The sequence below is a fragment of the Cygnus atratus genome, chromosome 4, assembly GCF_013377495.2.
Source record: "Cygnus atratus isolate AKBS03 ecotype Queensland, Australia chromosome 4, CAtr_DNAZoo_HiC_assembly, whole genome shotgun sequence".
NCBI classification, from domain to species: domain Eukaryota; kingdom Metazoa; phylum Chordata; class Aves; order Anseriformes; family Anatidae; genus Cygnus; species Cygnus atratus.
Window position 1 is genome coordinate 66648569 of NC_066365.1, and position 72089 is coordinate 66720657.

General features: G+C 37.0%; 2 protein-coding genes across 7 annotated transcripts; one reads left to right on the forward strand and one right to left on the reverse strand.

Moving 5' to 3' along the window:
* Positions 1-2478: 2478 nt before the first annotated feature.
* On the reverse strand, positions 2479-37354 carry ACOX3 (acyl-CoA oxidase 3, pristanoyl). Of its 6 annotated transcripts, none has more exons than XM_035547314.2 (18): positions 37286-37354; positions 34006-34189; positions 31678-31906; positions 30417-30488; positions 29133-29222; positions 28362-28505; positions 27555-27643; positions 18815-18911; positions 18203-18385; positions 16693-16815; positions 15186-15306; positions 14576-14695; positions 13785-13898; positions 12021-12136; positions 9117-9291; positions 8506-8573; positions 7792-7878; positions 2479-3799 (listed from the first exon to the last, which is right to left on the reverse strand). In XM_035547314.2, the coding sequence occupies exons 2-18, from the start codon at positions 34140-34142 to the stop codon at positions 3680-3682; spliced, it is 2085 nt and encodes a 694-aa protein (XP_035403207.1). In that variant the 5' UTR covers positions 34143-34189; positions 37286-37354; the 3' UTR covers positions 2479-3679. The 6 variants fall into 6 exon arrangements, with proteins under 6 accessions (XP_035403207.1, XP_035403204.1, XP_035403205.1 ...); XM_035547311.2 differs by having other exon boundaries at positions 31678-31911; XM_035547312.1 differs by having other exon boundaries at positions 31678-31911; positions 37152-37350.
* A 1-nt stretch (position 37355) lies between these two features.
* Positions 37356-56329, forward strand: TRMT44 (tRNA methyltransferase 44 homolog). Its single transcript, XM_035547310.2, has 11 exons — positions 37356-37786; positions 39756-39873; positions 40709-40928; positions 42177-42245; positions 44573-44680; positions 45628-45699; positions 48515-48621; positions 49211-49394; positions 50488-50878; positions 51833-51949; positions 53919-56329. The coding sequence occupies exons 1-11, from the start codon at positions 37402-37404 to the stop codon at positions 54149-54151; spliced, it is 2004 nt and encodes a 667-aa protein (XP_035403203.1). The 5' UTR covers positions 37356-37401; the 3' UTR covers positions 54152-56329.
* The last annotated feature ends 15760 nt before the right edge of the window (positions 56330-72089 follow it).

Below are 72089 nucleotides of genomic sequence, written 5' to 3' on the forward strand. Positions count from 1 at the left end.
GAAATACCCTTGGTGGGGAGGCGACATAAACAAGTCACAACAAAGAAAAATGCCACTACCCAGGAGACAAGCCACCCTGGGCATAGTGAAACCTTGTTGATCAGGGCTCTTGCAGACATCTACTTGAATTCAAGTTTCTGGTGACAGACTTAGCTGCCTTCATGTGGCAGCTCGAAAGGACAGATTCCCATGGCCAAATTGTTTTGGGCTGAAGCTATTTGACAGCCTTTGACCCGGCTCCCTGCCCAAGTTAAAATGTCACATCCAACCTTATTTGGCTTTTGAACTGGGAAGGAAATGACTCTTCTGTTCAGCCAGAAGTCTCTTTTATTTAATGTCCTGTGAAGAGGAACAAACTGCATATAACGACATCTTGTGGTAAGTGTTGAATTATTGACCTATGATTTAGTGGAGAACTGGATGCCAAATTACATTACATCTTTCTCCCTCCATGCTACTCTGCACACGACTTCTGCCCCTCTGACATGCTGGTTATAGAAGACCTCTAGAACCTCTGGCTTGTTGCTGACTTCAGAGGAAAATGATATTTTGCTTATTTGGTTGTGTTGTTCTGGCTTAATATACAGACCAGAAGTTCATAGTGGTAACTGATTAAAGAATACTTATCCAGATATTCATGCAGAAAATATTAAGGCTTTGGTAATCATTGAGTGCAGAGTGCCTTGGAGCCACAGAGTGAGCCTGCTGCACTGTGGCTTTGCACTGTGTGTGACAGTAAATGGACATAGCCTTTGCTGGCAGCACAGAAAGCCCAACAGCTGCCGAACACCTGGCACTGAGTTTGCAGAGTCTTGGTGAGCAGCCACCATCACCCCCTGGATGGGGTACAGAGATGTTGGATGTTACAAACTCCCCACGGTCCCCCATACACCTGCTTCGTTTTTACTTATTTCAGCTTTGGCACTTTGTCATCCAAGGTGTGGTAAAATGTGCAGGTGGCCAACTCCTCCCGTGACTGTATGGGTATTCAAAGATCCCACAAAGCTCTAAACTTGGAGCAAGCTGCATGGAAGACTTGCACAGTTCATATTAGCGTCCATAAGCATGACATTTTACTGAGTATCCAATTCTGCCTGCCCATAATCATACTCTTGCTGGCAGACTCTGCAGTGCTTGCTTTAGTCAGAGTTAGGAGGTTTTCAGTACAAACAGCACACTTCCCTGTCAGTTTGTAGTCCTTATCAGCACGGAGGGGCTCAGCTTTTATCAGGAATTTTGGATGTTGACTTAATAGTAGTCATAAATAAGATTAGCTGGAACTGTTGAGGGATATATTTCTACAGAAGTGATACGATTATGTTTTTCCTGTCATGTTTGGTAGATAACTTTGGGGCTCAGTGTGTCTTCAGTTCAGTTCTAATGCAACACAGCTGATTTTTCAGGAGTGTTTTTTTTTTTTTTATGAAAAAAAATGTGCAAAACACTCTTTTTCTTCTGGGCTGCAAAGGTCTCACAAATAAACTTCTAGTCTATAAATACAGCTCTGTTATGTTTCTTCTTCCCAGGTGTGGATAGAGGCAGGAAAAGACTGCATCGCTCACAAAGAGCTGAGAGGTGACGGTGAAATCCCACACGTGTAAGACAGTAAGACATAACGTTGCTGTGATCAGTTGGTAGTAGTGAATGTAGAATGGCAGATCAGTGCTGCTGCTTGCTCCATTTTATGCAGCAGGGCATCTCTTCTCCGTTTTGCCCCTTTTGATACCAGCGATCCTAATGTTCACACCGGATATAAGGCACGATGTGCTCTACCTACTACCATCAGGTCTGCACAAATGCAAGTAGTAGACAGCTGCTGGATTCCCCAGTGACACAGAAAATAGATGAAGATAATCATATGACTCCATAATTCTATACAATCTAATCTAGCTGTAGTGATCTAATATTTTCCATGGGATGATACCACCTATTGGACATCCTTAAAAGAAACAAAACAGTTCAAAGAAAATAAATACTTAATACTGATCTGTTTTTCAGCAAAGATGGCTAAACTTTTGACTGTTTCATACAGTTCAATAGCTAGACAAAGATCTTGTGTTGGGACATCCTGAACTGTAGTATTCATTAGAGAAGAATAAAGAACTGAGACAGAAGAAGAAAGAATAGTTCCAATGGAACTACACAAATATATATTTTTGTTTGTTTTTTACTAAAGTATGTTGAGGGTGATCTTCTTCTGGTTGACCATGAATTGCTCTTAAAACCTTAAAAAAATCTGTTTGTTAAATAAAGGTAAATAAATGTACCTTGAGGTCCTCTGAGAGATCTTGACACTGCCCTTTCAATGCATTCTCCAGCAATGAAATGTTTCCTGAACTCTGTGAGATTTACATGGAACTGTAGAAGCCTCTACAGAACTACTTGATCATATTGTAGCAGTCTGTGAAGACTTACTTTCAAATATTGACATTGCAGCTATTGAGGAAATTGTAAAACTCCACAAAGACAAGGGTCTGATTCTGCTCAAGTGGAATTCAACACTCAAGTATTGAATTCACATTCATTTAATAGCCCAAGCCAAAAATCATCCATAATTAGCCATAAATACTCAACTTTTGAACTGATAAATAATCTCATTGGCTTGAAAGGATTGTTCATAACAAAAAAAAAAGAAACAAGATTTAGGCATAACAGTACTTCAGTTCATAGACACAATAAAGGAAAAATTAGTTTTTCACAACATATCTGAAACAAAATATTCTGAATTTTCAAAGTTCTGTTAGTCTTTTCCATTTCTGAAGAAAAATGACAGTTAAAAACATTTGACAGTTAATATAGCTGAAAGTGAAAAATACTAATACATTTAATAATGCCTACCAGTTGTATGTACTTTTAATTCTTTATTTATACTAATTCGAATATATTCTGACCTAAAACAGTGCAATTTCTGTGCATCAACACATACCAGACTTGATACTAGTTATGCAGCAGCGAAAATGTTATAATCAACAATGAAAATATATACAAGACTTTTGAGTTTGTACTACTACATCAAAAAAAGATGCATAAATCATGTTTGATTTGTTGTATGTACAGATATACACACAATTCAAAGGCAGATTATCTAAAAACCCAATCCTCTTCTTGCATTGGAAGAGCAATTAAGCAGTTTAACACAGAGGTACATGAAGTAAATCAGAAGAGCTTCATGGCTGTCAGGAATGAATCCTGTCTCTTATTGCAGGTTTACCACTGCTGATGTTCTTGTTGTCTTTTTCCTTTTTTTCTTCCGATTCTCTTTTATTTTGCTAATATTATCCTAGAATCTTGAAAAAAATAATTTGTTCAGTTTGTTCATATGCCCTGGAGGAAATGTTTTTTAACTATTTAACTTCTGTAATATGCCAGTGGTCTAGAGAGCAATTGGAACACTTCATTTACAGAAACTTTGCAAAGCAATGATCATTATGAACCTTCATTCTTTGTATTTAACTGAGTAAATATGAATAGTGTGCAGATGTGTTGCTCCCACTCCTGTCATTATTATGTTAAGAGTCCTTGAGACCAAGTTGGACCTGATTTCAAAGTTATTTTAAAACTTGGCACTTCTATATGAAAATCTTTCTTTTCAGTGTTTGACATATGGTCTCATTTCCTCCTGACGTTTGAAATATGGTATCCATCTCAGGCCTATCCGGCCTTTTACAAGTTGTTTGGTTTACAATCTTGACCTCAGCCTGCCTGTAACAGGTTTATTAATACAAAATTCTGCCCACCACGAAGGTCTGTTCAGAGCTTTGTTGCCTTGAAGGATCTCCGACCACATATTCTTATATAACTGAAAAGAAAAAAGAAAAAAAATTATACAGAAAATAAAACCAGGAAAAATTCTACAAGATAAATTACCAAACTTACTGGTTGAAACAAGTCTGTGACTGAATTTTTAGGTAATGAATGTGAACAATTATGTAGAGGTAAGAATAAATACAAAGACGAAGCTCAAAATTTCAAAGTACTCTTAACATCAAATATCCATACAAATCATTTAGACCATCTCTGGCATAAGAACAGGGAAATAGTAATCTTTATGATTTTTTTGTTTTATATTTTACAGTAGTTGTATTATGAAAGGTAGAAATTTGGAAGCAAGCTAATCAAGCTAATCTTTGCTCTGTCCAAACCTGAAGACTGTCGGAAAGCACTCATGCATGTCTGTTTTCACCTTTATTTCAACACATTTCTGAATAGTACTGCAACTTCTCTCCCAGATGTGCACTGTTCAGTTCGAGCATAATAAAGTTCTCTCTTATAAGCAGATTGTTAATTCATCACTCTTCATCAATTTGCAATTTAATGTGGAACAGTTAAAAAAGGTACATGAGAAGTAAATTCTGTAGAAGTGTAATTTCAGAAACATTTGGCAGCTCATAATTAACTTAAGCTTAAAACTTTAAATAACATTATAGAAAGGTGAGGAGGGCTGTATCTTCAGCAATAGGGCTGAATACAGCACAATACCATATTAATTTAGTATAACAGCAGTCTCATACAAAGTGAAAAGCCTTTCATCCACATCAAAAGAAGGCTTGACCCTATATATTTGTGGTGATTTAAATAAATACTGACATAAATCCTCTGAGTATTAAATATATTTTCACCTTGATTATGTGGACTTATGTTAACTATTTCACCCATTCCACGCTTGGCTTAACATTGTCTAACAATTTTTAATTAACCTTGAAATAAACACAGAGATAACTTTACATACTTAAACTGAGATTGTCAAAGTTTCTTTTAAATAAAACCTGAAATCTTATTCATTGCTTAAAGCTGCCCATAATAGATTTGGAAGCTTTTCTTCTGCCTATGAACTGTGGCTTGTGGTGAAAGCCATTCCACTTCAGTGCACCATAGGTAATCCTGAATTAAATTCATTTTCCTGGTATGCTTGGATAATCTATTCTGTATCATACTGTAATTTGTACTAAAATGATTGCATTGGTTTTGTTAAGTTGCAAAGATGGCACTGAACAAAGAATTAAATATGGACAGTCAGGAGACAGGGAGCTTTAAGTATTTTCTCTGAGTGAGGGATTGGCAGACTTTTTCAAACTAGAGTTGAAAATATATGCACAAATTATAAACCACAGACTTTGAGGCAGTTCAGAAAACCTCCCTGAATTCTGTAGAACATGGGTTAGATATCACTGCTTGAAATTACTTTCCCAATATAACTCAATTATCTTAGAAAAAACTTAGCAAGTATTTAGTATACCAGGAAGTCAATAGGGTTTACAGTCCTAATCTGCTTGTCTCACATTGTTCAAGGTCTGTACTGCAATTGATGCTGTGGGTTGCCTGATGGTTTCCAAAGTCCTAAAATGCAGTGCTCTTGAGCTGAAGATACACAGTTGCTGGAGTAAACTGACATCATTCTTTTGTGATAGATTTTCTAAACAAAGGAAATTCTGTAAGAAGGGTGTAAACTGCATTGATTTCAGTGATGTATATGGAAATAAATCAGTTCCAAATTCCCAATATTCATCCTTGATAAGTCTACATGGCTTCTGTATTTGTGTGAGTAATCAATCCAAACTTCTTGTTAGAGTGCACAAAATAACCCCAGGTAGGGATAGCCAAATCCACCACATGACAGTTTTATCAGCTAGTGATAAGCAATCTCCAGCTGACTGGTAGAAAGGGAGTAGTATTCTAGGAACAGATCACTGTGTACTAGCCATGTATTCTTGGCTATAGCATCCACTGTCAGCTTCTGTTAGAGACAGAATATTGGGTACCAATGGGCTTTTGGCCAATATAGATATTTTTACAGTCTTACAGATGATGTTCCTTCCCTTAGAATTATGTTGGGAGGTTCCCTCCCATAACCTCTTTCATTAATTTAAGCCTCAAAAATCCACAGGAAGGAAAACAAAGCTTCCTATCATGATTACAGTCCTCTTGTTGAGGTGGCTTGATATGTAGAGCAAGCCCTTTCTCCTCTATTTGTAGAGACTGTGTTACCAAAGTAATCATTCTGTGAGGTCAGCGTCTCTTTAGAAACATCTGGGCTGCCTTCTGTATTGCTTGATCACCATGGGAACGATGGACAACTTGAGACATAAAGACACAGACAAAGAATATTGAAAAGCATTGAGTACACTTGACTCAGCAATCCTGTCAAACTTCCTGGCACTCTCCCCAGGCTCTAGTGATTCTCTGCAGGGTCTCTCCACACTAAACCAAACTGCTGTACTGTGACACCAGTCTCCACGTAATAGTTATCCCACAGCTTGGCTCTGCTGAGTAGGGCTGGCCAGTAAGCAAGAATTTTTGGTTTACTGAGGCTTTGGAATGAAATACAGCTCCTTAAATTATGCCAAGAAAAAAAAATAAAAGAAAAAAAATCAGAGAGGAACCATGACCTAGTAAAGCCAAATCCATGGTGCACCCACATCCTGCATCCTGCTTGTAGGTCTGGTGACACCTCTGAAAGGATATAGCAGATATAGGTGGATATATAATTTATATTATATATATAATATATATAAATAATAATATATTCATTTAAGCAAGGAGAGGTGCTCACAAAACACTGTCTCTCACATTTGTATTGAGATCACTGAGACCCCTTGGGTAATGCTGTACCTTATACTGGTTAGCAAGGGACCCAGACTGCTACATACTGCTTGGTACAACACTTGGGAAGCACTTCATGACAGGTTGTTCCTACATGCTCAAAGCAGAGTAGAAAGGTAAGAGTAAGGAGGAGATGCTGGCTTCTACGAATCTATCATAAATGAAGTAAACAAAACCAGAGTTTCGTAACAACTTATCTGTCACCTTGTGACAACTGCTGCATATATTCTACAATTCTAACAATCCTTAACCTTTGGGGCTTGTGTTTCCTAGGCTATGAATTATGTAAACACACACACTTACATTGAAAGGTTTCTAGGAGCTATGATTAAGTGGGATTTTTAATTATTCCGAGATTGCTAGATGAAAGACAGTGTAAAGGTACTTGGGGAGAATTATTGACTACACAACTGCCAAGGGTTAGAAACATACTGGGTAGATGAATTAATTTGATTGCGGTGTGTGCCAAACTCCCCTGATTTACTAGGAGAATGATGGCAAACTTGAGCATCAACTTCCTCGACCCTCCCATATATGCAAGAAATTCCAAACAGAGCTAATTTTGGTGTCAAAACGTGCTGGCTCTAATCGTACCTTGGAATATGTGACTTGTTGCTGGATGTATGACACACTGCTGGTGAAATCATACCAATTTATTTTTGTCTTGAAAAATACTTACATATTTGAATTTTAAATTTTCCTTTCTCCTATTATAATTAGTATTTTACAAAAAATTAATAGAAGGAATTGATTTCTACACCATTTATAGGTACATCACACAAAACTGGGAGTGAAGTGAATACCAATAAATGCAGCACAATCTTATAAAAAGTCCTATGCAGAATACATCTTACTATCTCTCTGAGGTATTAAGCTATATACTGAAGATATTTTACTTCCTAATTAATCTTAGAAGATGGTACAACTTTTTTTTTTTCCAGTTCAGCAGCACAGGTCCCCAAAAGAGCAAATTCAAACAATACTGTACAACTTTCCCACTGAAGTGTATCTCCAGCAAATAAATTCAAAACGTCATGCTTTGCTGACGTCAATTTAACTAATATAATTTCTGCTAACAAAGGGTCATCTTTTCTTGCTTAGCTGTGAAGTGTTTTGAATACGTTACAGCTATTTACAGGACACATCATTCTTAGTGATTAAACTTACCAGTACTAAAACAGGTTTTCTTACCTCACCACTAGCTTTACCAATGGGAGAGTTGAGAATGAAGTCAGGAGGAGCAAAGACATCAACAAGGGCAACTGCATCATCTTTCAACTGTTTAAAAACAAAAGACATACATTTGGCAACTTCTGCAGTTGTCTATGGCTATCTGTGAACTACAGAACAGCATAAAGATTATTTTCATAAAGTACCAGTTAGTGGTAACTTAATAGAAAAATTAATCGTGTAATTGCCAAAAGAGACTGTATTCTAAAACATATTTCAACCAAGATCATACTGTTTATACACATAAAAACATAGAATTTAGAACTTTAAAGACATAACTTCTAAATTCTTCTTTTAAATTTTATTTACCTGGGAAAAATATGACCCACTCTGAAAAGCTTTTGTGCTGAGAAAAACAATTAATGAGCTAACACAATAATGAAATAAGTAGCAGTGGATTACAGTATTTTGATGTCTTTCCAATGAAGACTGCAAGACCACAGGTAAAGAGATCATTATTTTCTAAGTTATACCATTCCTCATTTTCTGGTAAATAAACTAGGACTAGATCCCGGGTCAATGAGTTACTAATCTCTTTACATCAAGTTATTCGGAAACTACTGAGGCAATATCCTGCTAATTTATCCCTTCAAGTATGGAATATATGCCACGTCTCTTTTTTAGTATCTATATACTATATTTTTTAAACACAACAAATAACATTGATTTGCTTACCCTGTAGCAAAGCTCCAGAATAGCATTCTGAATAAATCTGCCAGCTTGTTCACCTGAAACATAGCCACCTGCAAATACATTCACAACAAAATGATCAAAGAAACTTAAACCAGTTAAGATTACACTGATAAAATCCTTTTAGTAAGGAGTTAAAAATCCTTTTAAAAATCCTTTTAGTAAGGAGTTTATCAGTTCAGTATTCAAGAGACCAAATGCTCCTATGTAATTGGATTGACTGTTATTTATTAATGAGCTGACTGCAAAACCATTAGGCTAAGACACTGGGAGACTTTTGCATGAACAAGCATCTACTACATCTGGCTTCCTATCCTGCTGTCTCCCCCAAGCACTGGGCCACATCAAAACTTGTGAATCCTCCATCACCTCAGAGCTAAGAGAGAGTCTTTTGGGTTAATTTGTAGCTTCAGATCCATGCTCCTGAAAATTTTGTCCAGAATGAATGTTCTACGTTACAAAGGCAGTAAGAAAATGCTGTAATCATGGGGTCCCTCCCCCTGCTAAAATACAACTTCGGAAAAAAATCCCTGACCTTTAGGTTAGGGCTTTTATAAAGTGACATGCATAATATGTAGTCAGGGAGCTGATCTCACCTTGGTAGAGCACAGCCAGATGTTTACTTAAAGACCAGAGTCCATACAGAGCACCGAGATTCTTAAGCACTGTCTGCAGAGGAGATGGTATGTTGGGATCATGAGTGTAGTCATGGTATCTTTGTAAGACTGTTTGTTCAATAAAAGCAATGGCTAGTGATCGACAGTAGTACACCTTAGGAAAGAGAAGAGAAGGATATTGAGTAATGAAATACAAGGAAACAATCCTCAGCTGCTGCAAAATGGCATTGCTGTGGTGATGTCAGTGCAGAACTGTTTGTTTAGATCTGCTGTTGCAGCTTGAGATTAAAGAAAGTCTAAGAAGAAACTCTAGGAGAAAAAACTCTACAATGTCTTTGCAAAGGTTAGTTATAAAAGACTTCATGAAACGCCCCTTTAGAAATAAGATCCTAATTTTCTACCGTGTTCCAGTTTGAGTAGTCTCTTATACCAATCTAAAGGGAGCACAGATTGTATACCTAAAATATAAACTGACTTGGCAGTGCATGTTGCACCAAGACTGTATGGGAGCAAGTAGTTACATTAGACAGAAGACCAAGCAAAACCACGACTGCTAACTTCAGGGTCATTAATAAACCCATTTAACTCTAAAATGATAAAGGATGGTTTACATTTATTTAATATTATGCAGAATTTTATAACAAGGATAAAAATGTCAAAGTTGTTCAGTAACCTATTGAAAATTTACTACAGTCCATTCAAATAATAAAATCTGATCATGTTAGCATGAGTCTATTCAGTGCAACATGCCTTGAAAGAACTACCCAACTAATCCTTGCCAACTATGAGATCAGAAAGGCAAAAGTCACCACTTAATAGTCACTGTTAGTATGGAATATGAAACTTTAAGTGATTGTACTCATACAGAAAGGCTTGTCAACTTTTTTGTACTTCACCTTTGCTGTATGATGGTGCATATATGTCCTGTCATCAAACAGACTGCTGGCTGAAAACATCTTAGTTGGTGAATAGAACAGGAATATAGAACTGTAATGGCTGATTTGTTGCACTGATGTAAACTGATGTTTGCTCTTAGCCCATTTGTTGAATTTGTTTCATTTAGAATTAGTTGATTAGTTTTCCTTTTTTAAAAAATACTTTTATCATCTTTGCTTTTAAATCGATTGTAGGATTAAAAAAAGGCATATTCCAAAGATCACTGCATCTCTACTGATAACTGTACAGTGGCATACTTACGACCAAGCTCGGATACAAGTATAAATTGCAAAATCGCTACTATCTGCAGGTTTAGGGATGACTTCCCCCTTAATAGATAGACTTTTTAATATCAGAATATTGAAATGTCAATTCTTTAGTCAGAATGAAATAGGTTTCAATATCCCAAATGCAATATTAACAATTAATTCCCTATTCTTCTCTCCTATAAATTCTATTTCCTTCTTTACCTTTCCTTGCAATTCTGTATTGTTTCTATCAAGCTCCTGGCTGAAAAGAAATGGACCTTCTTGCTTCCTGAAGTTGGTAAACTTCCAACCAGTGTGAGACATCATAGACAAGTAATATAAAGTACTTTCTCCTTTCTGCCTTGGGACCTAAGTTAGGAATCTCTTCCAGATTTCCCATAGCAAGAAAAAATACCATATATTTGTCAGCCAGTGGGCTGACAGAGAAGTGTTTCTTCATGCCCAGAAAGTTTTAAATCAAACATGTATTAAAGCACAGCTTGTAAATCATTTTCAGATACTTTTGAGGCATGTCATTTAAAATAAGAAATCCCTCTGTTCTGAAGATGAATTGTAGGGAGAAAAGAAAACCTAATGACCTGAGGTATATCAAAGCCTATCTCAAAAGCAGCTGTGTGCCTAAATTTCTTTAAATTTTAGCACACTGAAGAGAAGTGAGGTGAGTAATCTTAATACCGCTGTGCAAACAATCCTCTCTGGCCCTGGCACAAGCCTACCAGGAGCTGGCCAGCTGACAAGCAATCAGATTCAAATTTCTGAAACTTATCTTGCATTCAACTGGAGGGCAATTCTCATTCTGAATTTCACCCTGAAGGGCATCTCTAATAGACTGCTTCTAGAGTAAAAACAGGAAACTTTTCCTCTCCTCTACCAGTGGTTTTACATAGACCATCCCTTGTTGAAGCCAGACTGGATCTTTCTAGGTGAAGAGTTGAATTTTCCTTCCTGCTGCTTTTTAACGAGCTTTGCAGATAAGGTAAACCACATTGCCCATCTTCAGGGAACAGATCTCTTTCCTCAGTGACAAATGACAAGTCTTATTTTCTTGGATACAAGCCAGTTTCTCATGAAGGTACCAGACGAATTTGGGGAGCATGGGGATATAAACCAAAATTTGGAGTTAAGCCATTACTAGCTGTTAGAACTCTATGGTGAGAGAGTGGATCTGCTATTTGTAGATTGTCAACGTTTCCTTTTCAGGTTCCAATGCTTTCAGTCTGGTATCTTTCATGAGTACTTTGCACTATAGAAACTGGAGATGGAAAAGACCTATTAGGTCATCTAGTCTACCTACCTGCCAGAGCAAGATTCTTTCCTACAGTATGTATTTGGCCACAAGAGCAGATGGAGATGTAATAATCAGATGCCGCAGTAGATTTAATAGTAGCAGATTTAGTTTTCAGAAGTTGTGATAACAAATTTATATACACCATCCAGCACATGCCTGCAACTTTTCTGAAGGGAAATATATCCTGGAAGACTTCTGTTGATCATAATCGTCCTCCTTCTGTCATGTTCAATATGATTCATATGGACAGGAATTACATATAAGTTATATGACTCGCTGCTTTTTGCTTAAGGAAATTGTACTTCCTGACACAAGAAGATAAAACTAAAATGATCAGGCAAACTTGGATGAACATAAGTAAACAAAATAAGAAGGCTAAATAAGCATTACCTGACAGTTGTTTTTTGCCTCAAAATCACTTTGCCCTGACTGCTTCTCCTTTCTCAGCTTTAGGTCACTTTCTCGGAGCAGGTTGCAAACCAGCCACTTATATGCTGCTAAAGGAACTGTGGAAAAGAGAAGTCACATGAAGATTCTACTGCTTTTTTGTTTTTTACCTAAGATGAAAAGTGAAGATGTTAATTGATCCATTAACATGACACTTTGTTCATTATTGTAGCTGCAGTAAATAAATGCTGGGTAAAATAGATTAAAACAATACAGTGAAGACCTACTGCACCTGACCATGCGCTAATTCCAACTGTTCCCAAGCTAAAAGACAAGATATGTCTACAGCTCAATTTAGATGCAAGTATTTTCTGATTTGATCAAATTTTTTACCTTGTTATACTCTCTCCCATATTAAGACCTAGGCCTATAAGATACTCATTCTCTTCTGAAAATACAAGATCAGAAGAAGGTGCACGATCTGTGGGCCCACCCCCTTCGCAGGTGTGATGTTACATGCTTGCAAAACACATGATTTCTAACATTGCAAAGGTGGCCAAATGTAATTGTATGTGAATGAACTACTTTGTACGCTTGTGTTACATTTTTTACAGCAGCCTGGAACTATTAAGGGGAAAAGTACTTCAGCATAAAATCCTTGTAATAAATCCTGACAGCATGTGTGTTAGCTGAAGATTTTATGTAGGATATTATCTAGGCAATTATGAGGGTTCACATGCTGCCTAGGCACCTGTTTTAAAATCCCAGCTTCTAACAGAATGCAACAATAAACAGATTCATATATTTTTTAAACTGTAATCTGGTTCAGTGGGAAACACAAGAGAAAATGTTTTAAGGTATCAGTTTGTGCTCTGCTGGACTTCACAAGCTGGAGACATACAACAAAGAAGAAAGCATGCAGTCATTCTGAATTAATCTTTTTCTTATAAGCCTTTATATTTGGAGTTTCTTCATATTTTCCTCATATCTATTATGGTACCATATTGATACTCTGCATCACTACCTAAAGCACAGTTTTTCTGCAATTATTTGAGCACTGAAGTGGTTACTGAATTTTAGGAACCAATATTATTGTCCCTTATGCATTAAGACTGGAGTTTCTTCATCTAGTATGTTCTCAGTTTCACAAATCCACTTTTGCTCATTTCCTTGTCGCTATCTCATTATCTCTTCATTTCTCTGTTAATTTTTGCCTCTAAGGGCCAATCTAGGCTCACAGTGATACAGAAGAGGGAACAGCATGTCATGTCATACTTGATTATAGTACAGTAAGCCAGGAAAACTGCAGGGAGTTTTACTTCACCATTACTCTTTTTTCTCCATGCAACCCGAAGCAATAGTCAAGAGTGTACACACTTAAAGCCCTTCCCAACACATTTCTAAATCATGTGTATCTTTTCCTAAAATAAGAAATTTTAAAATTCCAGGTAGTAACAATCCGTGTCCCTCACAACCGTTTCACTTGAAAACAATGATGCAGTGGCAAAAAAAAACTAGATTATAAATTATATTTTAGAAGAATAAAAATGGAAGAAAAACAACTGATGCTATCTTTGATTCCAAAATTAAGGCTGGGGATAAAAAAGCATTATTTTGAAATGAAAACTGAAATGCATTTAATACAAAGAAAGTCAGCAAATAGCAATGTGAAAAATATGTAATAAATAGCGGAGAGTGAATCTCCAATCTCTAGATCTGGAAAGAATTTAAGATTCTAGAATGAGTTTAACAACAACAAAAGTCTACCTGAGGAGTCCATGCAGTCTTCAACACTAATGGCTGTGAATTTCCAGCCAAGGATGTGATGGTAGTCTTGCAAGAAGTTTATTGTTCCAAGAGGGGATTCGAAAGGCACTTTATCTGAAATACCAAAGAAAATAAAACTGATTTATGGGAAAATAAATTAGACTCTTTGGAACTAAAAGCCTATTACAAAGCCATGCATACCCTTGAAAGGCCAGATGCAATTAGGACATAATATTTATTTTATTATGGCCTAGTCCAGCCAAATGAGATGGCCGACAAGTGCTGAAAAAAATGACATCACTGCCTATAAGTCCCATAAGATTCAACTCCTATTGCTGAGTTTTCCAGCTGGTGAAAATTACAGTTAGAAAACTGAAACAAAATCATCTGTCTGAAGAACTACAACATGTACCGATGAAGAAGACTGCTACCAAGTTAGGTGGTATGAACTGTTTTAAGTATAATGAACAGAGCATACCCAGACTTAGAATGACTTCAGGAGTAGTTCCATTGAACTAACCTGCACTTCTCAGGGAGTAAAATACTGCTTAACATGATTAAGAATGGCAAAACATCTAGTTAGCTACTGCAAGACACATGAAGAATTATATTTCTTGCAGCAAGTATCTGTGTATTTGTAAATGTATCATATGATGGAGTCTGTAGCACATTATTTATGCTCCACAGAATGATTAAATGACTATCAGTTGCTTTCAGTATGAAATTACCACCTAATTCCATTACCTACTCACTGCTGGGTCCAACACATGATGCCACAATAAAAAACTTACCTCTTATGCAATTCATCCAGCTCATTAAGTAGTTGCTGGTTTGCTGAAGCAGGACATTGTTATCTCCCTCATATGTGCAGTTTGGATCATTGTCATTTCGGATTTCACCCAGACGATTCACTTAAAAAGAACAAGTGAACACGTTAATGCATCAAAATGCAAAGCATCAAAAGGAAGCTAAGAGGGATTAAATAATTATACTGTAACAAAACTTAAGAGTTGTCTGTTCCTGTATATACAGGTATTCTTACAAATGTGTCAGCTTGAAAGTTCACTTGTTAGCTTGTGAAAATGTATACTGTGAAGACTTCAGAGAAGTGTGACATTCAACTCAGAAGAGGAACTTTCCTCTACAAAATCTGCATCTTTACTTCTGGAATTGAGACTGAAAAAGACAGTCTTATTTTGTCCAAATGCTGCTGCAGATACTGCACAGGTTTAGTTCTTTTTATGTGGTATCAGGAATAAAATTTTAAAATATGAATGTGAGGAAAAATCCCTTTCTAAATATATTCCTAAAATTCCGATACCATGATGCAACAACAGGCAAAGTACATGTGAACATAATCATTTTATTTCTTATTAGTGCATGCAATAGTTTGTGACTTACTCGCAAGGTAACCATGTCCTCCACAAGCTTCTCGACACTCCTGGGCTGCCTGCTGAGCAGTCCAAGAAGACAGTGGTTTGCTGGCAGCACATAAGGCATGAATCTCACGTCCCAAATCAGCCTTGTAAAAACAAGCTACAAGTTAGTAATCATTTTCACGCAAAGTAGGTTTGTGACCAATTAAAGCCATAGCTAAGTGTACTGCTTTTGAAGAAGAGTAACCTAAAATACATACATACAAGTTTCTGAGATCTATGTAAGCGCAGAACCTTTTTTTTTTTTTTTTGCTGTTCCTCCCCCAAAACAACAAACAAACAAACAAAACAAAACCACACAAAACAAAACAAAAAACTGCCATAAAAACCTTAGATACTAGCATTCTTATAGGGAAAAGGAAAATTTTGTGCCAGGTAATGGATACATGAGTACATGGCTCTGCATTGACACTAATGCTGTTGGCCTTCCTTTCAAAGTGTGCTTGGAACTTCCATACTATATAGATTTTCTAGAGACGTTGGGTTAATACCACCAAAATTGTTTGAGAGCAATTCCCCATTTTTTTTAATTTTTTTCAGATCTCCCATACAACAAAAGAAGTTCATAAGGATTACATTCTTAATACTGTCAACAGGCAGATTTTTCTGTTACAACCTGAGTTTTGCCTAAGATTAGTGACTGCACTGGAGACCTCTAGAGATAAAATAACAGATCAAATAATCAAACAGACTCTTCTGTGCTTTGTGCAAAGAGGATAAATTACATTACCCAGCCACTAGCACAGAAATCTATCACAGGCTTTATTTTAGCTGGAAAAAACTGAATGTTTAAGTGAGATCTGAGCAAAATGTAGCCACTGTGTAGGCCCTTACAGTAAAAAATGTCAAGATTTAAATATATATTTTATATATATATATATATATATATATATATATATATAATTTATATGCTATAAAAAAACATACTGCAGTTATTTTGGCTGAGAATCAGTCCTTGCAGAGACTGATAGATCAAACTACTTTATAAAGGGGTAACTTCTGACGGTCTGCGAGTACTTGAGAAATTCAGCATTAAAACTCAAAAATATTAACGTTTTTCTCCAAAAGCATATTTCCTAATGCATGAATATGAATTGCAAACTCAAGCCAGACTTGCATAGTTTGTGCAGTAATTAAGAATAGCATCATTTCGGGAAGTGTTTGATATATGCCTCCTGCAATATCATTTTTATAACAGTCATAAACTGAATTTACATTATCATATACTTATGATAAACAATTTGCAAGGGGACATAGTCTTAAATCCCAGTGAAACCAATAAAACTTTAACCACTCCATTAAAACTCATTCGGGAGCTTTTCCGAATGCAACTTTATTCACCCATATTTCTGAGACATTGCTCTATCATTCATGATCGTAAGACAGACTACTTCTAAGTAGGTCTTTCACTTAACAATTTCCAGTCTGTTGAAGTAACAACGCAGCTAAGAGGAAACGTGCAGATATCTCACCTGCCTCTGACTCCTTTGCTTTGTCAATAAGCCTGCAAAAAATTCTACGAAGTTCTCGAACAGTGATTTGGAGAAATAATCTAAGATATAGGCAGCAGCCAAATAAGGAAGAAGACGCCATTGCTGGAATAAAAATTAAATAGATTTGATTGAAAACTGATATACACTTTATAGTTATATATATATAAACTATCTTATAATTTTGAAAAAAAAAAACATTATTTTTCATTTTGTTCAAACTGGAGATGTATGTGAAGTTATGGTGAAGAGAAGTTAGCAATAATCATTTATAAACATATAGTTACACTGTTTCAGTCCATGGATTTTATGAATTTGTGATAAACATCCTATTAGGCCAGTGCAGAAGTTCACTGCAGCTTTGGGGACCAATGACATATTTTTGCTCTGTGTTTACACGATATCTGACATACCACAGTCCACCACCATGGCAGAGGATGTAACTGTTTCACTTGCTTGTTCATTGCTGAACGTTAAATTAGTAGTGCTCTTTGCATTTTGTGAGGAAAAAAAGGAAAGAAAAAAAAAACAGGTCTAGAAAGAAGAGAAAAAGCATCTTTATATGCAAATCAGACGGAAGCCTATGAAGGAGAAGGGAAACTGCTTAAAGAAGCTTTTGTAGTGGGGAAAGAAGGGAATGAAGGTTCAGCAAACAAAGCCTACAGAATAAGCTGAACCTGAACAAAATAGAGGTTCACAAAGTAGTGGGAAGTAGAACCAGGCTTATTCAGATAAGGTGGAAAGAAGGCAGCTTTTGCTAGAGTTTGTTGAAACACATGAAAACTTACAAAGTTGCAAGATTAAACGCAAGCCTGGAAAAAAGGCACCTACTTTGCAAGGACAGAATGGGTGGGTTTGTTTTTCTAGCACTTCTTATGTAACAACCGTTCTCATTCAACTGGTCTGAGTTTTCACTATTTTCTAGTTTACCATAACTACTCATTTTATTTTTTCAGACCAAAAGGTGTTTTTCATCTGCATATTCTGTGGAAATAAAGGTTGGCTATATTCCTCTCAAAATTAGTGCTGGCTTGAGGTTTGCTACAATGATTGTCACTGATTTGTATACTTTTAAAGAATAAGGTCTAAAAAAGAGAAAATGAGGATAATAGCAAAAGATACACTGACATTTTTTATGCTAGTTTCTTCATCAGTACTTCTTTGTGCGCATAGAAGACAGCCCTTCTCTGAAAAGGTTACTATCTTAGAAGACACATGGTTCTAGGTACTTCAGAGAGACACAAATATTTTTATTTATTTATTTATTTATTTCGCTGTCCAAGAACTTATCTCAAAACTCTGATCAAGCCAAGAGAAGTGCTAAGAGGTCTTAAGCTGTGATGAACACCCAAAACTGCACTGGATCTACACTTCAGATGAGAAAGACAACTTTAATTTCACTAACTTCTGTGTCACTATTTTGATTTGCAGTAGCTTTGAATCTGAGTGTCACTACGTAAAAGTTTATAGGTGCAAAGTCCAAAGTTTTTACCTGTGTTTGGTATTCAAGAACAGGTATTTCCTCTTCATCAGTTGGTCCAAACTGATGGCGAGTTGCTGAGAAGCGAATGGCTATTGATAAGGCAAGCTTTAAATTGGTCGCAGAAACTGCTGTGATCAGAATTCTGCCAATGGACAAAGATCCAAGAGATGCACTAAAACGCTCTTTAACATCCTAAATGGATAAAAGGCACAGAGTAAATGGAGGAGGCTAACGTTTCATTTGCCTACCCCATAAAGATACAACTCTGGAGCATGATCAGAAGCCCAGAGGGCTGGACAATTTTATTTACTGATACAGTCAGTTAAGGTGTTCAGAAAAGATCCAAAGCAGTTTCTTTAAAATACTTTGGGACTGATGGGGTACCTCAAAAAGCAAGAAGTCAGTAAAATCAATAAGGTGAATTTAGACACCACTGAAAGACAATTAGAAAATCAGCATTCACGTTGACACTGTGTCAACAATCATTGAGGTCCAGGTATCTAGTGCTTACCAACACGAGGCTCGTGCTCTCTCTTAACCTACTTGTAGCTTTGTATATTTACATTACTATATTAATGGAAAAAAAAAAAACAAAAAAAAAAAACAAACTTTGATTCATACCTTGAAAGAACTTGAGTATTTCCCCTCAGCTGTGACATCTCCAGCTATATTCAGTATGTTTTCTTTAGGTATCCTGACGTTGTGAAACATGGCAAACCTGGTCAAACAAACACACAAGTAATGTAAAATCTACCTTGATATAGTTTAGAGTGTCTACATTACAGAAAAAGGTCACATCATGCATATATCAGTGAACCCATCAAGCCAGGTAGGTAATTTTTGGATAGTATGTATTCATACTCAGGCCAGTAAAGGAAATTCAGTATGAGAGATTATTTGCTGTCACTCTTCAATTTGTTTTTCAAAAATTAAGGTGATGCTTAAAAAACAAACCCTCAGGGTACCCTTTGAGCAACTCCATAAGAAAATAAGTAAAAAACAAACAAACAACAACAAAAAAAAACAAACAGAAGGAAGAGCAATATATTCTCTTGGAGAAGAGGGACAGCTTTCTGTGTAGTTACTTATTAGAGACCTTATACAGAGTCAGTGCAATAGACACTTTCAGCGACAGACCATAAACCTCTCTGTCTGCATGAACTCAGGAAAGTGAGTTAGCTTGGTATCTCAGTTATCAAAAAGCTTGGGAAGATGAACAATTCAATTCTCTTCTCCTGCTAGAATCATGCTGTGCCATTCTGATTCCAAAGAATTCCTTGCCACTGATAATTCTACTGAACCAAATGTCTTACTGGTGTACTGAGGGGTTGCTCATTGCAGTCTGGAGATGGTAAATGCATTGGAATAGGGGGACACTTTATTTGTGTGAGTCTAAAATATAGATCCGTGAGGGTCTTCCATGTTTCTTTAATATAAATGAGCACACAGCTGAATTAGTGCACTACGAAGGAACAGAAACGAGAACCTTCCTTTGCTTGAACTCATACTAGGACTTCTATTCCCTGGAATGTGGCATCTTAAGAAGGGATGACTGACATTGTCTTTTCTAAATTGTGGCACCTTAGCAGCAATAAAGAAGGAAGCTGTTAGAATAGGCAGACTGTCCTAAATATTCATATTCTTCAGGAAGAAAGTGTATGAACTGTTTCACCAAAATGGGCAGTACAACTTGGCTCGATAGGGGTAGTATCTGCTCAACTCACAAATATCTCAGTATCTAATAGCACTTGAAAAGCTGCATTTGTAATCAAAGCAAATTCCTTTTGCCTGCCAATACAGGCTGATCTACTTAATAAGGCCCATGAGAGCCAGGTCTTTCACATTAATAAATTACATAAGGGCTGCATTGCTGCATGTGCTTTAAAATTACGAGTTGTTTCCAAGGAAACATATCTGCATACTGAATTTATTCAGCCTTAGAGATACAGGCTATTTTCAAACTTAGCCACAGAGAAAAGCAGGCTATCCTAACCAAGAACCAGCTGCTTACTGGCCTTATACATGTGCTTTATTAAGTGTGAGTTTCAGTGAGACAACACTACATAATAGAACCAAATTCAGAATTTCCAAAAATCTCATATACATCTTTGTTTATATTTCTTCTTATCACTGAAAACAAAAAATCTAATTCCAAAAAGATCTTTTGGCTAAATTCACTTTCTCTGCTCCCTGTACACCAAATAAAATTAATCACATCTAAGAATGTATAGCAACCCTATTATTTTTAAGCAATAGCATGCACACTAGATAGAATCTGAACTTTTTAAAAATTATTATTCATTACTTTAATTACAAGAGAGTGTGTATGGCAAGGTTTAGGTCCCTGTGAGGCAGACACTAACTGCTGCAGAATACTTGCTTGATATATCTGCCGGTCACAGTAGCTAATCATTGCCATTTCTTACAAGCCATTAGAACAAATGAGAATTTTAAGGAAGAATTTGAATGATGAAAGGCAGCCTTGTAGATTTTTCTAAAGGATCCCTCCCAAGCAGGAAAATATGCATGGAAGAATGCAATGAAGTATCATTTAGAAAAGCTACTGAATGGTGATAAAAACCGGACTTGTGAACCAGGTTACAGGAAAAGTTGACTTAACAAAGATATGATACACTCTTTGGGCACACTTCTCGAAGAAATTTCAAAAGGCTCCAACTCTTGGGACTTCTCTTTGCAAATATATATCTGGAGTAGGTTTAGATCTGTGTATGATGATGGCAAGATTCACAGTAGCATTAACGATGAAGATGATAAATTGTCCTTTAGAGTTTTACAATGTAGTGATTAGTTCAATTCATTCAGCAAAGCTGTGCAATTGTAGAAAGTCATTATATTGATGTGTGCTTGAAGCTCTGTATCTACTAACATATACATATTCCATGTAAAAATAACCTCCTTTTAGGAAATGCAAGCCTACTAATATTAAACATGTTGCAGACGTGTGCCAAACAAAACAGCTAGCAAAATAACCTGAACAGTTTTACTCCATTTCTCCAATTGTAATATAAACCCAAAAAGCTAAACCTAGAGCAAGTCTTTATGGAAAGAGAAAATCTTGTAGAAAGTTTTGTTATAATCTGTCAGCCATAAGTATAAGGTAGGTAGTTCTGCACCTTTTTAAGTGTTACCTAGAATTATTTTGATTAAAAAGTATACCTTCTTATAATCACTATTTTTCATAGCTAGTGAACACGAATACTAAATTTCCAGTCATTATATAACAACCTATTTTCTTATTATGAAAATTGATTCAAATAACGCACACTGAGACAGGTTTTAAAAGTTCAGATTTCTTTCCTTGATATTGGCCATTAAAGATACTCTATTTCCTTCTTTTTCTGTAAGCTGCTATCAAAATAGAGGCATGTAAAATGGCAAAAACTTTAAGAAGCCAAGGAGAGAGAGAGAATTAGCAATTAAAAAACCCACAGAAAGCTCCCGTGCGTTAAGAAATATGATATATTGCTTATAAGCACCAATGCTGAAAATAAAAGCAGAACCTTGCAGGATCTGGGAGTTAGCCGACGTTACGAAATGACTGCCAACTGCTGTTATGCTCCTTCTCCAAGAATTTTGCTATTTGAAATTATGAGACATGCTGGCCAATTTGAACTTGATATCGGAACATATTAAAAATAAATAGTAAGCTTTAATGAAGTCAATGATCACATTTCTAATGGTTATTAGCCTAGGAAGCATAGTGAATAGACACGGACCACATCTGTCAACGCATTTAGGAGAAAATCTCCTTAAATAATTGAAGAAAAGTAGAAATATCTTACGATAATGGAACTGTATATACAGCCATGGGGATATCAAGTACCAGCAAGTTTGGAAAATGTCTATGTTTCACATGGTGATGACGAGACCATAGGTTTGAAAGCTACCCTAATTAGGGACTCTTCTGCACAGCAATTAGTGTGTCTGAGATTAAGACTTCTCTGCAAAAAAGACAGATAGCTGCCACTTTAAATATGTTTCATAGAGCTCTAAAGAAATGTGTAATTTTACAGAATCTAGTACACAGGTAAAACAACTGTATTTCATACATTTCTACCAAGATTAGCTGAGCAGAGTGAAGCACTATTCCAATAGTAACATTTTTGTTTGGGTTCTTTGGCCAGTGGTTTAGGGAACATTTCAAGCAAAGTTAATCTTACTGACTTTAAATCATGCAAAAGTAATTCATCTGGTGTGCAGTAATGCTGATAAAAAAAAAAAAAAAAAAAAAAAGAGCAGCTGGAAAAGCCATGAGCTCCTTTTGCCAGTACTAAATTAATAAGCTGTTACCTATGGTACAAATAGCTCAAATATGCTTTAGTGAATTTCAGACCCACAAAAATGCCTGTCCTGCCAGCTTTTACTACTGACTATGTTAGAGATGATGCAGTGACAGTTCCGTCAATCCTTTTAGCCAGAAACAGAAAGCAGGTGAATGGTATTGGAAAACTGCAAGTCAAGTGATCTCACGGCTGTTTATGAGACACAGTAAACCTTGGGAAGAATAACATTTAAGAGGTTTGGTGAAAAACTTGTAGAAGAGAAAGAAAACAGCCGCGTATTCCAGACTGAAACTCACAGAAAGGTTAAAGTTGAGAAGAGTTACAGAGAGGACGGGGAAAACTGAAACACAGTATTTTAGCTCCAGTTTCTATGAACAAGACTAATCTAAGAATGCAGGTCTGTAGAAGAAATGCTCAACAGCAGTAGTAAAACAACAGAGGCCTCCTAAGCCTATCTTAATGGACTTCATGGAGACACAAAAACCCACTCACCCTACAGTTCTTATAGGTTAAGTGCCAGTATGGCAAGGAGTTCCGGATGGTTAGACCCCTGCAAAAGTCAAGAGCAGACACAGCTCTGCTAAGGAAAAAAAAAAAAAGGCTGTCTGAAATGTACTACAGATGTGAGGCCCTGTTTCTGCAGGTGATAAAACAACTTCGTGACCAGATCTGAATCCACCTTTCCCCATTAGTATCCTCAGTGCCTGTCATTGTGACAGGCATCGCAATGCACTGGCTGTGGCTACGCAGTTTTGAGGTACTTGCAAGTGACAAAAATGAGAAGGGGATAAGGCATTTCTCTTTAGCAACGTGACCACATCTTAGTGATGTGTGCAGCACTGTATGTATCCATATATCTCACCTTGACCGTAGAAACTAAGTGGAGAGGGTGAAACAGGGAAATATTAGTGAAGCCACTGGAAAATCACTGTTTTGACTTAAATTGCAAATATACGAGACATGTCTTAAAAAATATTCCTCACAAGGACTAACAGTAGAATATTCAGGTAACTTAAGTTCATGTACAGGTATTTTAACAATTATTTGTATTTTATAGCTGCTTCATCTGTTCTCTTGTTTGTGGCTCTGGTCAGTGGCTCAAGGACAATAAAAACCTCAAACAAGCACGAGCTTGTTATTTCTAGAGAAGCACAACTGATCCCTATGCTTGCTTTCTTATTTACACCCCTATACTGTCACTTTCCCTGTACTGTAACAGCCTCTACTGTGGCCTTGCAGTGAACCAGACCCGACAAATGATCTACTTGAAAATAGACTTTTTTTTTGGTGAGATTAGTTTTCAGACAGTTCCTGTTTCCAAGCTGAGTCCACTTCACAGCACAAATGTTCATCACTGCACAACGAAAAAGGCTGTGTGAGAGTAGAAACAAACAACCAAAGGAGCATAGTGTGCAACTTATCTTCAGCAACTACTGCTTTGGATTGTAAAATGAAACTCCAAGACACTACTTAGGCTCCAACAGTGTACTTCAGCTCCAGCCTTCCAAGTGAAATAACTGCAAATATTGGGAAATCTAAGTAAGATTTAAGGGCATAAATTCTGGGAAACAAAAATCCTTTGAAGGACTAGGCTTTCATTTGGTCTACACTTAAACTAGCAGAAGCAGAATATTAATGAATTACTGTCACTGAAACTGAAATACTAACAAACACACAGTAAATTAACCGATAAATAAATTAGCTAAACATTTAAATGACATAATACAAAGGACTTGAATTTGTATGATGTGTGACATCTCTAGTATGCAAGGGATTGCAGTGAGGGCTTTCAGAACCCAAAGTCTCTTTCCAGGAGGACTTCTTTTACATCACCTACTGCTTTTCTGCCCAGCAAATCCCCTTTACCCATTTCCTCTTGGGTGTTGTGTTTGTTTTTTGGTATCGAGAACACTGAATCTAACTTTGTTGTTAGGGAACACACTGAATGTCACAGCAGGTTGTATGTGCAGAGAGATCATGTGCATTTAATTGTATATGAAAGGTTGTTAAAACTGCTGGTAAAAACCCTTCAGTTTTCTGAAGTCCATCATTAATAAATTAGATACCACTAACAATTCCTCTTCACTCAGAAGGCCCTTTTTTCCCCTAGAACAATTCAGTTCAAATAAACAGCTTTCTCTTTGGCAGTGGTTTGCTGTGCTGTTGATAGCTTCATTTCACTAGTATTTCCCTTATCATAGGTTTTGTCTGCTCAACAGACCATATACACGCTATCAATGTATAAAGCTGAACGAACTCCGAGCACATTTTATAAAGACAGGCATGTTCAGCACTATTTAAGAAACACAATTAAAACTAATTTTCAAACTCTTTCCTACATAGATTCAGCTAAGTATGTTTTCTTTTTCTGAGTTGGGAAAGCAGCAGTTTACAGCTAGTTACAAATGGACATGAAATTGTTTCACCACTGATTTGGTGGCAATCACTTACTGATGTGCACTGCATAATGGGAAAGTTTGGTAATGTTATATTAACCATGGTAGACAAAAACATATAAAAAAAAAGGGGGGGGGGGACGACAGAAATGCCCATCAACAATTACCAAAGCTCTTGCCTTATGTTCCTCCTTATGTTCCTCTCCTGCACCTCCCATACATGTTATTGAAAAGCCCCTGGATCCTAAATACCTTTTTTTTTTTTTAGTGCTTGTTTTTTTTCCCTGATATTTCCATTTTGGGACCACAGTGAACAGCGTATTTCACAGAGTGCTAGAGTACTAGCAACAGGTGGACATTTTTGTATTATAAAAATAAAGACTGAAGCACTTGCATCCCCTAGTGGCAGCCCGATTTATTTTTTGGTAAAAAAACATAAAAAAGAGTCTAAATTTACCTTAAGAAAAAATGTAGTTCTATCTTTAATCACATATGTATTTATTACACTAAATTTTGTGAATGACAAAAAGAAAGGAAAATAATTTAAAATAATTTAAAGTGATTTTTTTTTAATGGGTAGCTGAAGTTACAAAGATTTGCAAAAAACATGATTTTAGGACATTCTACTTAAAAAGCTATAGGAATTACTCTGAAAGACAGACTCTGAAGGAGCAGGTTAGTCAGTTGAATTCACACCGCAAAAATTTCCACATTACTTCTGCAATTCTTACTTTACAATTTTTGCAATTCTTACTTCTTACATTACACTTTGCATTAGCATGAATCAGTCAAACTTCAGCCAAAGGACAGAGGAGATTAATTTTCTACAACCAAAAGGGATTGCTACAATCACCTTCTCTGTTCTCTTACATAGCATAAATCAATTACAATGTCCAAGCAAACTAGATTTTTTCTCCATGCCCTACATATATGCTTGCGAGTTTAAATCTGTATACCCACGTCGAAAAGACATATCATAAACTTCTCCAGGTACAGGAACAAAATCTGACATCTCTATCAGTTTCCTTGTACTCTGATCTTCACTCTGACCATTTATCCGAAGCGTAACTCCACGGAAATATACCTGATTTACTTAAATGCCCATGGTAGTTGAACCAGACTTCACACGTACATACGAAAAACTGGCAAAGTATGAGGTAGAGACTAACGCTTTTAATAATAGCATAATGGGATCTAATGCTTTTTAGATGAACATGTATACAGATTATATGCCAAATTTTCATTTTGTTCTTTTCCTTCCTCATGTTGTGCTTAAAACAATGTTGCTCATTAAGAATGAGCAGCAGAATTTTACTATTTCTACTGAAATATGAAGCTGAATTACATTTGGAATACTCAAGCCCATGTTGCTGTGCCATCTGGTGGCTACAAGTTTGTAATGCAGATGCAGGCAAATAAAATCCCAACAAAACCTCCCAAAGCTCTTTTCCAGGCCTCTTCTCACACCCGTCCTCTATAAAACTTCATTTGCTCTATGCTTTTTTTTTCTTTCATCCGTGTCTTTATGCAACAGAACATCAATGAGAATTATGTACATACACAGTCAGTGCCATTATTGACACTACAGGTTATTTGGGATATTAGGAAGAAGCTGGTAAAGACAAAAACTACAGAACACCTACGACCTGCTGGAAAGCCACTCAAAACCATTACATTACAAAGAAGGATACTTTACGAGATCTACATTTTGCTTACTGCAATGGCACACTATGTAGGACAACAATTAAACAATAAACAAACTGAATCAACAGAAAGAAGTAAATTGGAGGCATAAAGAAGTGACACCCACTAACACACCCTTTACTATTTCAGATTTATTGTCTTTAATCAGAGCTATAAAAATAATGTAGGGTTTTAAATACTAATTTTAAAAATTTGCTGCTTCTATGCACAAATCTCCTCCCTGTCAGACTCCTTTGGACAGCAGAGACACAGTAGGGTCACTACAACGCCATGACTGAGAAATGAAGCCCAGGAACTTCTTTATTTCAACTGTACACAAAGAATACAGAAAAAGTAACTAACCTCCTCATCTGAACTGGACAGGGTTAGTCCAGGAACCTCATGGTTTAAACAAGGCAGATAATGAGTCTCTGGATTTCTGACACAGGTCAGACCTACTTGGTCACGATAATCTTCTGTCTTTACAATAAGTCAACAATAAGTCTTGTCTGTGGACCTCAGCTAGTTCTGCTGTGGGCTGGAAATCAACATACAAAATAACTAAGAGCTTACATCCCTGTGGATTTATAGGCTGACATGCTTTAGCTAGTAACTTCATGTGTTGTTGTTGTTGTGTTGTTTTGTTTTGTTTGTTTGCTTTTTAAATATTACTGTTGCAGAGTCTGACTGTAAGACCACCTGGGAACATCCACAGAGTTATCTGTGCCACTTCATATTCTAAAACATGAGTGAAACAGAAAGGCTGAAAGTTGCAGGAATAGAAAATACTGAAATTCAAGATTCTTCAAAATTGCTTATTTTATTTATTATTTTATTTTTTAAGTAACAACAAATTAAAGCCACTAGAAACCTCAGGTCTTTCACTACCTCAGAAGTACAGAGAATTGACACAGAATATTTGCACCACTACACATGAAATAATGTAGAATGTTTCTTCATTCAAATGGATGGACTTACCCATTATCCAGACCATTCTGCCCAAGTTTCTTTCCTATGTCACCTACCATGACACCTGGCATAGGTAGGAGAGTTTTTGTATCTCGAATCTGCATAGAAGAGGACGGAAACATTAGTTCAATTGTGGGACAATTAAAATTCTTGGTTGAACTCTTCAAACAGTGAAAACATTCCCAACCTGTATTCTGTCATTAATACTAAAGAAAGCTCTCTGATTTTCCAAGCACATAATCATGGATATAACTCATACTTACATATCCTTTCATTCAGGACATAGGTCCCATAATGAAAATTACTTAAGCTAATGACAGTACTTTGTTAAACAAGCCTTAACACAGATCAAACTAGCACTGAAACCTCCTTTGGGTGCACACAGACAGCAGGAATCAACCTAACTTCAATGTAATGATCAGCTTTGAGATATTCCCTGATTTTGTAGTAAATTCTGTTCAGTCTGCAAACGGTCTGTTTTATTATGTACTACTTTTCACCGTAAGTCTCATCCAAGACTTTCAGGACTTCATACAGCATAGGTTATTTCTAATTGTATAGGTCGTGTGATAATCTTTAGGCTTCTTAACTCTTCTGCATTTTCCAGCTGCAGAAAACTGACATAAAATTGTCTGTACAACCACCACAAAAATACAGTGAACATTTAAAGATAAAAAACACTTTTTACAATTGCTATAAATGCTGAAGGCATTAAAGTACTGCTCAGACATAAGAAACAGTATTAACAGAAAATCTTTAATTTAACAACCCTCACCCACACAGAAAGACAAAAGATCAGCAATATTCCTATCCTACCTGTACAATAAAGGAATGTAATCCTTGGCATTGTCCATCAGGAGTATAGAGTTGGGCATACACAACTGCATGGGTGGCATGTTTCCCCATATTACCAACCCAGAACTTTGCAGCTTCAAAGTCAGGTGTATTGATGACAAACTCCTGTAGCCAGCAAAAAAAGGAGCAAAATGATTAAAATGATAAAAGCTATTTAATTCTTTTTCATGGACACGATAACGTTTTGAAAACATCCATTAACTGCCAATATTTCATTCTGTACTGTGCTCCAACAGCTGAGATCTCTTTTACAGTGTTCAAGTTTGCAGAGAATTCATGTGGCTAGGAAAACTTTAAAGGAGAAAAAGTTCATGACTTGACTGTAAGGCCTAAATTTCAGCCTTTAAATTGCTCATTAAAGCAGTTAAAAAAGCAAAGCAAAGTGATGGACTTTGAAGCATTTCCTAGATCTTGGGTTAAGGTGAGCTGAGTCCACTGTGGGCTGAAACCTGTGCAGGGACCACCTCCTTCTTGTGCATTTTTCTATGGAGAGGAAGGCTGGCTAACAGTGTGAAAGCACATTTTCCAGTTTGGACAACTAAGGGACCACGAGTAGGATCTATTCTCTAGAACACACATATCCCAAAATACAGACATAGCTTCAACATTCAGATTTTTTGATTACAAGTACTGTGTTTTCTGGATGTAAGAAGAAAAGAATGTAAAAGATGTGAAGAAGTCTAACCTTAGATTAACAGTGTTAAGTATTATTCCTGTGCATTAAGGACTAACCTGAGTGCTATGATCAAATGTGGCAGTGGTCCGTATGCCTTTGGTATTAGTTCCATGGCTGAGTTCAGTCAGAGCAAAACATCCAAAAATCTAAATAAAGAGATATAAGGCACAATTCAAGACTAGTTTATTAGAGTAATTAAAACCATAAGATGATTGCAATTTCAGCTCTTGGATAGTAACTTGCAATTGCAAGGAAACCAATCAGATATAATCCTAAGGCTACGAAATCTACCTGCAGTAGGGTAAAAGATTTTCTTCCTTTCCTGATGGCTGATTTATTCAGACAGGTACAGACTGTTACATCCACTGACTGAAAGTTTTCAGCTCTCTGGGCTGAGAGAACTCTTTTATGATGAAAATGGGTGAATCATATGAATATATGCATACACTTGATTCTCCATCAGTATTTGGGAACACCAGCTCTTTGAGGTCACACCGAAATGTGCATATTGCACCCTTTTACCCTACACTGGTTTGGCCTGTAGTATGTACTCTTGGGTACCAAACCTTTGAAAAACAAGTGAAAACAAAAAATGCAGCAGTATATTGCTGTGTCTATTGCTGAGACATAAAAAAAAAAATCAGAAGATTCGATAAGCAAGAAGGTGAATGGTTGACAAAGAAACAAGATAAAAAATGATAAAGAGATACAAAAGAAGCACGATGCTCAGTTTGAGTGCACTCAGCGGTATGTATCTTGCACGATCAATGAGGGTCAGGCAATGAGTGAATGCTGAGCAGGAGAAACTGTTCAGGATCGGCTCTTTCTGTATCAGGTAGGCTGCACTTACTGTACAGAGCACTTGGTCCTGGGTCTCCTTTGGAATCTCTGTAGTGTTTTTGTGGCATTAAGAGATTATTATTTTCTGGTTTATAGCATTTCTATGGAATATTTACAACATCATGCCAAGGGCTTGTGCTGCACAGTGTATGATGTAGATGTGGAAGTGTCTGACAGTTCAAGATTTGCTACCATACTGTTAAAAGACACCGGGTAAAATTAAAATTAAGGTAGTGTCATCAATATTGCCTTTTTGGGAGAAGTTTGCAAACTTTGACTGCATGTTAACTTGGACAGTCTAATACAGATTCAGGAACTGGCATGACAACTAGCACTGAGAACAGTCAAGGCTCAGTGCTTGAATGTGCTCCTTGGTCTTCTTTTACTTTGCTATTTAGAAGTACCTAGGTACCTACGTAGATCAGAAATAATAGAAAGGTACAGGTAATGCCATGGTTCTGACAATGCCCAGTTCTCACAAGCTATTCAAAAAAAATTACCTCCATGTTAAAAACTTTTTTCAGTAAGTCTGCAAACCTCATTGAAGCACTCAAAATTGTACCTGCAAATACCTGTAAAAACAAAGAATAATGAATGAAATCAGTAATCCCAGGATAGAAAACACAAATATATATGCAATAGTGATATCCATTAAAGAGACCATGGAAAGGTAGGTTACACAGTAAACTACTACTTAGACTATACCTTGAGGAAGTAAGTCAAGAATTGATCTTGTCATGGACCCTTTACAGAGGATTGAACACTCTCTAAGAGAAAACACTGAATAGTGAGACCAAAGACTAAATGGCCCATTGCTGCAGTATTTTCAAGACAGGATCAACTTTTCACAGTTTGAACCTGTTCAAGCCTTCCCTGCAAACTCTCAGAAATGCTTAGTGAGCTCACTTTACACTTTTACATGTGGATATCTCCTTGAATAAAGCAAAATTTTCAGAATATTCTAGTTTGTTTCACAGCAAATGGTTTGGGAACTGAAGGTAGCTGCTTCAGACCCAGATAAGATTATTGTTTTTAAATCTACCTTCAGTTTTTCTAAAGGGATGTTCACATAACAAAACTCCAGACCTTCCCTGCAATGAGTAATAATTTATTAATTCAGCAAATATTATTTGACCACCTATCATAGAATGGCTCGGGTGGAAGGGACCTTAAAGATCATCTAGTTCCAATCCCCCTGCCATGGGCAGGGACACAGCCCACTAGATCAGGTGGGAAGTTACCTATGTTAAGTATTCTTTCTCAGGTATTCTTTCTGAAAGACTCATCCAAGGGGGAACTGATGAACAGAAGCCCAGCCACTGATGTCGGTGATAACCTCTACACTGATTTCCATTCCTTCTGGATTCTGCCCTGAATCAACACACCAGGGCATGAGGCAAGGAAGTTTCTGATACTTGTATATGGAGCTGTAGAAGTTCTTTTGGCTACTGCTGCCATTCAAGATGCAGAAGAGAACACAAAAGATGGAACTGTAGGCATTAAAATACCTTTCTATAGCTGTGCCCATACTGCTTCACCTTTACTCTCCAGGCAGGATTCCAACAGAGATGGGGCTAAATGACAAAGATCTACTAATGTTATCCCACAGTTCTGTGATTCTTCCAAACAGTTAAACTGAATTTGATTTTTGAAAACAATGGACTAGGAAAAAAATTTTGCTTTAATACAATAGGCAGAAAACAACAGAATTATGGTATTATGAGATACTTAAATTCGAGTATATTTTTGAACTGTACTTACACCGCAATGTAAGAAATACTGGAGACACGGAGACCAATCATACATTCCTATACAGATAACCATATTAAATATCTTTAATGGGTTCTCTATGATCTCTTGCTGAGTAAGAAAGTCATACTCAAAGAGTTTTTTACAGCGCAGGAACGTCAGCTCCTGATACTTCTCACGGCTCAAATCTTCTCCAGGACGATGTGCGAAGACAGGATCATTTTCTAGAGCAGAGAAGATTCTGTTCTTGAGGGGGGAAAAATGACATGAGAATGTTAACACAAAAGCATTAACAAAACAAGTTAATGTTCTTCTAGGATAATACTAGGCCTCAAACTACAATAGTTTGATAGAGTCAAGTTTATAAAGGCAAAATCCCACAAAATTAAAAATATATCAAAATTGTCTGTCATTATATATACAGTTCATGCAGCTGAATTTTACAAAAGCTCCTTTGTCATGAAGTAACAAGTGTGGGACTGATTCATTCTGAATGTAAGAAAATGGTTTGTTAAAAGTTACTTGCTTTTTATACCCACTTCATTATTTCACTATGAAGCTGATGGCAGGACTCTAAAGAGCAAGGGCTCTCAATCTGAGAACAAAGGCAAAACTCCAGGGGTAGCATAGAGTTAAAAATATGCTATAACGGTAAAGGCATTAGGCTACCACAACTGTTCTGTTCCCAGGTGAAAGCAGAAGTGTACTCCATTTAATATCTAGATGTGCACATCAAAGTTTTTAAAAGTTTTTTTTTTTCCCCTCCCCTTAGTTAAAACCACAGAATCATAGAACGGTTTGGGTTGTAAAAGACCTTAGAGATCATTTACTTCCAAACCCCCAGCCACAGGAAGGGACACTTCCCACCAGACCAGGTTGCTCCAGCCTGGTCTTGAGCACTTCCAGGGATGGGGCATCCACAGCTTCTCTGGGCAGCCTGTTCCAGTGCCTCATCACCCCCATAGCGAAAAATGTCTTCCTTATATCTAATCTGTATCCATTTTTAGTTTAAAAACATTACTCCTTGTGCTATCACTACATGCTCTAAAGAGCATGTAAGAAAGTTCTCCAGCTTTCTTGTAGGCCCCTTCAGGTACTAGAAGGCTGCTCTAAGGTCTCCCCGAAGCCTTCTCTTCTCCAGGCTCAACAACCCCAACTCCCTCAGCCTCTCTTCATAGCAGAGGTGCTTCAGCCCTCTGATCATCCTCATGGCCCTCCCCTGGTCCCAAACCAATAGCTCCATGTCCTTCTTGTGGTGGGGCCTCACAGCTGAATGCAGTACTCCAAGTGGGATCTAACGAGAATGATATGCTACAAAATTTTTTTCACCTCAAATCTCTGTCTTGATGATATCCGCATCTTCTTAAATATACTTTGTGTGATTTAGAAAAAAAATAATAAAGTGCCTTAGGCAAAATCTTAAAAAAAAAAAAAAAATTAAAGTCCTCTTCTCCTCTCTGAAGAGAATGTTGCAGTACAAAGGAAAACAAAAACAAAAACAAAAACAGACGATTTCCCATGCTCCTCTTTCAAAGTTAGGGTTATTCTCTCTCTATGAACAGTATGATTTGCTCAGTTTTGAAACTCTCTCAGATGCAGAGCACTTTTTTTTTTTTTGCATATGCTTTTAAGTATATCAGTTAGATACAGAATAGGGCATTTTTGATTTCTTTGATCTTCCTTCTAAGATTTTAATACCTACAGTACACCTTCAATATGAGCTTAAGTCCACATAAATCTACACCACCATCAAAAAGGGCAGTTCTGTCTCCTCCTACATCTTCTACATCATGCATTCCCACACCACTTTTTGAGCTGCAATTAATCTTTTTTTTTTTTTTTTTGGTAGGCCGAGCTTTCAGCCAAGTAGGCAAGCTGAAGGGTCCAACACATGCCACACAAACATTAATACAAGCACAGAAGACAGTATGAACTTACGTCAGGTCAAAGAATGGCAGAAATACCATGTGGCATAAACTTAGGTGAGGTTAAACTAATTGTAAAGCCATGGGATACATGATTTAATGCCTATCATAAAGGAAACTGATAAAATATAGCTCTTTCTCAGTTTGGAATGGACAATGAAGCCCTGTATTGTAGCATTCGTCTGTTTTCACTGTATTGATGATTAGTAATGAAATAAGCCTTACTTGATAGTAAAGTAGGTTACTTCAAAATTCAGTTCTGCTCTGAAAATTGCACGTGCAAAAATAATTTCATGCTCCATAAGTACAGAGCTCCATTAGTACATCAAATACTTGGTGCTTGAAAATCACATGTGATTCTACTGAAAAGACACGTACAAAATTAAAACATGCTTGCTGTTCTTGCTAAGCTTACCTTAAGCTGGATGATATCCTCGCCATCCAGAAACACTGCCATCTCCTTCCAGTTGAAGGAAGCTTTCTTTCGATATTTGCAGAGCGGCCCCTTGGGGAAATCTGGCAGCAAAGTATCCCAGGAACTTTGGTTGCCATTGGCTTCTTTCAGATTCACTGTGGATGCCATTGATAGCTAAACTGTTCTGCACCAAACAAGAAAATATACATCATGAACTGAGGCACTGCAGAGGTCTAACTTTTAATAATATAAAGAAATCAAAAGGGTTGTTAATTTAGCCTGTTCAAATGTGTGAATACAGCAGTACAGAGCAAACTAAAAGACTGGCTGTACATTTTTCTAATTCATCTGACGTGGTACAAGCTAAGGAAAAATGTCTTTGATCAAATGTAAATGAACATGGCCTTTGTTATTAAAATATGACCTGCACATTTTAATATGAGCAAAATATGAAACAGGGACAGCATTGGTGAATATTGCATATTAAGATAGGTGATTAGATAAAAGATCTAGGGAAGAAAATTGGATGTTCTAAATAACATAATGTGAATGATTAAGCCACTTCACTTCTATCTGAAATGCAAAATAAAAAAATATAAAAGCACCCAAACATGAAGAACAAAACAAAATCCTGTTCAAATACAGCAGATACCAATACTATCTCCACATTACTAGTTAACATTCAAGCAATTCTTATGTAAATGTCATGTTGGTTATGCGTTAAGGCTTATTATTGCATAAGTGAAGTAATAAGCTGCTGTTCACGCATAAACAACACAAGTCAGAAGACTTAAGGGAAATGGTAGGAACTCTGCCCTTATCTTCCACTGGTTGAATATATGAATGAGTAACCATGCAATAAAGTCATGTACACCACTGCAAGAAACAAACTCCTGTAAATTCTGCACATTTGCAACTCCTTTGTCTGATTGAAATAAGGCAAGTCATTATGAAAGCAGACTTCCCAAACCTCCAGAATAGTTAGCGTAGTCCTTTGTTAAAGAATTAACTCACGACCATCTACTTTCACACATCTGCAAAGTTCTGGAGAAAAAAAAAAAAACAACAACAAAACAAACAAACAAACAAAAAACCACTGACATTGTGTTTCTGTTTCAAACTTAGCTAGAAGATCTATTTTGGAATACAAACTAAAGTTCTCATGCTTTTAAAAAAACAGAATTTTCTTCATTGTCTAAAGACAGAAACCGTACAAAGACCGTAAACCCTCCTAAACCTGCTTCCAAATAGTTTTGTAATATTCTCATACAAAAAATACTGCTTTTGCCCTTCCTTGTATTTTGCCAAAATGTTTCTTAAGGCCTGAAGTACTGAATAGTGCATGTTAATTTTTTGAAACAGAAAATTTATTATTTTCCTCTTAATCTTTTTCCTTAATTGATTCTTATTGAGAATAGTCTGTGAAATAGACAGTAAAGTTTTTCCTTCTAACTTATATTTTTCAAAGTCTATATGATTTCTAGATATGTCAGATGCCACTATATAAACTGGAAGAACTTTTAGATCAGTGTAGAAATGTTACAGCTGAATTTTTCAGGTGCTAGGCTAACATATATTGATTGATTTTAAATGAAGTTTAGTAATTTCATTTCCAAAATTGGTTGAATAAATCCTGTTTACTAAGACAGGTAACAAAATTTAAATTTAAAAAGTTAAATTGGAATCTTCCAAGAGGAAGATTCATCATTATTTTCTCAGGAAACAAGAACTTTTCTGCAGCTGGAATTCTTCCTTTATTTGGCGAAAGACGGTGTACTTAAATTCATTAAATAAGGATAAATTTTGGGGACCGAAACTGGTGGTAAGATCAAAGGCACTAGTATTTGGCTAATGTCAAGCACTTTAATTAAGTGAACAGAAAGAACTCCAAAATTATTGCCATAATGGACATTTGACTTAATTAGCTAAAAGCCTAGTCAGTTATCTGGGGTGCTAGGAAACGGGGAGCAGGAAAGGTGGAGTGGATAGATTACCGTAGATAACAGTACTGTAAAAGCACAAAGCAAGTATCTGATCAGGTCAGCATGGAATGATACGGTGCCTACCACAGTTCCTACTCATTTAATATTGTCCAGAACTGGGCTAGCTCTCACAGATCCACTTGGCTATGTATACTATACATGCTACCAGTTCCAGGAAGGAGCAGTTCCTTCCAGTACTGAGCGACTGGTTTGGAAAGGAAAAAAAGAGAAAAATAAAACCCAAACCCCAGGCACCGAGAAAAAGCATTTAAACCTGAAGCCATACCAACAGACATTACCCTTCTACCAGCAAACAAAAGTGAACTGTAAAGCATTTAAATCAGGCTGAAGTTCAAGGCTTCTAGCTCAGAACAGAGAAAAAATGACATCAAAATACTGCAGTTATTTAAATATGTGTGTGTGTAAACATTTACATTGTCAATCAACGAGACTGTTCAAATAACAAAACCTAAGCATTCATGAAAAGCGTTTTTGCATAGCAAAACAAACAAAAAAGCATTTCCCTCTCTGCTTTCCTACAATGCTTTGATTTAGCTTCGTTCCAAGCAACAACTCCAAAATTAACTAGAAATCAAACCAGGTATTTATTTACACCAGGAGAATGGCAGTCAAAGGACTGCCCCAAGGTGCTATTTCCATCCTTGAACAACTGTATTCCACTGCCAGTTTGAAATCTGCATATGGGTGTGGCACAAAACAACAATGCAGATTATTTTTAACTCTCTGAGAATTGCTGCTTATATGATAAGTGCTGAATTAATTTATTTTTTATTTATTTTTAATGTGAAAGGTGCTTCTGCTGGTAATTCAAGTTCATGACTGCACAATCCCCTTTGAGGTTTCAGTTGCACAACCTCTCTTTGAATTGTCTAAATTAAGCACAGAGGGCTCGTTTCTGGTCGGAAAGCAAAAAAATGACTACACGAGATACCACATTTTACTACAAAAGCGTGCTGACATTTGCTTCTTTGAGCTGGAAGGGTCAGATAGTGGGTCACCTGCGGGGTTACAGCCCTAAAACCCCGAGCAGCTTTCCCATTAAGGAGTTTCTACACCGAGGTACGGCAGTCTGCGCAACTTTGACCTTTAAAAGCCGTAAACACTTTAAAAATCCTCCAGCCTTGCCGCTGGGACCAGAGGTACCTCACACCGTGCTGCTTCAAGAAAGACTCGCAGCAGTTGGCGCCCGCTCCCCACACGGCAGGCTACTAGGAGCCGCTTCCCTCCCGGCTCGGCAGCCGCCCGGCACCACAAATATTCGGGTTCGCAACCCTTACAGGCGAGAAGATTATGAACGGCCGCTCTCTTCACCGTCGCCGTCCCCGCCTCAGGAACTGACGACAGTAGGACGCGCCCCGTCCCGCCTCCTTCCCCCCCACGCCAGCAGGCGGCTATGGGACCGGTTGGTACGGCGGCGGTGCGAGATGGCGGCGCCGCGCTGCCCGGCGGCTTCTGGGCGGCGGTGCGCGTCTGGCTGGAGAAGCCGCAGGTGGCCAACAGGCGGCTGTGCGGCGCCGCCATCGATGCAGAGGGGACGGTGCTGCTCGGGGAAGGCGAGGAAGGGTTTCCCCGCCTCACCGCCGTGCCGGGAGGAGGGAGAGAAGAAGGGGCTGCGGAGCTGGGCCGGCTGTGGAGGGAGGTGAGCGGGCACCTGCCGCCCTCCCTCACGGCCCGGGGCCGGCCGGGCTCCGAGCTCCGCGCCGTGCTGAGGACGCTACTGCCCCGGGCGCGGCCCGCCGGGCCCCCTGCCCCTCTGACGAAGGAGCTGGTGGTACAAGGTGAGCCCCCAGCCCTGGGCACCCCCTCTGTTTGATTGGGGAGGTTAGGGCCTGAGGGAGGGGGGAGAAAATGGCTCATCGTCTCGTCTCCCTTAGGGAGGCAAGAAGGACTGCACGTCGTGCGGCCTCCTCTCAGAAGCTTCCCCCACAGAAACACTGCTTGTTAACGACAGCCTGCAAGGAGTGACTGTAGCCTTTGAAAATGCAGTGAGTTTTTAAAAACTACATAGACAGCTATTGCATCAGGCTCATCACGTCTGAATTACATGTGTCAATTTGCATGCTGTTGGTTTTGCCTCAAGATGAAGCGTGGCTTTTTTTTTTTCTTTTCTCAGGTACTTGCATTCTGTGGTGGAACCACACTGCAGGAAATCCTGCTAGGACTTAGAGTAGTCTTACTGTGTAAAATTCCTTCTCAGTATCTATGAAGCCTTCAAAACAGTATATGTTTTAGGTTTGTTTTCTTTTGATGTTGTAAGGTGATGTTCCTGAGCTACACCTGGAAAGCTTATGTGCAGGAAAAAGTCTAGAAGATTTTTTTTTATTAATATGTTTAAAATAGAAGGAGATATTGGAACCCTGAGAGGGGGTTAATAAAGGATAGGCTGAGAAAGCAAGACTTAATGTTTGCTCTATTGCTAATCATTCATTCTCATCTCACTCAAAAATTTTGGAGTCCGCAGTATTTTGGTTTCTTTGTCAATGTAATATTTTCATAGTTTGGAGATTTGCAGTTGTCAGTTTTGACGTTAAGCGAAGGATCAGTTTCAAATAGGGAACTTATGTTATTCTAAAGAAATCCCCTTGGATAAGCATTGCTAAGAGTTGTTTTTTTTAACTAGTGCATAGATTAATAATGCATACATATGTGCCATATAGAATAGAGTAAATCCTTCTAGAGTAAGTTTATAGGAAGGATATAGGGAGTAAATTAAGATGGTAAAAAGTAGTAGCATGTGAGTAGTAGATTGTATCATGCCACTTGTGTTTCACTGCAGTCTCATTTGTTTTTATTTGTAAGTTGTTTCAAAAGGATGTATTCTCTCCCTCTCTGTTTTCCTTTGTGTAGGAGTTAACTGATACATGCATGAGTAATGTTAGAAAAGGTAACATGTTAAAAGTTGCAGTATATCTTCTTGAAATATGTTAGAAGCACTGAAGGGCATGGCCAGCTGTTACTCTGCTCATCTCAACTTTTCCAAAATCTGTGGTGTTTGGAACTTGAGCATAAGCATTTTATTCCATAGGTGATAGATATTAAGATCAGTAGGGTGGCTGCTGAACATAACTTAATAGTACACATGCCTTTACCTAAAAACAGGTCTTCTCAGGAAGTCTCCTTTCTGAGATACAAACACTATCCATACCTAAATTAGTATACTGTATGTTGTTATTTTTCAAATGGCTACATCCAGGAGCTCTAATTGGGAAATCTGGATGGCGCTAAAACTGAAGAGCAGCTATACTTCATCATAATCTCAGAGTAGATCCTGTGTTTGAACACAGCAAAAGTGATACTAATATTATTATGGAATACTTCGTAATACTGCTCTGATTGTTTATCTAATGTAAGGTTGAGTATGTAAGTCTCCATTAACTTGAAACGTGCATCCCAGATTACTGTGTAATAGGGGAAAGCAGCAGTTTTATACTAGAAAATCTCAATGTCTGTAGATTTTCAGATGGTTATGTTTATAGATTTTGAATAGTCTCGCTGATCGGCTTTATATCTTTTGGAAAGCAACATGCAGTGGAGTGCGAAGAGTAGATCTGCTTCTCAGTGTGCTTGATGTCTGAAATTATTAAACTGTTTGAATTCTTAAAGTTCATCGTTGTCCTTGATCTTGCCTCATTAGTATACACTTAACGTAGTAAGAAAACAAAAGTGTTGTGGTTTTTTTTTTTGGTGCTAACCAGGATGATTTGTACCATGGAATAATAATATGTCACTATTTACATATCTTTTCAGATGTTTACAATGGAACTGCGACCTTTCTGCCTTTGGAGAAAAACAGGGAAGGAAAATACCAGATTAAAAAGTGCAATATTTATCAAATTCAGCTTACGCACATAAAAGATAAAGAATGGTAAGTGAGAGTGGAAGGAAACCCGAATTATTGTAAGAATCACATCATGGTTTAGTGTTGGTGTCCAGGTGATTTGGTTTTTTATAATTTGAGTGATTAGCAAGTGGCATTACTGGCATGATCTCAGTGCATAGTGTTCAGTTAAAAACGATACATAAAATACCAAAATCAACACAAAACAAATCTATTTCAACTTCAAATGTAATATATTTACTGTACATGTATGTGGTATGTGTATCCTCATCAGTAGGAGATGACTATGTCTGTGGTGGAAGTCAGGTTCTGTTGGTGTTAGTAAGGTTGAAAGATGAAAAGGAATTGCTCTTTGGAACCTGCCAAGCTTCAGTCATTAAAATGTGCGGACACCTTGGTCATGAGCGTTGAAGATGTAATTGTTCATGCTGACAGCTTACATAACTAACAAAATCTAAATAAATTTAGAGATCGGGAAATAGTGAAATGTACCAACTGGTAATATATTTTGCTTCTAATTTTGGTTTGTTTTCATGAGGTACTCACTTGTTAGCATTTGGAATATTGTGGTAAATCAGGTTATCGTATGTGAGTCTTCGGTCATTGTAGTAAATCTAGCATAGACTCTCATATGGTGTTTGAATTAGGAGATAATGAGCTGTCTAACAAAATCTAGGAAAGACTGTTTTATTATTCAGTGACTTCACTTTTATTTTCCTTTTGTTTGTGCGTTGTTTACTTATTCGTCGGCGTACTCATGACTTTTTTGATCTTCCAATTTTTTTTTCCACTTTATTTTCTCTACCCTTGAGTTAGCGAGTTGTGAATGCACTGCATGTCATCAAAGTTTTTTATTTTTAAGGTCTGTGTCTATTGTAGCTCCGTCTTCAGAAGATTGGTTTTCAGATGGAATTACATACCCCAAACTAGCATGGCTTGGAAATGAACTTTTGTCCAAACTGGCTAAGTGGTCTGTGGAGCAAAAGCACAGTGAGTTTAGAAGTACACTCTCACTCATTTCTGTAGCAAAGTACAGCAACGTTTATCAAGAACTTAAAGAAAAATACAAGGAGATGGTAAAGGTAAGCTTGGCAATAAATGTAGTAATAACATGCTTTCCTGCCGTTGTTTTTTTCTGTTATTTGTTTCCTGAAACTGCTTCTTCCAATTTTTTTAATAAAGGAATCAGTTTAATTAAAAATTATGCACTATAGTTCGTTGGATTGTTTTTTAGTCTTTACTGCATATGTGGGGAAAAAAGTAGTTTTTATAGTATTTGGAAGAACTGAACTGGAAAATTTTGAGCCAAATTCACACTAAATACCTGGTGGTGTTAGACATGTTCCACAATGTTTGCCTTCAAAAAAGAAAAAAGCAGTAGGTCAGTGGATGGAAATACTAAATCATCCACACAATAAAGCATAAGTATAGCATGTCCTTCTACAAAGCATCAAAGAGTCAGGAAGCAACACTGGTTAAATGTCTATTGCTGTATTTACATTTAGATGCATTAATATGCCTTTCTGAGTCAGAGCAGCAATGTTTTAGTCCTGGGGACTCCTAAAAATGACAATGACAATCTTGTATGATGTAATGAATATTACATCGTACATGTTATACATAATTATGCAACAAACTTAAGATACAGCCAAGGAAATGGGTAAATGCTTTTGTAAAACATTGTGGAAATGTTGAAAGTTTTCCCTGTTGATGTTTCTCCACTAATAAAAAGGTATGTGTGACAAGTGTGTTTGAATTGTGGGTGAGGTAGTGGGTGTTTGTTTTTTTTAGCTCTGCAGTAGTTTTGTAGCGTTGAACGTTTTAATCCCTCTCAATTTTTTACTTAGAAAATAGGGATTATACTTTCTCTGAATTTCTGCTTCATGTTTTGATTCTTCTGTTATGCCAGGATAATTCTGTCTCATATGTTTTGAAAATAAATTTATGAATACTGTAATTAACAATGATGCACTTAACAGGAGGAATAATATTTTTGCTCTGAGAATTAGAATAAGCAAAAGGATGCCTGCCCTATTGCAGACCAGATGCAGCAGGTTACTTGCGAGGTGTGCATATGGAGCTGTAACATTCTTGGAAACTCTGTTGACTGAAAGTAGACATCCTTTATACCAATATACTTCTGTGTGACTTACAAAATCTTAGTCTTTGTTTACATTTTTTGTGTATATTTTTACTCAATTCAAAACGCATGAAGTGTAGGAGTCTATTGAAGAAGATGAGTATCCAGATCATTCTGAGCTCTCTTTGCAGTATTTTAAGATGGCACAGAAAGTAATAGTTTTTTTCTCTTTTTTTTTTTTCTCCTGAAGGTATGGCCTGAAGTAACAGATCCTGAGAAGTTTGTATATGAAGATGTTGCCATTGCTACTTACTTGCTGGTAAGTTTTTATTACAGTGTTTTCAAGCATAACTTGAACCCAAAGTGGAATTTGTGGCTCAAAGGCCAAAAAGCTTCAAATTGAGCTTGTATTAGGATCTTCTTTGGTAATACCCTCAATGGCATTTCAGGGATTTATATACAGTAACTGATTACAAAAAGTAAGCATTTTATAACAGAATTTGAAAAAACAAAACAAAAAAACCTTTAATATGACAAATCAAGGGGGAAAAAAGAAAAGCTTTTTTTAATACTGTGGCATACCACAAAAAATAAGCACAGTAACAAAATTAAAATTAGAGGAACATTAACACTTTTTTGAAGACTTCCAGTCTTCTGTCATAGGATTTTTATGTCACAGACAAGCTGTAGTTTTTTTGTTTGTTTTAAAGTGGTTAGAACAAAAAGCACTAACGTACCAAAGAAATAATGATTAGACTGTCCATTTTGGAGATGGGAAGCTACTGTCACTATGTAGGCACATCAATATTTTGACTGCTATCTAGAGTGCAGTAAGGGTATATCTACCTAGAAGTATAATGCAGACACTTGTTGAATCTCCTCTAAATCAGTATTTGTAAACAAGTTAACTCACAGATCTCGTTGAGGACTATTTTAGTTTGCTAATTGTTTGCTTAAACTTAGAACCTCAGTTCCTTACCCCATAAAAATTTTTAAGATTGTCTGAGGAAGCCTAACTGACACAGGCTGCTCTCAAAACCTTGAATATCGTATTGATGTGACAGAAGATACTTCACTGGATAAATGATCATCATGACGTTGGCTTGTGGAAAGAGCTATATAATAGACTTTTATCATTTTTTCCCACCATGACAGTAGTAGTTGTTGAATGTTGAAAATCAGAAAGTTAAGTCATGTACATGAGGAATTATAATAGTTGTAGCCCCGGGAAAATTCTCTAATGACACTGCTGAAGAAGTTGTGCATAAAAATTTGCAAGACAGTGTTTGTTTACAGTCATAATGTTTTTTAGTTGAAGTAGAAGTAACTTTCCAAAAGTTATTAAGGTGATCCAATAACTGGCTTGTATAAATGAAAGCTTAATATATTGATAACCTAACCTCCATAACCATAATCAGATATGAATATATAATAACTCATTACTTAGAAATATGTTAAATGAGTGACAAAAGGTCCAGTGTTAAATTAATATCAATTTACAGTACTTAAATTGATATGATGAGAGGAGGGGTCATCTGACCCCTTCATTATACTCTGCAGTCATATAAACGTTGCCTACTGTCTAGTCACATTACCAGAGAAGTACCTGTTCAATTTGAATTATAAGAAACTCATCAAGGGGTGGAGGATGGGTGTGATCTGAGCAGGAGGCGATTAGAGTTTTCTGGGTTAGTCTGGAGTGTGGAAGTGCAATGATTGCTACATTCAAAAATATAAACACAACCATATAATCTTATGGTTTATCTGGAACTTCTTTTTCTCTGTCTAAACTGACAAGTAGCGATGTTACAAATACTAATTTTTGTGGTTAAATATTCTTGACAATTTCTGTTATTCATGGGGAAAATAAGAATTGAGAAGCTAGAGGACGCACTCATTGAGCAAAAAAGAGTTTGACAGGAGTAAGAGGAGACTAATCCGTATGCTGCAAATATCCTATTATTAAGATTAGCAATTTCCAAATTGCATAACTGTGTAGGAGTAACTACTTACGTACAGAGCACGGGCTAGAACTGGACTAAAAGCTTTGGGGTCCACTTCAGCTGATTCAGAATTTGGGGCAGCTGACTCTTGCAAAGTAAATTACAATTTCTTGTCTAGGCTGTAAAAAGGGATGTTGCAGTTCATAGCCAATTGATTACAAAGGACATTTTGCTTTTTATTTTCATCTCTGCACCCAAGTCTTTCTTTTATACAGTGGATATAAAGCCTTCTGTAGTGTCACATGTGGAGATACTGTTGGAAATTTGATTGCTGTTTCCTCATGTTAATCTCTTGTGCCATTTATTTCAGCAGCTTATTTTTACATTTATGCTTTCCCTAGCCCAACCTATATTAATTTCAACTTCAGGCACTCAAAAGTGAGTGGAGGATGCTTAGCACTTGGAAAATGCTCAATACTTTGAAACATAATCTTACTCCTTCCATTAGCAGTTTGAATATATTGTGTGGTTTTTGTTTTTTTTTTTCCTTCTCAAGTTGCTTTCTCTTTGAGTGCTGTGGCTGTCTTCTGTCACTTCTTCATTGTCTCCCAGCATTCTCCTTTCATTTCATACATCTTTTTACTGCTTTCTGACAGGGAAATTTGAGAGTGTAAGCCTAAAATGTTTTCTTTTCTTGTCTTAGATTCTCTGGGGAGAAGAGAGAAAGGAAAAAGGATTGGCCAAGAAACAGTCATTTGTAGATCTTGGATGTGGAAATGGTCTACTGGTTCATATTCTCAGCAATGAAGGGGTAAATAGAGTGCATTTTAAAACAAACAGACAAAAGATATCTTCGTTATTCTTGTTTTGCTGTCCTTTGGCAGGCAAATAATCAAAGTTCAGTTAATTCTTGTCATTAGAACAAGACTTTGTTACTCTTTAGTTATCAAAAAAAAAAAAAGCAGAGCTTTAGAAACCTTTTAATTATTATTATTTTTTTTAAGTGAAATTGATTATCCTGAAGGCTATTTATTTTTTCTGAGGTAAGAAACTAAAAGGGAAAAGAAAAAGTAATGATATGATTTAGTCATGTTGTAGATCTATTAAAAAGGAATGGGTAATGTTAACATAAATATTCTTATTTGCAGTAGCCTTTAGATTAGATGTTTTTCATAAAGTTAGTTTTATCAAAACTGAAATCTACTCATCAAGGACTTAAAATGGATTTCTATATCTCTTGAAAGCAATTCTAGGATTTTTTATTTTGAAAAGGCCTAACAACATACTGTGCTTTTGGAAGTGAAAATGTGGCAACAGCAAAATTCAATTTCTTGAGGCATAGTTTTTGAAAAGAGAATAGTAAAAAAAAAAAAAAAAAAAAAAAAAGTCACTGAGAGTCAAGAAAAGTTGGGTCAGTCAGTCTCAGAAAATGTTATTTGTTATTTCTTCCACTTCTGGGAAGATACCATAAAAGTTGAGAGCCAGATTTTCAAGAGCAATCTAAATAGGTATGCCCAGATCAATTATCAATGTAGTTATATCTTTAATGTATCCTTTTCTTTCTAGTCTGGTATAGAAGGGAAACAAGGGATTAGAAGTATTCAATTTATTCCTGAAATGATGAAGCTGTGTTTCATTATGTGTCCAAATTTTAGTGTGACTGAAGTAGTATATGCTAATATGTACATTTAGTCAGCTTGTTTGAGAATTTCTACTAAAATTGGTACTTACAAATGATACTTTGTTCAAATATTTCAGCACTCTGGTAGAGGAATTGATGTGAGGAGAAGAAAAATATGGGACATGTATGGACCAGAAACTCATTTAGAGGTATTACGCAAATGTATGTCAATCTCATTCATTTGTAACTTTATTCATTTGTTCATTGCTTCAGACTGTGTTGATGCAAATGTAATTAAAAACACTGGGTTACTGACAATTGTCTAAAGCAATGTGTGGGTTTGGTATGCTGCCATTCATGTCCTAAAGGATTATAAAGTAAGATGTAGAGGGGATTAATACAGCAATGCTATATCATATGCTTGCTTATTTGCAATTTACTTTGTTTTTCAGCTGAGGACACTAGCATGATTTTTTATTGCTTGTGCAGACATGCACACTATGAAACAATCCTTGATTTTTACGGAAGTTCAATAGTGAGCATCTTCATTTGCACTTTCTGTACATCACAAAAGATGTTAGTTTCCAAAGTTGTGAGTACTTTATTCATGAATTAATAACAGAACCACTCTGAAAGTGATTCTGATCTTATAGTGCTCTGTACTCTTTTGGGACAAAATTGTTGAACCTCAAAGGAGCCAATTCCTCTGCTGTTCTGACGTTGTGGTAAGTTGTTGCATTAAAAGCCTTCAAAAAAATGGACAGAAAAATGAGCCTGAAAGAGGGATTGTATTTCAAGTTCTCCATTCTTGTTTTTATGAGGACAGGAACAATCTGAGCACAGGCACATTTGTTTCAACTCTAGCTGGTTTTCGTTTGATGCTTGTTTAAGTGTGGCAGTGATGAACAATTGTCCTTTGGAGGTGAAGTGTTCCTGGTTTCTTGTTCTCTAGACTCCTGGAGTTTCTCACATTATTCCCTCAAAAATTGTCAGCTTCCAATACACTAAAATACTTTTCTGTCCATAGCTATTCTCTAGTAGGTTTGGTTGAAAGTCAGTTCAAATCTTTAAATGCTAACAACTTAACTTCACATCAACAAAAGAGTAGCATCTTTCATGGCTGGGAGGTGGAACAGTCATGTTGTGCAGCCTTCTCTCTGCCACCCTGCCATTTTACGTATAGACTGCCAAAACTTTCAGATTCCTTTCTTGCAGTCTGCAATCAGATCTTCTTGAAAGGCTTCAAGAAACAATCCAAAACATGAAGCTTTAGTACTCCTTCATTCCTATTGTGCTATATCAAGTCACTTGAGATCATACCAAACAGCACTTTCTCTTTTTCCTTCATGTAACGTACTCCTTTTTCTGCCCCTTTTTCTGTATTGTGGAAATCTTTGAATTTTGTATATTTGTTTCATTTTAGAGCCTCACTATTTACAGTTCCTCAAATTTCTTGGCTCACAGGGAAGCTTCTGAACATCAGCTGTCACTCTGCAGCATGAGGCAACAACAACAAAAAAACTTTTTTTACTTTTTATAAAACATAGTTCACAGAGAACACTTGAAAAAGCCAGACAAACTATAAAAATATCCAAAATACGTATAGAAGGAAACTATAAATTTATTTGGGAGGGAGTTGGATAACAATCAGGAAGGATGATTTTGCAAGGTTCCCATAGCCACGGGAGCCACAGAAGGAGAAAGCACCTGCTCACAGCCTTTTGTTACCATCAGAAGTTAATTTTGTTTTGATCTTAATTTAAAGCATGAGTTGCAGCATGGATATTGGCATTTGTGACATTCAATGCCAATACTAACGATATAAATGAATGTAAGAGGTGGCGCTCTGGATCACCAAACTGCTGTCAGATATAGCAAATACAAATGTGATTATGGGTTACTGTCAAAATGTGGAGTACAACATTGATAATTCACGCTATGCCTAAATTGAATAATCAAAACTGAAATACAATGTAAGAGTAACTTGCTTAACCATAAGAAAACACTTATCGAACAGTTGTTTTAACATATGCCAACCTTGCAAAAGGAAATTTGTTACGTATGTGGAAATCTATATACATAAGTAAAAATTGAGAGGGATTTGGTACTTCAAGTAGATGATTATATACCATATTGATACTTAAAACACCTAAAACAATGCTCTCTGAAGAGGACAATTGGGATGGAATTAGAGCTAGTCTGAGGACAATTGGGATGGAATTAGAGCTAGTCTGAGTTTTCTGAAATTCCCTATTAGTTTTTTTGAATTCCTGTACAGATACTGTTTTGCATATATGTGTGAATTTGGCATACATTCTATATATAAAATGAGAGTCAAGGAATCATTTTCAGAATTATTATTAAAGTTATTTAGAGATTTGAATTTGAAACAGGACTGTTTATTCTTCAAATATGTTCAATAATTATTGGCAGATTTTTACATGTTTTTAGAGAGGAACTTGGATGAGAACGTTCTGGCAAGGTACACAAGAAAAAAAGTGTTGGGCTGGATTAGGTTGGTTATAAACAAATGGTAAGGTTGAAAAGTGGTGTTCTGTATACTTGGATTTAATTTAGGAAATGCCTGTGAAAGAAGAGAAGATAGCAATGAATCAGAACACAGCTTCCCTACTGTGTGAGACTGAGACATAGCAAATGAAGTGAGTCTCTGAAAAACTGGGCCCAGAAATACATGTGATAGGAGAATGGCAAGAAATCATAATCAATGTATAAGATTTGTTAACGTATACTTAGGATGTCAGATACCTTCATCAGACTTATCATTCCACTCTTTGTCTGACCAACATGATGTGGGTTGCTGTTGCTAAATTAATTCTTTGTAGCTATAAAAAAATGCTGCCTGGCAAAACTGTAAGCTGAGAATAATATTGACGGCTTCTGTGGGTTCTCATTCACCTTGTATTTTTCCTGTTGTAGGATTATATATTGTTGTTTAGTGCTTTATTGGCAAATAAATCTAAAGAAACCTGTAATAAATCTTCAACTTTATTTAATTTTTTTTAGGAATCCTCTATCATGCCAGGTGACAGTCATCTATTTCCAGATACTGATTGGCTGATAGGAAACCATTCAGATGAATTAACACCATGGATACCTGTAATTGCAGCCAGGTACTTGGTGGAGGTGGGGAAACAGGAGGGAAGGAATAAAAACATAATTACCTATACGTGCTTGGTGAAAATTGCTGCTTTTGCAGCCACATCAGGTGTTCTTACAAGTTTTGCTTTTTGTGATGCCAATTGATTATTTTTACAAAATATTTTTTTTGCTGTGGAGAAGCACAGAAATAGTATTTTTTTTTCTCATGAAATTCAGTACAGCATTTTGCTTTTGAAGTTCAAACTGAATTTTGTATTATTCCTTAGACATGAATCTAGTTTTTTAAAAAAAAATTACTGTTAGTCCTGCCTTTCTTTGAACTGTTCTGCTTATCACAACCAGCTGCAATAGTTTGATACCTAGACATTTAGTCCTGCAGACTGTGTTGGTACAGTAGTTTGCTATAGCAAATACTTCATGAAACAGTGACTTTGATTATACTAATAAATTTTCTGGAGGAACATATAAATTGTACTTTGTGAAGCTCTGTCACCTTCATAAAAATTTCCATCATTGCCTGTGTCTGGGCTATTTCTTAAATGTATGTGTGTTATCTGAAATAACTTTCCATTCAGCAGTTATCCATTATCCTTCCCATAGGTCTTCCTATTCGTGTAGCTACTTTGTGCTGCCATGTTGCTTCTTTGATTTCCATGGAAAATACAGCCGAAGACAAAGCAAGAAGACTCAGTACAGAGAATATCTTGATTTTGTTGCTGAAGTGGGATCTGTATGTGGTTTTCACGTGGAAGAAGACTGCCTTAGAATTCCATCAACAAAAAGGGTAATTTTGGACTCTGTAGGGCTTTTATCTTTATTTTTAAAGATGCTGTCTGAAGCGGGGCTTGTTTAAAAAAAAAAAAAAAAGGGAAAAAAAAAAAACAACTTTTTGCTCAGGCAGCTAGTGATAGGACGCAGAATCACAGAGTGGCCGAGGTTGGAAGGAACCTCTGAAGATTATCTAGTCCAACTCCCCTGCCGAGCAGGATGAAGTGAGACAAAGGAGGATGGTTTTAAACTAAAAGAGGGGAGATTTATCTTAGATGTTAGGAGGAAATTCTTCACTCAGAGGGCAGTGAGGCACTGGAACAGGTTGCCCAGAGAAGCTGTGGATGCTCCATCCCTGGCAGTGCTCAAGGCCAGGCTGGATGGGGCTTTGAGAAATCTGATCTACTGGGTGGCGTCCCTGCCCATGGCAAGGGGATTGGAACTAGGTGATCTTTAAGGTCCCTTCCAACCCAAGCAGTTGTATGATTCTGTGATATTTCTTCATTATTGTTTTGCGAGATTGGAGCATAGTCAGTTGCATTGCTTCAGATAATATGCTTTGAAGATAGATTAAAAATACTCATGGGTTTCTTGAGTAATCTGCTATATTAAAGTTAACGTTGTAGGTTACAATCCTAAATACAAGAAAGAGTGAAAGGATTTATGGTTATTTATTATAATTGTCTGTAAGATGGAAAATTTTTACACTGTCTTTCTGCCTTTGTTTTTCCATCAGCTTATGTTGGTTAATTTTATTTAACTTTGCTGTTTTTCATGTCACATGGAATTCAAACTGAAATGTTTCTGGAGTAGAAAGTGGTGTTTAGCTCTAATTTTGTAAATAATCTGAGAGTCAGGAGCTCTCTTTGGCCTGTGCTTGTATGGCCAAAAAGATGGATTATGCCTTGGTTACTGGATTTCTTCTGTAGCACCAGTATTTGAAAACTAAACTTAAAAATGCCCTGAGGTGTTAATGAGCATTGAGTTCTAGTGGATATCTCCTGTACTTTGGTTTAGAAATCTCATAAAACGTGCTGTTTTATGTCTGGCTGGGGGGCTGTTTAAATACTATGATACAAATAGTGATTTACCTATTTCTGCTAAGATAGGTGTGCCTTATTGGAAAAAACAGGACCTATCCACCTACAGAATGTGCTTTGATTGACAATCAAATAACACAGTATATTCATAATCGTCAGACTTGTGCTGTGGTTGCATGTGACAGAGGAGTTGGATTTAATCAAAAAGATTGCTCTGATGACGTATGCAAAGAAGCAGCCTCAGAACTTCCTGAAAATGAAATGGAAACTGCTGGTAGAATTTGGATGCCTGGATTTCAACCCAGAGAAAAAGTAGAACAGATCAGAAATTGTGCTGCCCTCCCTCGAGATTTTGTAGATGATGTGGTTCTGAATGTGGCAAATTTGCTATTAAATGCGGTCCCCCAAAAATCATGTTCTAATACTCACGGTGGAAATATGAATACCTGGAATCAAGGAGGTGAGATTGTCTTTCTGGCAATGCTTTCCGTTACCTTTTACCTTTGCTGGTGGAGGGTGTTTTTTCCAATGAATTTACATGTTTGTAAATTTAGTAAGTGAAATAAACTTTAGGAAATACCATGACCTGCAAAAAAAAAAAAACACACTTTGCTACTATACAATGTTTTATTGCACTCTGGGGTGCAAATAAGGCGCATAAGTGTATTTTGAAACTCATGTCTCTGCTTGTTTTTCTTTTACTCTATACTTGAGTACTACGGCAGAATCAACTTAAACAGAACTTCTCCCTGTTTCACTAAACATAACTCTGCATCTAAGTATCTAAGTTGGGGAGGATCTAAGTTTATTTTTGGATAGTGACAGAATAACTAGCTATAATTCTTGAATAAGTGCTTTGAAGTGCCATTTAATTACAACATGATTAGGAATTTTTAGTTGGCTTAGCATTAGAGTGAAAAGGAATGGAAGTTGCAGTTTATTTTATAGGCACTCAGTAAGTTTCATTTTCCTGCACCCATATTTATTATTTACTCACTGTAGTTTGTTATATGCTACAGGATATGCTATGTTATATGCAATTATGTGCTACTGTTAAAGGAGAATGAGTCATTTTCTTTCTACTACATGCATGTAAACTTTCTACTACGTGTATGTAAACAGTGCTTAGCACAATGAGGATTATTGCAAAAAAAAAAAAAAAGCAGGGAAAGAAAAAAATATGTCTTACTGTGGAAATTCTGACTTGAGACCTGTAGAATGAAAACTGCCATTTTACAGACAATATAAATATAAAATATACAATTTATGTTTGTGATATTGGGAACACAAAGTTGTTACAGTACTTCTATATAATTCATAGATTCTGTTCATAATTGTTAATTTATACAAAAGTTAGGGTTTTCAAGGATTTTAGATATACACATTTTTATAGCTACACCATTATTTATTACAGAAAGCCTTTCCTTGAGAGAAGTAGCAGAACATTTAAATAAAGAGACTTTAAAGAGGCTGAAGAGTGAATATGGAGGCTTACAGACACTGCTCAAGAACAATCATCAAGTATTTGAAGGTAAGGAGTAGATAGGCATTATTTGTTTGGCTTTGCTTTTAAACTTGACTGAAAAGTTACTATTGTAGTGTGGAAAAATGAGTATTTTTTTGTGCCCCTTCATTGCTCCGAGATACAGTTAGTAAAGCTTCCTTTTGAATAAGACTGGTAAGGCAATCAGCTTTTCTAGATCAATTTTGTCTGAAAAGACAGCCCTTCAGTTAAAGTGGCTAATCTAATACTGTTGTTTGACCAGGGAGATTTTTTCCTTTTCTTATAATGTATTGATGATTTACGGGGCAGTCAAATGGAGAGAAAGTTTGCTAAAGCATTTAATCCAGACTTGGTCTGGCCTTACCAAGCCCTGTAGTATAAATGCTGATGACAAAATAAAACTAGCCTCCTGTAACTGTGAAGCTTGATGTATTTCTATAGTCTGTGGTAGTATGGCTCAAAAAGCTCAGTAGCACAATTTTGTGGCTGGCTTGCTTTGTTCATTGCTGTGATGGTGGTGGGTTATCTACTTTTTTTTTTCTTCTCTCCCCTCTTGTCCCCTGTTATAATGTGGTATGGGGGGTGTTTGTGTATGTGTTTTTTTTCTATGTTTGTTTTTAATTTGTCATGGATGTTATCTGCATGTTACCTCTGAAGAAAGACTAAGACTACATCTTTCTCAGTAACTTGCATCATGTGGAAAGTGCCTGGGACTTCAATAGAGACCAACGTTTGATTGTTTTCTTCAGTAGTCCGTCATTGTAACAAGAGACTTCTGCTAGTGTATGTTGTGGAAGGACCTTGTTCATGCCAAAGAGAACAGAGAAAAACATGGGTAGAGCTCTTATTTTCATCACAAATAGATGCATGCATTCACAAAGAAAAAACACAAGAGTAACTGATCTATGAGTTCTAATAATCTAATGAGATCTACTGATATGCTTATTTTAAGTCTGAGAGAGATTTTTAAAGCACTGAACCCACTTCTGGATTGGCCTTGTATGAGTTTAGAGCTATTTCTGCATCACAAGGAAACTTGGAAGGATAAATTCATCCAGGCTTGAATGTGTGATATTAAACTTTCGTCAGACTCAATATTTTTTTGAACTTCTTTTTTGCAAAATGGTATCAGTTAAATATTCCAAGCTATAAGACTGTGATACAGAAAGTCATACTGAAGCAGAATATGAAAGTAGAACATGGCAACTTAGAAGTGGCAGATTCTTCCCTCTTCGCTTTCACCATTTTTTGTCATCTCCTTTTTTTTCTCTTACTTTCTTTTATTTCCTTACACGTTTAAGGAGTTGATAGAGGTTCAGAAGTTTGTGTATGCAGTTTACGGTCCTAATTCATTAAATTAATTTACTTTTTCATTTTTATTTTTTTAAACAGTACCAAATCTTTGTTAACAAACCATCGTGGCTACCCATCCCATTCATATGAAGGATTAGACTTGTCATTTCTTTGGTGCAGTGCTCTTTTGTGCCAGTTGAACCATTGTCTTTGCAAGAGCATTTCTGTGTAGTGACAGTATTAGACTTAAACTAGTTTTTTGCTGGTAATTAGAGTTTGAATATAGAGTAATGAAATGTTGAACAAGGAAAGGATTATAGTTCTTAAAGTTCAAACTTTTTTCAGAACTTGCAATCTAAATTCTGAGGATTTTGGTAGAAATTATCTTACCTGATATATTTTAAAAAAAAAAACCACATGTCTATGAACCCTCTATGAGGACGATAAAAAGGTGCCTCAAACTATTCAGCATGATGGTAAAACATCTCACAGGGCAATTGATCAATTTTTCTTTAGACCATCTCTATATTACTTCAATTTGTTGTGCACATCTTTCTATTTCTGTACAAATGGTACATTTGGTGTTGACTGAGTGATCCATTTGTAGAAAATGTTATTTGCTGACTGTCACTATGCATTTTTTCCAGTATTTCCCATGGCTGTCTATTAACAGCTGCGTTTTTTGTTTCTTTTTAAATCTTAGTTCTAAATGGGAGAGTTCATATTCGTGACTGGAGAAAAAAGAAGCCATCAATGAAAACTAAGCCTGAAGTAAAACGATGCCTTTCAGCTGAAGCATATAAAACACGCCTCTGTTGGTTTTTCATTCATCATCCGAATGGTTGTGCTTTGCCTTCTGAATCTTGCCCATATGCTCATGGGACTGAGGAGTTAAGACAGTCTCAGACTATTAAAAAGAAAAAACATATACAGTGATAAAAATCTGCCACTTATGTTTAGGTTTGTGTGCATAACTGAATTTGACTTTGGGACCACTTGGTGCATGAAGACCTGTAAAGTTTGGAGTTTTTTTCTCATTTCTATGTATCTTATTTTTCTAGTTGGTTTACAAGTTCTCCTGTATTTTAATTCTTTTATTATTGACATGGAAAGGTTACAGTAAAATGTATACATACTTTCGGATTTTGTTTATTTTCTGTAAAAGAATGGCTTGTCTGACATGCATTTGTGTAAGTGCAAAAAGTTTACACTCTTCACAGTCCTTGATCACATCAGATGTACGTGATGTACTTGCAAACCCTAACATTTAGTTGTTTTGTTCAATACTTTCCAGGATGATTTATGGTTTTTTACTACTCGCAGGGTCTCTTGGGAGTAGAAGTGGATAGGCTTCACTCACTTCTGACTTGTGACAGCCTCTTTACTGTGGAGTAACGCTAATTATTATCCTTCCTTTCTTGGCCAGACCTAGTCCAACAAAAGGATTGTTGGATTGAAGAATAACTTCCTGGGAAGTTATGGAGGTTAGAGAAATTGCATAGGAACTGATTACAGGACAAGTAGGTTTAGGACTACGGGTAACTAACGCATGTAAGAACTCTGTAAGAGCACAGGGACTCTGAATCACAAAGAATGGAAATAATTGAAGACCAAGCAAATGAACAGTGAAAGATGACACTGGAAAAGGGTTTCAAAAGTTTCAAAGCCGCTTTATTTACTTCCTTTGCTTTCAGCCAACAAATTGCAAAGAACTTTCTGAAGTGTCATGTTCCTCTCTTCCATTTCTCTTCTGATCCTGGAAGAAGTGGCTCTTGGTAGATAACAGCTAACCTAGGTTGGTTTTTAATTACATTTTTCCAATGAAAGGGGAATGAAATACATGCCTGACTCACTGAAGTCACAAATACACACGTGGTAAGACTAATGTATTAAATTTAAAACTAACTTTTGTTTTTCTTTGTGCAATGCTATGATAACTAGTATATTAGTATAGTACACTACTTCTGTTGTATAGACCCAGTTCCCTAAACTCACCAACATACAGCTCTGTCACAGATTCCTGGTGGCTGTTCTTTCAGTTTGGCATTGCTGCAGGTGGCAAGCCATCCAACAAATCTGTACTTTCCTGTTCTTTGGAAAAGTGGTAAGAGAACATTCTTCCCCCTCATTTTTGGGTAGAAATGTTAGCCTTGTATAATTTCAAATGTAAATCTCAAGGTAACTGCCAAAAGCTTTTAAAAAAGCTCTATTTTATATCAATGCTGTATCTTGTTGCTTTGTCTGTGATCCACCATCTTAGAATGGCATTAATATGATAATTGACATTGGCAATAGATGAAAGCTGGTAGTGAGTAAGGATCAGTTTTACTCTTAATAAAAACCTGTTTACCCACAAGGCATCTGAGCATAAAATCTCAATGATTGATGTGACAGTGTCATTTTACTGCTAGGTTTGTTATCATCACTACCCATTAGTTAATTTAGCTTTATTTGAAACCTTTCATTATAGAGGGGAAACGGTTGCTGTTGTAGATACTTCACGAGAGTGAGAGCATTAGAGAGAAGAGTTGGATGACAGATTGTAATCATAGAAATACTGGGATCTAGAGATTTTGTAATTGCATCTGTAGAAGAGTTACAGTTTCAAATGGTCTATAGTTGAATATTCTAAATAGAATAACAAAAAATCTGAGTTTGCTTTCTCTCTTACACCTCAGTAAAGGACTGAATTTTCATTTTTCATCAAGTCACTAAAACTGAAATGAAATCACAAGACCGTATTTTCCTTATGGAATGTCTGAATGTATCTTCAGGACAGTCTATTTTCTGGCACATTTCAAACCAGTTCAGTTTTCTGTTTGTATCATTTGCATTGTCTGTTTATGAAGTTACTGTCAGTTACTTCATGTTATGTTATTAGGTAGCCTGTAGCCCGTCGAGGAGTTCTTAACAGCTTGTCTGACAGCAAATACAGGCTTCTAGGCATGCTTTGTAATAAAGTCATGCTGCTCATGAGTTTGGGGGCTTGTTTGTTCAGATTCAAAGTTGTAAATGATAATTAACACTTAAATGGTCTTAAGGGCATGCATTTGTAAGCTGAAATCTAGCTTCATCTAGGATATAAAATAAGCAAGAGTGAGCAGTCATCAGCTTTGCTGAAGGCATCATAATGGCAAATATTTCAAAGTCAACAGAGATGAAAAAATCTGAGTCTTACCAAGTGACAGCTAGAACAACTGTTGGGACAGGTGTCCAATGAAGTATCTAAACATTCAGCATCAACTGAAGTTAGACACCTGCACTATTATCTTTTGTTATTGCTGGTAACTTCAATTTGTATAATTGAAAGAATATTTTCATAGAAAAATTGTAATTACTTGGGAGTTGAAACAGAATATAATGCCATCATGTTACTACAAGGAATACCTTTCACAATCACCTTTACCTGTTGTAGTATCACGCTGAACATGTAAGGAGCATCTTTTTCCTTTGGTGTGTTGGTGCATTTCATCTTCTGGAGCTTGTTACAGCAGCGTACATGGCAATGGTTTCATGACTGGTCTTTGTGTGTTGTAATTTTTAGTGAATACTGTTATTTGGACTTCCTGAGTTTTTTGTGGTTCCTTCCTATTATAATTTAACGTTCATATTTTTCAGGTAGAAATACTTAACTGCTTTAGTGCTCAATTACCATCTTCCAACTGCTGCTTTAAGCCACTTCTAAGGGGCTGCTACTAAAATACTGCCAGATGAAATCTGCTTAGCAATGACAATCCATCTCCCCTCTTCCCTGTCCAGTTTTGTTATAACAGGTTTCAGCAGCTCTATATAGGTGAGTTTAGCTTCAGGTTACTTTGCAGTGGGAGCATTGTAGCAAATTTTTGTAACAGGAAAGATAGATGTTAATGTTTCAGATACCTGGATCCATCTGCATTAGTTTTCCAGGTAGCCGCCCTGACCATGTGTGTGGTGCTTGTGCGTGCTCAAGGGCAAAGAGCTGGCTGCTGAAGCTGCGTACACCTGCCATGTTTTGGAAACACCGTCATTCAAGCTGCCAGTCAGTCCTGTTGTTTGACAGCTAGCCAGGTACCGTGTACAAAGACAAAACAATCTTCTCCCAGAAAGACTGCCCTGGATTTTGAGTGCTTTGGTGATTGTTTTGCTGTAGTAGCAATAAGGAAACTGCCTTCACAGCTAATTGATGTTGTGTGGGGGTTGTACACAGAGGTATGACAGCTGTGTATGACTGTCTTTTTCCTTCAAATTACAGGCTTCATGCAAGTATTTTTTAATGCAGTGATTAAATGTGGAACTGAGTGAGGAAGGGAAAATTGGCCTTTTCTCAGGGACAAAATATTGAGACAGTAGAGTTTTCAAGGTGCCTATCTTTTGACACTAAATCATACTTTTGTCTGTTTGTTTTCTCTGAAACCTTCCCAGAGACAATGCTTTTACTCTGCAGCATCTGTGCTGTCTTCACTGGCCTTTGGTCCATCATGAATTACAGTACTGATATTGCTATCATCATCTCTGTTTTACTATGGAACAGTAAAAGTTTAATCATTTTGGTCCTTGTTTTTGTCTTCTGTTTTATTATTTATGTTTTCTCAGATTGTTTCAGAGACTTTACATATATCCTATAGTGAATCTTATCATATATTATCAATATATTATCTTATCATATATTATCAATGATCTGAACATAATGACCCTTTCTGTTCAGTTTAGCTCAGCAGTTGTATCCTTCCTTACATTTGGAATATAGGGAATGCTTTCAGTGAGTGTAGTTTAATGTTTTAATGACCAGGTATTTTTGCCCTTTCATTTGGTGGTGTTTTAGTGTTTTGTCTCAAGGTTGTCTCTGATCTCACTTTTAACAGTAAAAAATAGAATAGAGAAGCTTCATCAATGGCCTGTGGAAGTACCTTGGTGTGAATTATTGGCACCAGATGTTTTTGTGTTGGTGCTGTGCTGCTTTCCAGCATAGCCAGCAGGTGGAGGAACTGAAAAAGAAAGCTGCAGAGAAAGCTGCTCCTTGCAGCAACTGCAGATACCCCGGCTCAGAAGGGCCTGGGATCGCTGCTTGCAGCGTTAGGGAGAGTAGGCTTGTGACTGCATTGCATTTTGTTAGATGTTTTAGGCAATTGGTTCCTACATCATTCTTCCAGGGTGTTCCTGTGTTCTGCTCTTCAAAATCTAACACGTATTTAATTGTCTCCAGGATCTTTCTTCTGTGTAAATTTAATTGAAGTATATTACAGCTAAATGGTGTTATTTTCATAATTGTCCTGATTAGATGGAAGACAGTAGGTTATTTCAAGTCATTTCTTGGCAATCTGAAATGCAAATTGTTGTTAAGAAACTGTGTATGTAAGTAATGTTGCACTTCTTTTTTTTTTTTCTTCTGAAATACCATTTTCTTTTCTGAAAATGCCTGTGCTGTGCTAGGTCTTCTAGTGGATGGGAAAAGAAGGGCAGTTCTTACTGACCCTCCTCTACTAGTGAGTAAAAAGGTCTTGAATTGTGCTATGATCGCTCCTGATAAATAGATAGAAATGTCACAATGTTCCCTTTTCAAAGGCCTCTTGGAATCTCCGTAGTGGCCAAAACAGGAAAATGCTGCACAGTGATACAAATTACTGTCTCCTTAGGAGTCCTTACATGAAGAAGTGTGTTTATGGTACAGTTAGGGTTAGGCTTCTGTGAATTCTTCCTTTTTTTTTCTTGTTAAGTCAACTTTACGAGGTAAATAGATATTGTGATAGAAAAAGATGTTTAAAAATATTTATGAACTTTGTTCCCCCAAAAGAGTAGTATAAAACTTAATGAGTAGCTAACTACTAAATACCAGGTGTCTCATTAAAAATAATAGAAGTGCTGGTTTGCTTACAGATGTTCAGCAAAAAAGGGTGATTAGCAGGGTGCTGGCTGAGCACAGCCAAAGTTACCTTGTTAATTGTGTCTCAGGCATGCAATTACTAGTAGCTCAACTTACTGCATAAGAGCTTGTCATCTTTCCTGCTTTTTGCTACATTTATTGATGTTTAACATCAGTTTGCACCTGACACATAGCCTGTAAAGCTTATTTGTGTGGTGTCTGTCACTGATACACTCCTGTTTAAACACTGATGCTTTACTCAGAAAAATGTTTATTTGGATTTATAAAAAGGAGTTCCTTCAGTTTGTATTACCGTGGTTTCTTTCTGATACTGCTTCATGTTGGCTTGGAAAGGGTTATAAAGAAAGAGCTTTGGAGAGAGTTATAAAGAAATTAGGAAGCATTAATGTGATGATGGGAGTGAAAGAAGATGGATGGTGTTGATGTTGTAAGAACAGCCAACCGAGCAGTTGGCTTGTAGTTGGAGCAATAGGAGAAAGAACTTCTAGTGACACCACTTAGCAATACCTCAGAGAAAGATTAGAGAGATTCTAACTTTAAATACTTTAAGCCAGTATAAATGCCACCTGATGGTCATTCAAGAACGCTCCAGTTCTGATCTATCACATCACTATCAATCTGGAGCCAGGTCCGTGGAAAATACTTCAGTGCATCACACTGGAACCTGACCCTTGGTCATTGCTCTGCCCACAGGGGGCAGAGGTACCTCCGAAGCTGGAAGGGAAGCCCCACTGCTCCCATGTCTCATTTATTTACAACCACCTTCTGGTGTAATGGAAAAAGGACAAATCACCTCTTTTCTCCACTGGGTCTGGAACCCAGATTGTATACCTTGCTGTGGTAAGCTTTACACAATGCTTTGTATGATACAACAAAACATATTATTAAGGCCCTGCAAAGGCAATGAGCTATTAATTTTTTTGAGATACAGGATCAAGCCTTAACACAGGTTCAGGTCCTTTTGAACACTTTTACTGCCATTGCCCGTCTATCGCAGCACTCCACCTCTGCACTTCAGTAGATTATAGGCTTAACTTTGTAAAATTCAGACATATTTTGTAATTTTGTCAACAGGCAATCAGCTTTGGCTGGAAATACTATTCTAAAATGTGCACACTTAATGGGAAATGGCTTTTTTGTTTGTTTCCTCTACAAATGATGATTGTCACTGTTTAATCAGCAGTGGAACAGAATCCAGCAGCTCCACACCCTTTTGATGAACAGGGGACTGATATTTGTGATGAAAGAAACAGGATATGCCCCAGCTCATTCTTTGAAGTACTTTCCTTTGTGGATCATTGTTATGCCTTCTGTAGGGTCAGGATGAGTATGCTGTTCTGCATAGGAACTAATTTCTTCCAGGCATCGTGACATTTTACAGATAGCAACATCTACATCTGTGTGGAATACAACAGGGAGTCAGCTGTGTGTTCTTGGCAGAGAAACGTATAGGTTGCTTTTAAACCTCCAAGTACATGTTGAAGAGAGAGGGAGATAAGTTACATCCCGGTAGGAGAGCACAACTAAAGGTTTTTAGAGAGGATGAAAAGCAGGATTACACTTGTACTCCTTGGATCTTTCTGAAAGAAATAATTACTGCCTGCATCGCACAGTATATGTCCACAGGAATAGTTCTGGTTGCTGGCTGACACGGAAAATAGAGAGACTGCACTTTTTATTATTGAATATGTCAAGCAGTTCGGCATTTTCTCCAAGCAAGAGGAAGGCGTGCAGGCAGAGATGAGATCCGTATGCTCAGTTCTTTTTAAGACTTTTTTATAGCATACGTCAAGTAGCTTTGAACAATTCTCCTTTGACTCATTAGCTGTCAGAAGCAAATGTAGACTGCAGGCATAAAACTGTTTCTTTCAGAAAAGAAGAGTATAGCTACAGTATAGTCTTCCTCTTTATAGCAGCATCCTTCACATAAATCCAGGCATAAGCAAGCACCGACGCATTAAATGACGTATTTATGATAAGGTAGGGAAGTTTAAAAAGAACAATTCAGTTGTCTAAACATGAAGTGCCACTTGAGATACTGTTATCTCATCTTCTGGTTTCTCACCAGGTGCCCAGCTACTGGCCCAGAGGAATATAAGACCTTCATTGGGTCCTTTATAGAGCCATAGAATGCTTTGGGTTGGAAGGGACCTTAGAGGTCATCTAATTCGAACCCCCCTGCCATGGGCAGGGACACCTCCCACCAGCCCAGGTTGCCCGAAGCCCCATCCAGCCTGGCCTTGAGTACTGCCAGGGATGGGGCATCCACAACCTCTCTGGGCAGCCTGTTCCAGTGCCTCGCCACCCTCTGAGGAAAGAATCTCTTCCTTATATCTATGTAATCTAAATCAATGCTTTTTTTAACTTTAAAACCATTCCCCTTTGTCCTATCACTATGCCCCCTGACAAGAGTCCTTCCCCAGCTTTCCTGTAGGCTCATTTAGGTACTAGAAGGCCTCTGTGAGGGGTCTCTGGAGCCTTCTCTTCCCTGAGATGAACGACCCCAACTCCCTCAGCCTGTCTTCACAGGAGAGGTACTCCAGTACCTTGATCATCTTCATAGCCCTCCTCTGGACTCGTTCTAATACATCCATGTCTTTCTTGTGCTGAGGGCCCCAGAGCTGAAGGCAGGACTCCGGGTGGGGTCTCACGAGAGCAGAGCAGAGGGGCATAATCCCCTCGCTCACCCTGCTGGCCACGCTGCTTTTGATGCAGCCCAGGACACGGTTGGCTTTCTGGGCTGCAAGCACACGTTGCTGGCTCATGTCGAGCTTCTCATCAACCAACAACCCCAGGTCCTTCTCCTCAGGGCTGCTCTCAGTCCATTCTCTGCCCAGCCTGTATCGGTGCTTGGGATTGCCCTGGCCCAGGTGCAGGGTAAGGGTCTTTATGTGAATTTTGATGACTGTATTAATAACAAGTAATTAAAGATAGGGATGAGCTGAAATAGCCAACTAGATCTGACAATCTTTGATTTTGAGCTTTGGAATAGTGAGTCCCATAGGTAGTCATATGGCCAGCAATTTGCAGTATTGCACTACTTGTTAGGCTCCTTGAATAAAATGTTACTGATACAGAATTGAGTTTGTAGGTAGAAAGGATAGTCCCTGGCTGGTAGGAGGCAATTCCTGGGGAAAGAATGAAAGTGAAGGACACAATTATAACTCAAAATGGTCTTGATTAATTACATAAGTGGTTTGAAATCAGTGAGATGAAAGCCAGTAAGTTTGAGTGCAAAATACATGAAGTGTTTGTAAACCAGGAGGGGGCATTATTGGGGAGCAACATGGGGAGTTGCTGACTGAGTGATGATGCTCACAAACTAAATAGGGATCAGTAGTGTTTGCTGCAAAAAAGGGATAAATTTGATTTGGGAATTTAAGAAGAGGTAGATCATATATAGGAAGCAGGAGGTGAGACCTCAGCTGAAGTAGAGTGTCCAGTTCTGTACGCTGTGGATTAAGAAAGATGTACATACATTACAAGAAGACCACAGGAGATTCATAAAAATGATTAGATATTTAAAGATCAAAGGGCATGATCTTCAGGTGATATAAATCACTTCAGGCTCAATAACTCCCAGAGAACTAAGCTGATTCACACCAGCTGAGGAGCTGATTAAAAGAGTTATTTTTTAAATTTTCTTTCTAATCTAACCTTAACAGTGGCAATTTGCATTAACTTCTCAGTGCCATCAAGTTTTCCCCAAGGCTTACAGGAAAGAATTGAGTGTCATAATTTAACTCACTCTTTTTTCTTTTGTTTTTATCTTAAACTGATTTTTTTTCCAGTTTCTATTTTAGCATTATTTAAAAATGAGCACAGTTAAAATGGAAAAAAAGGAAGTACTTTTTTAAATACAAGGCACAATTAACCTCTGAACTGTGCTGTCTCTTGATATCACTGAAACCAGAACCTTAATAGGATCAAAAAAGGGTAATAGATAATGAGAAAATCTCATGACAAATTAGAGGAAATTAAAATTTAAAAAAAGACTTCAAAATAGAAAAAACCATAAAGCCACACACTTAAGGACATCAGACAGCCTTTTTATAGTATGACATCCTTCCTGAAGGGAGGAAACTGGTTTCTCTGAGACCACGTTGTCCTATAGTTGTCCTCAATGAACTTGTCTTACTTTGACACATCTGCTAGCCCTTGTTGTATGAAGGATACTGAAGCAGATGGACACAGGTCTCAACATGTCTGGCAATCAGATTTTTTCATTATTTCATTTCTGTACAAAATTCTCTGCTACTGTAGCTAACCTCTTAGCAAGGTGGAAAAGTGCTGTGAAAGGGCTGTTTAAAAAAAAAAAAAACAGTATAGCTTCTTTTTTTTGGTTTGTGTATACATGTCTGTCTGCATATTAATATCATATTTGTGTTCACCACTACATTGTTTCAAAATCCTTTAGGTAAGTATGTTTTTGCGTAGTTGCAGGAGACTGCGTGAGTGGGACGAAGAAAGGTTTCACCAAGGGTTGGTCTAGGAAGAAGGTGGACAGCAACAAAGAAAAGCAGTGAAGGAAGAATGTAAAAGCACTGTTTGAGTACTTAAGGACAAAATCAGAAGTGACAATGTCCAGCTGCAGCTAAATCTAGCAAAATCTAGCAAGGAACGTTAAAAATGGTAAGAATCATGGAATGGTTTGGGTTGGTGGGGACCTTTATAGACCACCTAATTCCAACCCCCCTGCCATGGGCAGGGACACCACCGCACACTAGACCAGGTTGCCCAAAGCCCCATCCAGACTGGCCTTGAACACTTCCAAGGATGGGGCATCCACATCTTCTCTGGCTCATGTTGAGCTTCTCACCAGCCAACACCCAAAGGTGGTCCTAAGAGCTGCTCTCCATAAAAATGGATTCCAAAAAAATGTGCTAGCTGAAAAAGGAAGTTTTTGAAAAAAATGTGCCTGATAGTGAGTGAGAACCTAGTGACACGTAATGGAAAAGACGAAATTCTCAATAACTTTTTTCCTCCCTGTTCATAGGGAAGCTTGCTTCCAGACTTCTACATTTCCAAACTTTTACAGTTTGGAAAGGAGACTGTGACCAGTGCTGGGGAGCAACAGGTTACAGGCTATATTCACGCTGAATTTCTTAAAAATCTGGGTGGGGGTTGGGGGGTGGGGGTGGATGGGATTCATCTTAGGGTGTTAGTGGAGTGACTATGAGGCTGCTGTCAGTCTTTTATCAAAACTTCTGTTGTTTCCTGATAACTGGAAACAGTACACACAAAAAGGCATGAAAGAGGACTGGTGAGCTACAGTTAAGTTAGCCTTATGCTTCTTGGAAATATAATGGAGTGTATCCTTTTGGAATCCATTTCCAAGCACGTGAAGGACAAGACGGTATCTTTTTTTTATTATTCTTTTTTAAAAGAACAGTCAATGCATTTTTACTGATGGGAAATTTCTGACCATTTTCTTCTGTAAGAAAATGACTAGCTGTGTGGTGGATGGGATGATAGTACATGTAGTATTTCTAAACTGCTAGCATCTCCTAGAAAGTGCAGTGAGAAGTATTAAGGACGTTTCTGCCTAGGGAAAATTGTTCCTTTTCCAATAGGAATATAGAACTAATACGAATTTGCACTGCTGAGGGCTCATACATAGCACCACAAGCCCCAATAAGAACATCTTTTATCTCCCAGGAAGGTCTTTTCCCAGCCAGGTATGGGCACTTTGCAAAGCAAAATTGGGAACCCCCACACTGTGTTGCAGTCAGTAGCTTTCTCAGGGAAGGCTTGTGCTTGTCTGCTTGCTTGGATTCTGAACTGAGCTGATTTAATACCATGATTAATTTTTTGTGGTACTTTTCTTCTCCCAAGCGTACATATTGCTCTTTGGATCTGTCGGTGACTCATTCCTAATAGCCTAATACTGATGGAGCTATGTTCTGGTGACAAGATATGTGAGCTTTGGTTGATTTCTCCTAAAATTGGGTAGACCCAGGAAATATAATCTTTTGAAGGGAGAGACTAGAATTTCACCCTTACTGGCTCTTTACAGTAATCTTCATTAGATCTTTCCTCAGAATTAACAGTTTAATGTAACAATTATATAGCCCAGACTGGGATGCTGAGAAGAGACTTAACTCTTGCACTTTTTAATATGAAAGTTAAATATTAGATAAGTGGTGTTTCTAATGTCATTTGGGCCTTAGGGAAACAAGAAGTGGTTAACTGAGCTGGACTATTTGGTTGAATTAATAGATCCTATGTGCATTTTAAACATTTTTATAGCTTCTTTCACACATACTTACCTGGAAAGTCTTTCCCAATTCTCTTGAACAGCAGCACAAAATCTTTTTGTGGCATTTTACAACTACTTGAGGAATACGTTAATGCTTCTTCTAGGTTGTGTGAAAATCATATCTTGCCAAATCCCAGTTTGGGAAATTGCATCTTTTCCTGTGAGATTGAGACAGAGCAATATGTCTACAATGATTTATGGTGATAGGGGATCTGGCCTAATATCCTAATTAATAATTCTGGTATACACAGGATACAGTCTCTGGGTCCTTTATGATGTGGTCTGACTGTTGCCTTTGCTTAATGCTCTTTGCAAAGAAGGGCCCAAAACCACAGAAAAAAGTGGACTGAGCTGAAGAAAATGAGCCTTCAGTTTCAATTTCAAGTGTTAGTTTACATGTTTAAAAACTTCACTGTTTTACACTTAGAAAATGTCACTGTTTTACTTTTTGAGGTCCTTAGCTCAATTGGAAGAGTCTTCAGGTGGCAACTCCAGGCTGGTTCCCTGTTTCCTTTGATTGCTTGTTCATTAAGCTATAACAGATTCAGAGAACTAAGGGCTGTGACTTTCTTCAAAAGATGTACTCTGTCTCAATTTGAAGGTCTTGTTTAATTACTCTTGCAGTTGAAACTGAGTCTTCTTTCCAACTTAAAATTGTTTGACTTGATCTGTCTAACACTACTTCTTGGTTTGCCTCTGCTTGGCTACAGACCCTGCTTGGATTCAACATCCCTGTAGGTCTCTTCTTGTCCGTTTTAACTCTAGATTCATTTTAAGTCACTGCTTTGTCAATACGCCCCCATTCTGTAGGTATGATTTGCATTTTTCTTTATGGATATATGGTGTGAGCTTGATTCTATTAAAATATTTTGTGGGCTTGAATTATTTTCTATGCTGAGGTACTCCAGATCATTCTGTAACTGTTCTATCTTTGCTCTTTTTCATTCCACCTGTTTTTGTCATCTGTAATTGTTTTAAGATTGCATTAGCCTTACTTCATAATAATTTATGAAAATGTTTTATATTTTGAAGTCCAGTGTCAGCCCTGGAATCATAGTAAAATTACTTGATTTCCACGGTGTTTCCCCTTTTGTGAATATTTCTAGATATTTGTGGGCCAGTTTTTAATTCATTTAATATGTGCAATGTGTAGTGCTATTTTTAGATCAGGTTGTCATATGCTGCTAAGTCAAGTGCCTTGTAAAAGTAAGTATAACTTCAGTTATCTTTTTTTTTTAAGGAAAATTGTGACCTCATCAAATAATAAGATCTAGTCAGTAAGATCTGTTTTCTGTGAAATCATAATCAATGGCTGTAATTATATTCCAGCATTTAGATTTTTAATTGGTAAACTGATACAGGATTTAATTAAGAATCTGCCCATGTTAGATTAATTGGCTTGTAGTCATGCAGGCTGTCCTATTTGCCTTTCTTGGAAGTATGTGCACCAATTAGCAATCTTCTGAATCTGTTAAACATCAGCAGACAGATATTGCTGAAAGTAGCTGCAGCATGTCATTGGTGTTTAAGAAAAATTTTGAACATCATCAAAATATTTTACCATACTGTTTTCAATGGAAGAAAAAAATGAAACATAACAATTAGCTAATATTTAACATGTTGCTTAATACCAGCTTAAACAAAGCATCTCCTCCTCAAAATGAAATCCTTTTGTCGTGCGTATTTACAGAACATTAAACATAGTTTATAGCAAGTTACCCGTAAAAACAAGATGACAAAACATGGAGCAGGATGAGGATATAATTATTATTTTTGTCCTTATTCTCATCCTCCTTTAAAGTCAAATCAACCTGCATATACTTGAGATTCAGAGCATGTATCCTTGATTCAAGGATAAATTGAGCATCTGGTAAGAGCAGCAACCTCAGTCTTTATATTGGCAGATAATAAAACTGAATCTACTTTAACCAGAAAGGGGCAGTGAAAATCAACAGCTTATGACTGAGAGCCAGAGAGACAGCAGGGAGATCTTCAAATCTGAGCCCTTTGAGGCATCATCAGATGCAGATGAGAGGCAGCCTGGAACTGAGGGGGGATGGGCAGTCCCCAGAGAGGACAGGATTTGAGCTGCAGCTGTCACATAGGTGGAGGAGGAATTATCTAAGCCAAGAAAGAGCACTGAATGGAAATCCTTAAAATAACAGACAAAAGAATAGCACGGCAGAAGCGTGTGCTAGGAAGATTAAGAGGGAGCTGATACATATCAGGGAGAAGAAAATGAAGCTGTGTGTGAAACCGCAGACTTCATTTGATACTAACGCAAAATTAATCTAGCAAGAAATCTTGATGGAGGCTTCCCAACAGGAAAGGGACCTATCAAAGGGACAAGCAGGTCACCTGTGTGCACTACAATAAGAAGAAAGCTCTGATGGCATGGGGGGGCTGTGTGATTGCAATGCCAGGATATGGACACGCGTATGAAGCTATCTTGCTGGCATGAGGAAATGGTAGTGTCCAAGAGAAACAAACCCATAGTAGCCCAACCCTACAAAAAATCCATGGCAGAAAAGAGAGATGGGTTAAGCTCAGTGCTATGCCATAACACTATACATTTCATTGTATCTTTTGTGGAGCTATGTGATCTCCAGGAACAGGCAGAGACTTACTTCTGTTTACTAATAATTTTGAAGTTGTTTATTCTTCTGTTGTACATGCAGGACAAGAGTTTTTGAAGTATGTTGACACAAGTGGCTTTTGAATTTATTGAGGGGCTTACGAAGGGACTTATCTGTTCAAATACCTTTACAGATCTGGTCTTTCAGCTAAAATTTATTTAAGTTTAGAAGCCTGTTTCTCTTTATTTCAGAGAACTTCGAATTGGGCCTAAGTTCATCTGCTTGATGATCTATTTTAACAATTTTTGCATGCAGGGCATTTATTTATTTTATTTTTTTTTTAAGTCAGACTGCAAAAACAGTATTTTATTCTATTCAGTGCTCAAGGTAATTTGATGACAGATAACACCACTGTTTCTGAACTGACATGTACTTACTCCTCCTTCAAAGAGAAGAATCTGTGTCAACTCTGCAAAGTTGCTAGGACAACACGAGAGAACTTAAGAATTCTCCTCCTCAAAGAGCAGCACTTTTCTTGCTGCTGCATTAATTACATTACTCTATATTTATTGCATAGTTCAGGAGAAAAGTGACAATTAAGCTATGACACTTCTCTGGAGAATTGCCATTGTATTTATAAACAGAGCGAAGATGGGGGCACATAATCAAAATGAAATAGAGACCCTTGCCACGCTGTGCTATCAATTTTATATTAGATATAGAGATTTTTTTTCTGTTAGTTACCAATTTAAGAAGTAATGTAGCATTTGCTTTAGAAGTGGTAGGAGTTCTGGCAACACAAAGTTTCGTTTTAAACAGAGCACAGAAACAAGAAGTAAGAGTTGCTTAAGAGTTGCCTTTTACTCTTGTGGAGGGAAATACAGGATAAGATCCTATTGTCAGGTATGCTTGAAAATGTTCTTTGAAATTCCATCTTTAATGTTCTGCTATCATAAAGTGTCAGTTGATCAAAAATGTGGGAAATTTTTCAAAAACAATATTTTCCAACTTGAAAAATACAAGTTTTTCATGATACGTCAAAATATTCCATTTCACTTTCTTGATTTGTGAAATCAGCTCCTTGATTTATTTTATTTTTACAAAATAAGGATTCATTTCACCTCAAATATCTTTATACTAATATTTTGGATAGATCAAGTATTCTGAATGTCTCAAAAGAGTCTTCAGGTGATTAGCTGCAGAAAATGTGTAGATCAACTACCTCATCTATGTGCCCAATAGGGAGGGAAGGAAAAATGCCAAGGGTGGATAAACTCACTTTTCTTAGTCTTGGCCTTGTAGACAGTCCAGTCTGAGCTAAGGAATCGTGCTCTGTGATTGTTAAACACATCCCTGGGATAAGCACAGGTGGTGCTCTATAATACCCTTAATTGAAGGTTATATATGCACCTGCTTACACGCTTTCTGGAGCAGCATGGCATGGAAGCAATCTTCAGAACTATTGTGACAGTAGGGGTGTACCTTAATTTATTGCCGAGCTGGCTGGCAGATAACTCTCTCTTCCCGGGGAGCAAGAAGAAAGCAGGGAAGGAAGTGCATTTAGATGCTTCCAGAGCTGCTCTTCTAAAACTTGATGCACTAAGGCAATTAAATTCACTTTGATGCAGTTTGATCATAATTAAAATGGCTGTGAGTATAATTAAAAGTAATATTTTTTTTAACTTGAAGCATTAATAAGCAGGTACTTACTAAAAGAAATCAGTATCAGAACATATTTTTTCCCAGAATCTTGCTCTGTTTCTCCTACACTGCCTGTTAGATAGCGCTGAAGGTGTTATCGAGTGCACTGACTATGCTTTTAGACTGTTTGATCAAATTTGTCATTGTACAGTATTATATCAAGTATTGCTTCTGTGCTGTGTCTAGAGGGAGATGATGGGTTTCACAAGTATCTGTAATGGTCAAATACCTCCATGACCCATAAAGATCAGTACAGTTTACTAACAGATTCTAGTTTACATTTTTGGACCATTTCTTTTCAAGATGAGCCCTGTTGCTATATTATATTTCTCCAATTAACAACAGGAGAAAAAAAAGTCAGCACTATGCAAATATTCATCTGGATAGTACTATGGAATTGGAAATAGCATAATCTTTGTCCCTACTTGACTTTAAGACAATTTTTTTTTCTTCGTGTCTTCAACTTGCATTATGAGGTTGGATTGCAACACTAATTATTTATCAATAATAAACTTCAGGAATTAGAAATCTAAAACAATATTTTGGGATCATACATAAAGTTTCATACAGACATTTGTAACTAGTTTTGTGCTCTTAGTTTTGCCTTACCGATTTGTGACACAAAACAGAGGCCTTTTAAAGTCCACTTCAAAACAAATGTGATTTGCACGGCTTAGTTTGGCATCTGAGAATTGTAAGCTTTGAAATAAGACACAGCTACAATAAATGACATCAGATTCACTAAGTAAATGTGCTTTCAATATTTACTATTTTTTTCTCCCTCAAATTCTTTGAACATACATGCTGATAAATGTAATGTATTACTCCTTAGAACCTTTAGATATTTTTGTGTTATGAAATCATTTCAACAGATGGTTAATGTATGACCCCAGAAGTTCAGTGGATGTCAGCAAAAAATTACTAGATTAGGTTTATCCTTGGCTTAAACCCACTGAATCAGATCTTGCCAGGTAAGAAATGGGCCTGTGTAATCTACCTAATTGTGGTGTGGTATCAACAATTTATGCACGTGCAGTATTCCTGTGTGGTAATTCAAATAATTTTGATTGGTGATATACTGCAAATAGTTCTGTTGTTGTTTTGTTTGTTTGTTTGTTTTCCAAGAAAGCTATTATCATCTATGGTTCTTTTGAAAGGCATGTACTTCTGTCCTGCATTTATTTATTTATTTATTTTTACAAACAAGGAAGACTGCAACATTAAGGATATTTCCAGATGACATGAAATTTGAAAGATTTTTAAAAGAGTCAGACTCAGGTAAATAAGAGTCAGTAAATCAAACAGGAAAATGAGAGTGATTCAAAATATCAGCAGAAGATATGGTCATGGGCAAGACAAAAAGTAAATAGCCCAAAGAATGCGAAGCTCAGTGCTAAGGGGAAATCTTAAACTAAATGACAGAATAACAAGTTTAGTTATTTTATGATTAGATTCCTGCAATGCTTTTCATGCCAGTACTCATGAAACTTCAAAACAGTGGAAAACTTATCCTCATAGCACATTACATTAATACACCATGGCATTGCAATTGAAAAGCTGGCACACACTTGTATTCTTCAGAGAGCAGAGCATTCTCAAGAGAAGCAATTTTCTGGCTTAAACCAGACAAGCTGCTCCAAGAGGCGTTCATCAAGTGAAACCATGGTACTTCCTCCAGACTAAAGCACATAAAGGTCCTCTCTGGCATATCATGAAAAGAACTTGTGTTACTTTAGTCCTGATATGAATTTTATCCATAAAAGTGTTCAGCCTCTCTAAAAGAAACAAAACAAAATAAACCGAAACAACAACAAACTGAGTGGACAATGAATTATGGGAAGAAAGACTTTTTGTATATTTCTGCAGTAGTAAGATGTAAGCATATTTAACTTCAGATTGAGAAGGTATGCCTCCTTGTTCTGTAGATTTTGGGACCAGAAGAACTCTGTTTTCAATTCTGGACATCACGTTACCAAAAATTCTGTTTTCAATCACAATATCAAAAATAGACTGTTTTTCAGTAATTAAAGGGGAAAAAAAGTCAGAATTAAACAGAAGAAACTAAAAGTAGTAATACTAAACAGATTTTGTGATACTCAAATTTCAGCTGCGTAGTTAACAGGAGCAGACATTTGCCCAGGAAAAGGGCACGAGCTTTCTGTCTAGAGCATTTTCCTTTTTTGGGTACCTAAGTGACTGGACCTGGTACATTCAATTAAACTTGAATTTGCCTTGTTCTGGGAGTAGGTCACTGAGCCATCTTTCTACTGGTATTCTTTCTCTTAGTCTTTCTTCTTGGAGTTATTCTACTTTGCATTAAAAATGTGCAGGTACTTTTCAATGTGCTTTACCTCTGAGGAATTAAAAAGAAATCATCTGCTGTTCTTTTTTCCCCCACAGAAACTAAATTTGATTTGCTTTATTTTAGATCAACTTGTAAGAAAGCTCACAAAAAGGTATTTAAAACTTAAAAACAAA

Excerpts from the sequence above, each read along its gene's own strand:
- ACOX3 (XM_035547311.2), bottom strand. The coding sequence starts at position 34,173 with ATGGCATCCACAGTGAATCTGAAAGAAGCCAATGGCAACCAAAGTTCC. Across the intron at positions 18,912-27,554 it reads CAGAATGGTCTGGATAATGG|GTTTGCCATGTTTCACAACG; the intron begins GTAAGTCCATCC and ends TTGTTTGACCAG. Across the intron at positions 18,386-18,814 it reads AATACTCAAGTTCTTTCAAG|GATGTTAAAGAGCGTTTTAG; the intron begins GTATGAATCAAA and ends TTATCCATTTAG.
- TRMT44 (XM_035547310.2), top strand. The coding sequence starts at position 37,402 with ATGGGACCGGTTGGTACGGCGGCGGTGCGAGATGGCGGCGCCGCGCTG. Across the intron at positions 37,787-39,755 it reads GAAGGAGCTGGTGGTACAAG|ATGTTTACAATGGAACTGCG; the intron begins GTGAGCCCCCAG and ends ATATCTTTTCAG. Across the intron at positions 44,681-45,627 it reads ATATTCTCAGCAATGAAGGG|CACTCTGGTAGAGGAATTGA; the intron begins GTAAATAGAGTG and ends CAAATATTTCAG.